Here is a 72,089-nt window from a genome sequence, read left to right as displayed (position 1 = left end):
TTCAAAGGCATCCAGCGAACAACAGCACTTGCATTCATTTCTCTTTCTGTTAGGGCTGAGAGGACATTCACATGATTATTTTAAGGCATGACTACAAACCTTTGTTTCCAGTTAAAGTGAATAATAAAAGCCTTTCTAGGCTTACTAGTTGTTTTAAACTTCCTGGCACAACTTGTAAAATAGATCTCAGCTGTAAGGAAGCTGTGATTTGAGAAAATCACTATAGAAAATGCATTTATTCTGTTACAGACTCACGTATCAGAATGACTGTTACTTTCTTGACGTGTAGGCCAATTTCCTTAGACATCTGGTGGTTTTAGTTAATACCTTCTTGTGTTTTTTTACTTTGCAGACGCAACCATGTCTATCATCACAGACATTCAGGACTTCCATCCTCACCACCATTTCCTCTTTTATAGATGAGGGAGAATGTAAAAGTATCTTTTACTTGCCTGATCTAATTGCCATCTTGGAGGCATACAGCCTCCGTCTGCTAAACTAGGTCTAGTATTGGAAGCTCTAGCCCTGTACAATGTTATCTAGGTCTAGAATGTTTTTTCCTTTAAGACTTACTGCTGAATAAGCTCACACTTTCTAGCTCTTTCTGAACTCTGGCTGGCTGGTTCAACTCAGCTGTTCTGGCTCAAACTCCTCTCCAAGCTGACTGATTCAAACTGGCTTCTTTGGCCTTCTGACCAAATTGCTCTGCTTGACCTCATATTAACTATGGCAATATGTTCTAATCTTTTTGGCTCCTTCTGATTCTCTATCTTCTTCTGTCTTTACCTGTATCTAGCTTGTTCTTTCTCTATAACCTGTCTCTCTGTACAACTAACTATCTACACTCCTTTTTTCTCATGATGCTGCTTTCTTTTAAGTAGTCTCTTTTTTTTCTCTGTGCTTGTAAGAGTTGGGCATATCCTATTCTGTCAAGTCTCTCTTTGATTTTTCACTTTGTCTGCCACTCAATTAGACATGGGTGCTTCCTTCTACAAACTAATGTTGTTTGGGATTAAAGGTGTGTACTAAGGGCATGTCTGTATTTCAGCCAGAGTAGCCATGTTGCTGGATTAAAATTTCTCTACAGGAGAATATGCTGAGCTGTGATGATTCAGAGAACAAGATGCATCATATATTTCTCATTTCTTGCCTCTCTCCATTTTATAACCAGCTGAGTGGGAAATAAAATTAATTGATAGGCAGAAATAGTTTCCATCATTGCAGGGTCCTGGGAGCTAAATTCAGGCAAGCTGTGGACATCAGGGTCAGGACACAACACAAGGCTGTGCAACTGGGCAACTTCCAAGCCCAAGTTTCTAGAACTTGGCCCACTAACCTTCATCTGTACTTCATTCTCGACACAGTAAAGCTTGTCTTACAGGATCAGAATGTGTTTATCAAGCATCTTTGTGTGAAATGTCTTGTAGGAGAGCGAAGACTGACAGCCTTGGCCAGTTCTCATTCTTGGGAACATGGAATCAGAGTTGAAGAGAAAGGACAGTCAACCCTGAGAAGCCAGCCAGCTCCTCACAGAGTGGGCAATGCATGAGATGCTCCGTGAATTCCCAGAACTGTCTTTTCCTCTGAACGTTCTTTTAGCTATCCAAGGCCTTCTCCATCCCTCAAAGGGTTCTTCAAAACCACGGTGTGGCTTCTCTCATTCCTTCCACCCTGGCCTCCAAAAACCTTAGGGCTGGCATATCAGGATGCATCTGCTTTGCTTTAAAGAAAGCATTACAAATCTTTCCCCTAATCTCACTTGACTTTTTGCTTCGATTTCCCCATTCCAGTATCCAGAAAAGAGCTTGCCCATCCATCAGTGATTATCACAGTCCTCAGCTACCCACGCCTTCAGTGTTAGAGCAACCAAATGCCTTTCTTTGCTGAACAATACCTTAGAAAGAATGGTCGTTCTTCAGGATTCAGTTCCCTTCATGCTATAGAGATGGAGTTATGGACCCCACAGATTCCCCAGAGGGGGCTTTCTACACACTTATGGAATCTGAGATACAGGAAAACAGCCTGTAATTTGTAATGATTGCAGTAAGTGACTTCTTAGTTCTTGCTTTTAAAAAGAGATTTAGTGTGTGTGTGTGTTTGTGTGTATGTGTGTGTGTGTGTGTGGACTGGTGCCTGTGGATGCCAGAAGAGAATGCCTAGAGTTACTGGCTATTATGAGCTACCTGTCATTGGTACTGAGTGCTATATACTCTGGTTCTCTGGAAGAGCAGCAAGTGCTCTTAACTCCTGAGCCATCTCTTCAACCCCAGGCCCTACTATTGTGGAGTTAAGTCATTATCTATAGACTTTGTTAATGTTCCCTATGCTACAGGATCATGGTGGATGCTAAATAAATTTATATAAGGTACTTATACTAGGTCACGTGATATTTTTTATTATGTGTATAGTTATATATATTGACATACTTAGCCACATAGGGTTTTACTATTTCTATGATTAATATTGGTGTTATTGTCACTTTGCAGCCATTAAATAAGAACGTATAAGACTTTCAGCCTTTAAAATGGAGTAAGACTTTAGGCATTAGCAAACCTGAGACTAAAATGTCAATTTGAAAGTGTTAGGATTTTTTTTTTAAAAGAGAAAGTAAGCTGAGCGTAGAGTTCATCACCCTCAGCTTCCTGAGTGCAGCTGAGGTGTGACCAGCTGCCTCTCACTCCCGCTGCCATGGTCCCCATCATAATGAGCTGTACTCCTGAGCTGCCAACCTTTCCTTCCTCTACTTACTTTTCTCAGGGTGTTTTGTCACAGCAATGAGATAAGTAACCAACACACTCTGCCATTGACTGCTGAAAGCATGACAAACTGATCCATAGGAGAACAAGAACCAGAAAACCACTTCTAGGCAGTGGGTAGGTGGGTAGGTGGGCTCATGGGCACCATGATGAGGGGCAAGCATATGGTGGAGAAATGACTTCAGAGCAGTGACCTTGGTAAGAAAGGGTCATGCCACTCCCACCCCTAGCACCGTGCTGTACTTCCCTTCCCAGAAGGCTGATGGCTGTCACAAGGTTTATGGCTTAGAATGCATCCTCTAACCCTCTTGTACAATACAGTCTTTACAAGGCTTGTCTAAACCCAATGCCATGACCATGCATGGGGTACAACCTGCTTGTCCCTAAGGCTGTGCTCTTGTGAGCTTTGTGGACTCACTAACTTCCTCTCTACATTTTTCTCTCCTTAAAAGAGTCACAGTCCTATTAACAGACTCCATGGAGCCGTTGGGATTCACACTCAATAAACATTGCTGGGAATATGAACCAATAATGTCCATAGAGGCTCATGGGAATAGACTGTGGACAATTTTGTGGTGAGTTCTTGCCCATCCCACGTCTACTCCAGGTTTAGATCAGTTTGGCACCTGCTGTCTAGAGAGCCGAGGCTACCATGATTCATCTCAGTCACTTAACAAAGCTGTTGGCTGGGGTGGAAACTAATGCTGGTGTGTACACTTTGCAGATGAGGTGAATGGGTCCAGGCGCCTTTAATAGATGTTGCATGTATTCTCGGGCCAGCTTTCAAGTGTGAGTAACTCAGCAATTGGCAAGTGCTGAAGCTTATGACTGAGTTCATGGGACCAACTAGTGATAAACATAATTTGTAGAATAATGCTCCCTCCATCTAAGGAACTGTTGTAAACCTCAAACCAGGAAGGTCAAATTAATGACATTTTAGTGTTGATGATATGACTGGTGCATGGGGGCCTTTCAAAGGACCCATGCTCAAAGGTAGGCAAGAAGAGAAGATGGTGTAAAGCAGCCAGAGGCACCCTGGTAGGAGAGATCCCTCAGGGATGCAGTTCTGCCTTAACATTCAAGTGCCTCGTGTAATGTCCAACTCTATATCTGGCTGTCATTTGCATTTTGTGCACCGCTAAAGAGACACTTGGTGATATGGCTTGGAATATGGGTTATGGATGCTATATTAATTCCTTCTAAAAGCACTGTTCCAGTCACCTGCCTTCTTTACTATAGGGATCACCTTCTAAAGAGTCCATCCATCACCTCCCAACCTTGTCATTCTAAGGACCAACCCTTGGCACATGAACCTCTAGGGTACACACTCATCTTCCACCCAGAGCATCTTTCTTCTTTTTGTGTGTGTGTGTGTGTTGATTTTTTTATTAGATATTTTCTTTATTTACATATAAATTTCTCCTTCCCCAGTTTCCCCTCCAAAAACCAACCAACCAACCAAACAAAAACAACAAGAACAAACCCCTGTTGCCTTCCCCTTCCCCATGCCTGCCACCCCACCCTCTCTTATTTATTGGCCCTGGCATTCCCCCACACTGGGGCACAGAACCTTCACAGGGCCAAGGGCCTCTCCTCCTATTGATGATCAAATTTGCAATCCTCTACTATACACGTGCAGAGCATCTTTCTTTCCCATTATCTCTGCCTTGTCTTTCTTGGGATGTCATGGACTCAGGCCTGGACCACCATGCACTCTGTAGCTTCCTTTTCTATTTAATTTTCTTCTGTTTCTTTTGATTGACTGTGACCTTCCTTTTGATTGCCAAGTGACCTGTCTGAGTTTGCATGCTGTTTCTTTTGCTTGCTCAAACTGCCTGCGTTGAGTTCTCTGGTGCATCTTTTGATTGTGGGCTGGGTCAGCTCCTGGTTTCTGCCAGGAGCCTTGTTCTCCATCTTTCTGCTTACTCTTTCATTACCTAGAATACTGATTTCCTAAAGCTTCCCATTTATCTATCTGTATTTTCTTGGAATTTACTGAGCTCCCTTAAAACCGTTAAAGGTGACACATCTGTCTGCCCACATTTTTCTGCATCAATTACTGAACATTGTTTTGCAGGTGGTATTCTAGCACCACGTTTCCTTGAAATCTTACTTCTGCCTTGCCTGGCTATGGAAGAGAAACACTGTCATCAGACAAACCCACTGGGGACCCCGACATTCTGAACTCTTCTATGAATATGTCTGCCCCACACTCTTTGTTCCTTTAGATGGGGAAAATGTTGAGACTATACAACTTCTCCCAATCCAACAAAGCTAGGCCTCTCATTTGTTTTGTTGCCTTTGGTGTTGCCACTTATGCTCAAGTTTGTATTCATGTTCCCAGTTCTGCAGTCAGAAAGTCTGTGTGTGTGTTTGCATGAGCTACCTGCAAAGGCTCACACTCATTCATGGTTGCACACGGTAAGAACAGGCCACAGAAGTGGGTGGAGGAAGCTGAGGCATGTGGAGCATTGGAGGTACCCATGGGAGTCAGGTACATGTATATGTTTGTGCAAGGGATGGCCTGCAGACAAAACATTCTAATTAGTGTTCAGGGGAGGGGGAGAGGATGGAAGGAGGCAGTCGGGCAGGGAGAAGCTAAGTTACTACAGGAAATGTTGACATACAATAGAGACAAGCCTGGGGTGTCTGTGTTTTTGGAATCTCTTACCTCCCCATTTCTGCCCAATGTGATCGTGCCTGCAGGTTGGGCGGGGGCGGGGGGAAGCAGAGGTGGCTTCTCAGTAAGTCATGTGAGCTCCTAACTGCATCTCTAGCCAGCCTAGCTGGCTTTCCTGCTTTGTAGCCTTGGATCCAAGGTGCTGAGGCTGTGGAAATCTCCAGGTGCTTCTGAAATCTCCCCTGGGTGTCTGGTGAGGATGTCAGCAGATCACCACAGGAAATGCAGTTCAGTGTGACTCAGATAAGGTGGCCATGGAGTGATAAGCACAGCTGGTAAAGGAAACACTGGGGAGAGCAGACAGAAGAGCTTCCAGAATGTTCGGGTGCGGTCCCCTCTGTAACATGTGACTAGCCAGAGAAGATTTATTTAAGAGTCACAGGATAGGCAAACATCATTTCCCTTGGGGAAGTGTTGATAGAAAGTAGACAGTCTTGAAGATGAACATGTGCTTTGTAATATGGATAATTGTATGCAGGCTCATGACAATGGAGATGGTAGAGAGAGACAGAGACAGAGACAGAGAGACAGAGACAGAGACAGACAGACAGACAGAGAGAGAGAGAGAGAGAGAGAGAGAGAGAGAGAGAGAGAATATGCATGCAGGAGTGTGTGTGTGTGCACTAGCTTGTGTGTAATGCAGGCCAGAAGTCTTCTCCTAACACTCCCTTTGTTGTTGTTGTTGTTGTTGTTGTTGTTGCTGCTGCTGTTGTTGTTATCATTATTTTGAGATAAGGTCTCTCACCGAACCTGGAGCTCTCTTCCCATTTTGGCTAGACTGGCTGATCATGGAGCCTCAAGATCTGCCTGTGTCTCCCTCCTCCTACATGCTGTGATATTCCATCACTCCTACTTTTGGTGTGAGTCCTGGGCATCTGAATGCAGATTTCTGAGTGTGCACAGCAAGAACCCCGCCCACTGAGCCATATCCTCAGCCTGATAACATGTAGGCAGCCGCTTGGACAATAAAATCCAAGATGGCGCCGGTTCCCGATACACTGTAGCAATAGACAGTTCGTGCGCCCCTCCTGAGCGGGTGTATGCTGTGCATGAGCCTCTCTGATGCAGGTGTATGCTAATGAGGGTCTGCCGGAGAACCAATCCAGGAGGACTTGGCAGCTCAGGCTTGGGTATATAAGGAGCTCTCTCCAGGCAGTCAGGGTCATTCCACGCCACTCCACAGAAGCAAGCAGACCTGCAGCACCTAGGAAGAAGAAGAAAACGAAGAAGAAGAAGAAGAAAAAGAAGAAGAAGAAGAAGAAGAAGAAGAAGAAGAAGAAGAAGAAGAAGAAGAAGAAGAAGAAGAAGAAGAAGAAGAAGAAGAGCCGAGACACCAAGAAGAGCCGTGCCATCAAGAAGGGCTGTGACACTTAAGAACCTAGGAGAGCTGTAATACCTAGGTACCTTAAAGAGCTGTAACACCTGGGTACCTAGGAGAGCTGTAACACAAAAGAAAATTTCCTGAGTAAACCGTCAAGAGAAGAAGTCTCGGTGTTCTGTCGTCATTGCTGCTGGGCAGCAGAGGCGTGGAATACAATAACAAGGAGTCACTGAACAGTTACTAACAGTTTCCTGAGTGTTCGCCATGACTTTCTGCACATCCTTACAGGGTCCCTATGAGGTAAGTAGGGACTCTGAGAAGCTCAGCAAGATTAAACATCCCCTTCGCATCTACAAGAGACAAGCTCAGAACCGTTCTCTTCTGTGGTTGTTTTCTCTCCCATTCAAGCAGACAGAGCAAGTCTGACTATTGCTGTGGCAGGCTTTATTTCTTTTATTTCCAGAACCCACAGGGCTTGCTGTAAATATGCAGCAATAGGCTGTCACTCAAGCCGATGACCCACTTCATCTTGATGGATTTGTCAGGAGCAAGACCAGTATTCTGTCTTGCCACTTGGGCTGGTCGCCGCTGAAGCAGTTGTCTAAGCTTTGAGCAGAGGTTGTAGCCATTTAACAGAAGGCAGTTAAAAACTAGGAATGAATGGATGGGTGCTTTGAGCCTTTTAACCTTGAGTTTTTATATTTTCTGGGTCTCACAGTGTGTGAGTAGCTTGGTTTGGTGGTCAGAGGTTAATCTCTGTGGCCTTGTCGAGGAAATAAGATTTTTGGCAGTGACGTGTTCAGCATCAACAGTAAGGAAGCATCAGCATGCATACCTGAGGCCAGACATCTGTATTTCATACTCTGATGTGTCAATTATAATTTGTGATAAATTGTGATGCTCTTCCAACCCCACAGAGCACTCCAGTGGCACAAACTGATGATGAAATCCAACAGAACAGCCATTCCCCACACTGCCAGAGATGGCTCTGTGTGAGCATGTTCTTCACATGTTCTCTCCCCTTCTAATCTCATGCACAAAGAGCTAAGCAGGGATTTCCTGTCCCCATCTTAGCCATGGCCTTGCACAGCATCAGGCTAAGCAAGGAGACATGGGGATGAAGTAGTGGATCACATGACTCAGAGCATCAATCTAGACTTTGAAGTGGTTTTGCACCACATCTGTGCATAGTCACAGGACTAACCCACCCAAGCTCACTATAAACAGCTCAGGCTTCCGAGCCCAGTGGGCCACACGTTTCTGTTCCAACGATTTATTGGTAGAAACCAGCTGCTGTCTATCAATATTCTGTGGCCAAAGAGCCAGGGAGGGAATTGGGAACTTGGGCTTGATAAAGAGCGATGGCTGGCTCCATCTGAGTCCCAGCTGTTGTCTGCTCCCTGAAGTCTCAGTCCTAATCTGCACAGGAGCTGTCTCCATACGCACCCATTGAGGCACTTCCACAGCTTCACACTGGAGAATGCTCAGCTGGGCCATTTAACTCCATTTTGAATCTCCTTCCACCTCCGATGTCTGGACGAATCTCATCTTTCCGAGACAACCACGACCAGTAGTGAGTGGATAAGAGCCACCTGTGGAGTTGAACTGCTATTGGTTAGAAGGCCAGCTTAGTTATAACATTCCCTAGGATAAGAGAGAGTGACAGGCAAGTTCTGGCATTATAGTGGATTAACATAGTCAATGTTTATCTTTCACTCACGAGATGCAAGCTGGGAGACCCCCTTCTTTCATTGCCAAATCCACACTCTCTGCAATATGTGTCTTTCCACACCAAGACAGAGAAAGGTGAAAGAGCATAGTAGGTCTTCACTGTCTCCACCCACCAATGACACACATCACTGCACAGAGCCTGTCACCTAGGACTGGTCATACAGCCCGAACTTTATCATAAAAGAGGTAACAAGGCTCTATAATCTCACCATGCATGAGAGTCTGAGGCCAGGGCAAGCTACACAGTGAGTCCTTGTCAAAATACATGCATACACACATGCACTCATCCATACACACATGTAAAAGACTGAAAAACATATGTGCACACATTTAGTGTGCCTTAACTGCCCACTATAGTCACTGACTAGCTGTGTAGCATTGGATAGCCACTTAGTTTCTATGAACCCCAGTTCTTTTAATTGTGAAGATAGATACTCTGTAAGTGTGTTTCAGGATCAAAAGGGAAGTTTTTAATGCCAAGTTTCCGGGCATAAATGAGTGACTTAGAATAAAAATTCAGCATACTTAGTATCTGCAATTACAAAGGTTGATATCTAAATATAAGGACTACTTTAAAGCCATACCACTGTGTATACCCCAATTTCATCTAAATGTAAGATCCATGTTTTCTATCTATCTTCAATATCATAGTATTTCAATAAAAGTGATTATTTAAGAGGGTTAGACAACACACACATGCGTGAATGCATGAATGTGCACACCCATACACAATGTCTTTCCAAGAATTTTTCTTAGTTATCTGTTGCCCTCATCTTTGTCCCCTAGAGATGGTCCTTGAGGATAGGGGTAAGAAGGCACGAACCAGTGACACAGATTCTGGGAGCCAGGTGAGACGCAGTAGCAGACTTGATTATTTGGGGATCGGGGTGTGCCTCTATACCCTCCCCAGTGGTCCATGACATCTCGCTCCCTGTAGCTGGCAGCATCAGACTAGTTGTTCTGGTCACGCCCTCTGTGGTCATTTGTCTCCAGGCATCAGGCAGATTTCAAGGTTGCCGAATGTGGAAGTAGCTGTTGCGCATGCGTGGGCCACTATGCGCTACCACTCAGGATTTGCTGACTCGTTTCTCCTGCAGTTTTCCATCTAGTATTGCATCTTTGTATAGATGCAAGTGTACAAATCTCAAAGTGCTATTCTTCAATCTCAAGGACTTGGGGTGTGTGAAGGAAAAATAAGATGACTCATCACAGATGATCAATAATGTGGGTGATATGAAATGAAGGAGACGCTGTGGAAACATGGTGGCAGCATACAGAGCTGGTGTGAGTGACACTAAGAGGTGTCAAGGGAGAAACCATGAGGGACAGAGCTGGCTCTTAGTGGACTATAGAAATTCGCATAGAGGAGAAAGCAGGAAGGAGTTCTAGGTACATGCTAACTACTGTAAACACTCATTTTAGTACCTGAACTGAAAATCCACGGTGTATTAGTCAGGATTCTCTAGAGGAACTAACAGAATCTCTAGAGGAACTAACAGAATGAACACACACACACACACACACACACACACACACACACACACACACACTGGAAATTTACTAGAATGACTTACAGGCTGTGGTCCAGCTAATCCAACAACAGCTACCTATAAATAGAAGGTCCAAGCATCGAGTAGTTGCTCCGTCCATTAGACTGGATCTCTCAGCTGGTCTTCAGTAGATGCCAGAATCCCGAAGAAATAGGCTCTAATGATAGTGAAGGAATGGACTTGTTAGCAAGCTGTCGGGTAATCAGGTAAATTAGCAAGCTTCCTTCTTCCATGTCCATTATACAGGATGCTAGCAGAAGGGTTTGGTTTAGATAAAAGGTGGATCTTCCCATCTCAAATATCCAGATTTGAAGTGGTCTTCCCATTTCAGATTAAGAAAAAAATATCTTGTAGGTGTTCCCATGCCTCTGGTCCTGACTTTAGTCCCATGTCATCCAGAACATGGATGCGGGAGAGCCGAAGGAGCTTAAGCCATTGTTCTCCATGGTCCTGAGCACAGAGAAATACTTTGAAGTAAGATGTTGCTGTGAAGGAACTGAGAGGCAAGAGAAGGGCAGAGATGTTTAATAGTCTGAATATCACACAATGGAGCTGTATGTTAAAATATGCCATATACTTACATTCATGCATACATACATTCATACATAACCATACATGTGGGGTTTATGTCTTTGTTTACAATAATTTAAAGCTTACAAAGTAAACATTAGTAAGGCAGAATAAAGTAATGAATAATTATTGGCTTTGATAAATAAATATAAGAATCATTTTCCCAAGTGAAAACCACCACTAGACATAAGAATGATTCCTGTAGGAAGACCGTTTACTGTAAAATTGTGATCCAGAACGGTTTGTGACATGATGTAGCTGTATGAAAATGTCCTGTAGTGTTTTGAGATAATGCTTTTGGAAGTATCCTTTTAAAATCAGAACAATAAGCAGTATATACTAAATGCCAAATAAAGAGGAGAGAGAGAAAGGTCTAGGCGTATATACAAATAGCTCACAGATATTTGCATGACTTTCTTTTGAATTGATCCACTTTTGTGAACTATTCCATCTTTATCATTATTAACATTTTCCAGTTTAAAGTCTACCTTCTCTAGTATTAATATAGATTCACTAGTGTTTATGTGTATACCATTAGCTTGGTGGTATATATATATTTTGAAACAGGCTTCTATGTATCCCAGGCTAGCCCTCAACTTGCTACATAGCTGAGGATGACTTCAAACTTCTGATCCTCCTGCCTCTGCCACAGTGGTTTGTGCAGTTCTGAGGACCAAACCTAGGGCTTTCTCCATGCTATGCAAGCATCCTACCGACTGTACAATAGCTCCAGCCCATGGTTCCCTGTTTGGTGTGTCTTAATGTCCCTTTCTTTCAACTTCTCCATTTCTATTCAAAATGTGTGTCTTACAGACAAGAGGGTTTGATTATAGAGTAGCTCCCCCATTTTGCTATGTTCTCCAGGCTAACCTCAAACTCATAATTCTGCTTCACCCTCTTTAGTCCATTACTCTATCCAGTCCAGATAATCTCTGTCTTTTAATTAGCATGGTTTAGTTTTCTAGTGTTTAATGTGGCTGGTTTTAAGTCAGCCACATTGCTATTTGTTATCATTCTATTATCTATTCATTTCTTTTTTCTTTGGTGTTAATAAGATATTTTTACTATTTCACTTTTATTTCTCATCAGATTATCTTATTTCATTTATCTGAGAATCTCTCACATACACATACTTATCCCTTTGTTCTGTCAGAGAAATCGGAGATCATCAGAATCATTCCTCTGAATACAATGAATAACTTTGATTTTCCATTTCTAAAATGCTTTTATCATCTTTGTTTTTCTGAACTAAGACTTTGATCTTCTTTGAGGTGCTTTTATTTATAATGAATGATTTGCGACATTTCTTAGCATTGTAGGTTGGTCTTTAAAATCTAAATTTGGGGTAATTTTGATTTTTCTATTTAGGTTCTTTTCTTCTCCCACTCTTACTGTCTTCTTTCCCTGTGCCATAAACGCATATGCGTCAGAACACTGGTGTCCCATGGATCACTAAGGGTCTGTACATTTGATTTTATCTGCCCTCTGCTCTTAACATTGGATAATGTGGCTCTCTCATTTAGTTCACTGACCATTTTCTCATTTGACTGTAATATGATTGTTCAAATAACTCTTCCATTGTAGGCTTTCTATTTGCCCTTTCTTAAATTTCTGCTTGGTTCTTTTTATTTAGATTTATATTTCCCTGAGAGTCACTGCTCACTAAGGTCGTATTTTTTCTTTATGTCTTCAAGCATATTTTTAACAGCCGGTTTAAAAGCCCATGCATGCTAGCTCTAATATTTGTCTCATCTCATAGTCTGTGTCTATTTACTATTATTTCTCTTGACTGTAGGTCAAAAGTGCCTCCTTCATCATCCACCTGAAAGGTTTTGTTAAGGTGCGATGTTGGGGTTGTTGCTGCCTGAGGAGTCATTAATGCAGGAGTAGTTCTCCCTCTCTAGGAGGCTCCTCTCTGATGCTCCAGAAAAATATAAGGGATATTTCTTTTTCTTCTTTGTATGTGAGTTGTGAGTGTGTGCACACACATATGGAGGCCAGAAGACAGCCTCAAATGTCTCCTCAGAAAACAGTCTCAAGTATCATCCTCAGAAGACAACCTCAGCCTTGTGGAAGTGGAGACCAGAGGATCCCTGAGGCTCACTGGCAAGCCAGCCTTTTGTCACAGGGTCTTTTATTATCTTGGAGAGCACCAATTTGGTAAGGCTCATGGAGATTTCAGTGTTAGCAGAAGGGCCTTGGTTCCCACTCAGATGTTTCCAAGGATGCAGTGTTTCCTTTAGTCCTGATGCTAGGTCATAGGTTGGCCAGACTTGAGAAGCTTGGACTATCATAAAAAGTAATGACTAAAGAGGTGACTTCAATGGCATGAGTGCTAAAGGCACAGACACAGCACAAAGCTGCCATTAACATTTCAGATGCTAAAGAAAGTAAAGAAAAGATCTAATTATTTTAGGTTCTTGAGCTGTGTGAGGCTATTGCTTTGCATCCCAGAATACTATACAACCATCGTCCTAGCCCTGTAAGAGACACACAGCATTTAGGAAAGCTCCCTACTTAAATATTCTCTTTACTTCCTTGGCCCTCCAAGGACAAACTAATGGTCCAGCCACATTTCAAGCTGAAATCTAATAAGCACAGTGAAGTTTTAGAAGAGTTCATGTTCAAAGGACATATAAAAAGAATCCCATCTGAAAGATAGGTGGATGCTGCCAAACACATTTAAGAAACTCGACATCATTAGGGTAAGTAAAAGGAAATGTCAGCACTCTATGGTTAAACCATTTGCAAGGAATTCATTCAGCATCCAATTTGAAATATTTTTTTCCTATTAAAATGCAAAGACTTCTGGTCCAGGCAAGATACAGAACATTGGATCCAGAGGGACATTTGGAAACAGGAAAAAGCAGAGCCCTCCCTGGGGGCTGTGGAGACTCCCAAGGGTTGGGCTGAGGTCAAGGTTGAGGTAGGAGAACATTAAACTGTCAAAGGTCGACAAAGATGGTGTGGAGTTGTGACCTTGGGATCAGATTAGGGTTACTGTAGTAATTCTTTCTTTGGATAAACTAACCTGGTTCCTTAGAGATCAGATTTCTCTTCACAAATATTGACCATTGGCATCTCAGAATTCATACGAGGCTCTCATAGTTATGAGAATGTGTGCTCTGGAGCCTCACTCAAGGTCAGAACACTTGGAACAACACAATACTGATGTGTTGTGATTTCTGCACTGTTTAGACATTGGTCAGTCTGGGTAAGGGGTGAAGAAATGATCTCTGAGTCCCACTCCACCTTACAGGTGCCTCCAGAAGATATCTCCTTCTTGTGGCACTTGGACAGCTCACATCCATCCAGAGACTTGTCAGGATCTGCCATCACAGAGGTACTTGGGTTGTTCTGGAAGTTGCAGTGGTCAAGCCTTCGTGAGGAGCGAGAACTGAAGAAGTTTCCATGAGGAGCCCCAGGAAGACAGATGGGTCCACGAGGACTGCCTCCATTACTTCTCTATTGCTGTGATAAAACCCCACAATCAAGGCAGCTTATATAAGAGTTAACTCAGGCTAAGCCTCCAGAGGGACAAGAGTATGTCATGGTGGGGACTTGTGGCAAGAAGCAGTGGGTATAGTGGCAGGAACAGGAAGCTGAGGGCTCACAGTTTAAACTGCAGGCATGAAGCAGGTTGTGTGTGTGTGTGGTGGTGGGACCTTGGAATGGTACATAGCTTTGCAACCTCAAAGTCCACTGTCAGTGACATACTTCCTTAAGCAAGTACTTCTTCCAGCAAGACCTTTAAACCTACACAGACAGAGCCAACAACTGAGGACCAAGTATTCAAATATCTGAGCCTAAGGGGGACATTCTTATTTAAATTACCACAAGGAAAAGAAATCCCAGGCTATTTGTGTCTGTGAAATATATTCAGATGGTGACTTATAGAAAGTATGACTCAGGGAAAAACTGGCTTTATTGTTTGATGTTTGTTTGCATGAGCAAACCTAAAATCCATGTTTACTGGGTATTAGTCTCCATTGCTCAGACATCTGTTCATTTAATTTACTTAATTCACATAAAATTATACAATTAGTTGTGTGCATTAACTGGCTTTGCAGGGCCATGAAGAATAGGGAGGGTATCAGTGGTGCCTACAAGTCATTAGAAGCCATCTGAGGGTGTCATTGCTCAGTGTTATTTTTATCTATTGTCAGCTTTCCTTGTGGATCTTGGTCCTGGCTCCTTTCTCTGTTCGTCCTCCATCCTCCCAGGACTCTTCCTGTTCCTTCTTCATTTCCCACACTTTAGGCAGCTCATACTTCCTCCACTGGGGGACCCTGCAGTTTGGGGTCTTCTTGACCTAGCACAGAGCTACTGTGCTTCCTTCTCTCATGCTTTGAACAATTTCCTCTTTCTCTTCTTAGCAAAACGGACTGTCCCTTGGCCCTCTCCAGGCATTTCCATCCATACTCAACAGTTAATCTGTGATAGATGACATTTCTGTGGAGTGAAGAGCATCCTGCCCTTCCCTAGAAATGTCTGTGTTGTAAAAGTGCAACCACAGGGGAGGGGTTAGGGGGAGATCTGAGAAGGCCATACTCCAAGTCATGGCTACCATTTGTCAAGCAGTGCAGAACTTTCAGAGGATAAATGGATATCAGTGGGAACTTTGGGGATTTCTCAAATCACCCCACATATCCAGCCAGATACACAGAGTGATGGGGTGCACTTAGCCAGCTGAAATGTTCATGCCTCAGCCAGTGAAGGACACTCATATTTAAATTACTAGAGATCCAGAAATCCTAGTGGGTGTGGAGAGAGTAAGACATCTGGTTCTTAAGAGGCATGTCTCAGCACGTATCTCCGAGCACGCAGGAGGCTCCAGAGCAGAGACAGGCTGGGAGAAGCTGGGGCTGGGAGTGGCTGAGTGTGACTACACATGGGCTGTCCTGGCCTGGTCCCTCTTTCCTAGAGGATTCAGGAAGTTTAAAATCCCCAATTTAGATGTTTTGATGAAAAACCAGCTCCGCAGTTCATCTTGGTGAAACGACTGTAACAGCTGGGTTGAGTGCCAAGTGTTCTCTGTCACCTCATTCCTCAGGGACCTTGCTGTTTGTGCAGGTTGGGATTGTCCCTCTTGTCCCTTTGCTTCCTTCGGTCATGGAACACACTGGGTCCTGATGTCTCGTGGATCTTTGAGTTTCCTTACACCTGACAGTCACCAAATGTTCACCCAAAGAGGCCCGGATTGACTGCGTCCTGCTCACTTTGCTTAGGCTCGACATATCTATTACCATATCATACCCAAGGTCTAACACGCCTGAGAATGCCCAACATATACTATTACGCTCTTTGTAGGTTTCAGAAACTAGAATAAAGGACATTTCAGAATTCCCTTTCCTATTCTATCCCACTCACCTGGGGTTCTAGCTAAGCTTTGCTGTGACAGAGACAACACCTACAACATTAATACTTGATTGCCAATAGGCTGACAAGGACCAGTCCCCTCCCATGGGGCTGAAAGGTACTTGAAGAAGCAGAATCTGACAACAGGGAGAAGGATGTAAACCTCTGAAGAATAGTTTTGATGCAGGCTACTGACAGTCAGCTGAGACACAGCAGGCTGGAGTCTAACCAAGGACAGGTAGTCCATGCTCTCAAGGCCACAGAACAAGCTCCAAATCTCCCCGGGATGCTAGAGATCTTCAAGTGAGTACACACTCAAACAGCTCAGATGTGTTTGTTGGGGCCAGAGAAACAAAGGACAAAGCTGGGCCTCCTTCCCAGCCACCGGCCTGCCAGACCCAGCCGCCAGGCAGGAGCCAGGACACAGAGGCCAGGAGTGACCTCAGCCCCACACTCATCTCTCCCAACCTGGTTGGGGGACCTCAGAGCTCTCCAGCTCTATCCTGGGAATCACAAGACTCCTGTCCCTGCCTCTGAGAGGTCAGAGGTGGGAACTTTGTTGACTCACAGCAGGGCTTCCCAACTTGGAAGCCAGGATTTTCTTCTTCCCGTATATTACAATACTAAAAAAGTAATTACTGCTCTATTGAAATTTTCTGCTAACCACACCAGGTCCAGACATCTGAGTTAAACTAAGCTGGAGTAGCTTTAGTGGAGATTTTTTTCCACAGCTGCAAATCTCTGCAAATCTCAAAGGCTTCCAACAGCCACCGCACCCACAAATATTACAGGAATGAAGACAGTTCAAATAGGAGAGAAATGGCTGATTATGCCTATCTGAAAGGCCCTAATGAACAATGGTATCTTTTGGGTAAAACAGTAGGAAAATTAATGAGGAGTCACGAGTTAGAACTATGAAGATAAAACTTTTAATTAATCACTCTGGCAAGGAGGAAGCGACAGAGGGTTGGCTCGTAGATTTGGAATATTAGAGTCACTTGAGAGGTGCAGTTGGCAAAGAGAGGCGGCCAGTAACCACACCCTTTTGCTACTGAGGGAGGGGTAGACCTTTCCTGCTGAGCACCATGTGGTGGGTTGAATGAGGATGTGTCCCAGTGGCTTGGATTTGTTAACACATGGTCCCCAGTTGGTGGCTTTTGGGTAGGTTTAGGAGGCACAGCCTTACCTGAGGGTGTATGTCACTGTGGAGAAGGCTCTTCAGTTTCTAAGTCACACCCCATTTCCAGCATGTTCTCTGCTTTGTGCTTGCAGCTCGAGGGATGAGCCCCCATTCCTGTCACTATGCTTTTGCTCCATCGTCTTGGATTTTAACCCTCTGGAAATGTAAGCCCAAATACACTTTGTTCTACAACCCACCTAGGTCACTGCACTTTATCACAACAACAGGAAAATAACTAAGACATACTGTGAGAAGCAGCAAGAGTCTCCAGTGCCCAGTATGCAACACCATCAGTAGGCATGGGGGCCCAACTTGGAGAAGACATTTAAATTAAACGAGATATCAGGGATCGTCCCCAAAAGAGCCAAGCCTGTACCTGGCAGGACAAGGTTCTTTATGCCACTTTCTGGAGGTGAGATAAATGCATTTGCCTATGATCAAAGTTTAATAAAATTTCCAGTTTCTAGGATATCCAAAGGATATGGTAAGGATTATATAGGGATGAATGACAGTCATTCTTTAAAGTTCTGCTGCAGGTGGATGAGGAAGCCGTGAAGACCCGCCACCCTTTGCTCATTCAGACCCACTTGCACAGTGTCAGGGAGAAGCCCTGGGAATTCGTGGGTAGAGGGAAGACAGGATAGGATCGTCTGGATGGAGGGGGGGGGCTACTTCGGGCCTCCAGGGAAACCAGGTTTTGCCGAATGCCTACCAGATGTCAGAAGAGAGGGGCCAGGCTCAGAGCTGTAGCAGGGCTTTTCTTGTGCCTGTGTCTTGTCTCTTGATTGCAGCACCTCACTGTCTTCTCTCTTTGTGAGCTTCAGCCTTCCCATAGAGCTGACAAAGGTCCCAGAACTCTCTGATCCAGACAATCATTACTCATTACTTCTTCTTCTTCTTCTTCTTCTTCTTCTTCTTCTTCTTCTTCTTCTTCTTCTTCTTCTTCTTCTTCTTCTTCTTCTTCTTCTTCTTGGTTTTTTTGAGACAGGGTTTCTCTGTATAGCTCTGGCTGTCCTGGAACTCACTCTGTAGACCAGGTGGCCTCGAACTCAGAAATCTGCCTGCCTCTGCCTCCCAAGTGCTGGGATTACAGGCGTGAGCCACCACCGCCCGGCTCCAATCATTACTTCTTGACTTCTGTATTATCTATGGCAAAATTTAGGGTGAGCGGTGACTTTCTTTTTCTCTATTGAAAAGGTAAGAGACACTCCTTACTCTTCAGTCCATCACCTCCAGGTGACACTTCCCCCATGGAGCCCTCCTCCTCCTTCCCAGGTAAGCCCACCCCCCAGTTCAACCAGCGCTGTCTTCCCTCCCCTCAGTCCCCGAGGCTTTTCTCCTTCCATCATTTATTTAAAAAACAAACAAATATTGGACTAGGTTGTTAGTTTTCAGCTTTAGATTTTTATCTCTTCCACAAGATGCTAAGCCCAGGCATACTACTTATTTAGAAGCTGCCTTGTACTATAGGCTTCATGCTACGGATCCAAATGCACACCGCTTGCACTCATGTGCACGTGTGTGCATGAATACGCACAGTTGCCAAGTGAGCTGAGACTTAACAAATGCCTGAGCGTGGTGCTGATGAACCAAGAGGCTCTGTACTCCCAAATAAGTAACTGGGCACACAATAATGACAGGCTTTTCAGAATGGAAGTGTGGTTTGTGCACAGAATTCCTACTTTAAAAGTGAATTTATTGAGTAATCCTTAGCTACCAAACACTCCCCAAGGTTATTTACATGCATTACCTTATTAAGTCTCAGGCTAGCCCTATAAGGCAAGAGTTCATACGTGTCTTTCAAGTGGCTGATTGTGATCAGAGAAGTTAAATTGTTTGTAGTGTGAATAAATGATGAGATGAGGTTTGTCTACAGGCCTCCACTAAACCACACCAGCATACAAAGTACAATGTAGCCTTAAAGGGCAGGAGAGAGTCCACACTGGAGAGACACATGTCCCTAGAGCTGGGCCAAATGGAGTCCTAGGTTTTCTTTCTTTTGCTGAGGTAAAGTAACCAAAAGTAACTCGGGAGCAAAGGGTTTATGGCTTACGTATTCCCAGTATAGTTCATCCCCGAGGGAAGCAAGGGCAACAACTCAAGCAGGGCAGGAGCCTGGAGGCAGTAACTGAAGCAGAGGCCTCAGAGAAATGCTGCTTACTGGCTAGTTTCCCACGGCTTGCTCAGCCTGCTCCCTTTTATACCCGGGACCATTTGCCTAGTTGAACTCCAAACCAAAGTGGGCTGGGCCCTCCCATATCAATTATTAGTCAAGGAAATGTCTGGTGGAGGAATTTTTTTTTTTTAACTGAGATTCCTGCATCTCCAAGGACCCTAGCCTTTGTCAAGGTGGTGAAAGAAAAGTGGTCCTGCCCAAGGTTAAGATAGCCTCCCCACATTTCTGCACCTAACTGGGGTAATGACTCAAAATCATGCTAATGGCTCCAGGTCATTCCAGATGTTAGCAATTAATACTAGCCAACACAGCTTCCTTTCTTCCTATTTCCCTTTCTCCTTATCTCTCTTCCCTCCCTCCCATCTCTACCTCCCTGCCCCTTCCCCTTCCTTCTCTGTCCCTTCCTTTTCCTTTTCTCTTCCCTTTTGGGAATTGATTCTAATGCTTGGTCTTAATTCGGTTCCTAAAAGCCACTTCCAGACCTGAGGGTCCCTGCCCCCAGCTGGCTTAGATTGGTAATAAAGAATTGTGATGGCTGGGCAGGGAGATGGAGGTGGGGCTTTTGGATTGCATGGGCAAGAGACCAAGAAGAGGAGAATCGCCATGACTCGGAGGGAGAGAGATCAGGTTTAAGAGCTGCAAGAGAGAAAGCATCCAACAATGTAGGTGGAAAGAGAATGCGGGCCTATGGGGGACGGGGGCTGCCCAGAAGGTAACAGGGCAGCAAGGATAAAATATAAATTTTAAAAGATGTTAATTCAGGAATACTAGAGGGGAGTGTTTGCTAGCCGCAGGGAGGTTTAGAAATTCTCAGCCATTGAGCTAGTCAAGGCATATCAAAATTAGCTGGTGTGTGTGTGCGTGTGTGTGTTTCATTCTTGAATCCAGAGCTCTTAGGTGGGTACAATGCACACAAGACTCATCAGGGAGCCAGAGTGGTTAACTAATACACCACTACACTTCTTTCCTTTCATCAGTGTTTGGTACTTTCCTTGGAAAGACTGAACTTCATGTTGGTTCTACTATGCAAACATTCCCCAGAAACACCCTTCTCCATGACCTGGTTCATCCTCCTGGCTCCCCTACATGGAAAAATGAGGAAGACATGTATTGTGCATAAGCATACAAGGCATGCGGTAGCTTCTCTCCCAGGCTGCTTACTGTCCTCAGCCTTGGCCCTGACAAGATCAAAAGAGAGAAAGATGCAAGCTGGGCAGTGGTGGCACAGGCACACCTTTAATCCCAGCACTTGGGAGGCAGAGGCAGGCGGATTTCTGAGTTTGAGGCCAGCCTGGTCTACAGAGTGAGTTCCAGGACAGTCAGGGCTACACAAAAAAATCCTGTCTTGAAAAACCAAAATAAATAAATAAATAAGTAAATAAAATAAAATAAAAATATAATAATAATAATAATAACAATAATAATAATAATAATGAGAAGGATGCACATCTGGTGATCTGTGGTGGTTTGGATTTGTTTGGCTCATGAGAAGTGGCACTATTAGGAGGTGTAGCCCTGTTGGAGGAAGTTCTTCACTATGGGGGTGGGCTTTGAGGTCCTATGCTCAAGCTCAGCCCAGTGTGGAAGAGAAACCCTCCTCCTGGTAATGGATGTAGTGATATGCTGCCAGAAGCCAGTCTCCTGCTGCTGCCTTTGGATCAAGATGGTGATTAGAAATTTTGGCTCTCCCATGCTTCCTACCATGATGATAACATACCAAACCTCTGAAACTGTAAGCTAGTCCCAATTAAATGTTTTCTTTTATAAGAGTTACCTTGGTCATGTTGTCCCTTCACAGCAATGGAAATCCTAACTATGATGCGATCCTAGAAAAAAAACAAACCTCTTTGGGCTTCATATTTCATGTTCTACAGTAAAGGGGACAAATGATAAAATTAAATAACAAAAAATTTTAGGGAGGCATCCTATGAAGTCTTTAAGTCACATGCCAACATGATGTTACTGTGCCCACCGAATGTCATAGGAATTGATTGCCACATAGGATGAAAGGATTCCGTGATGATGTGGTAGAGACAGGACCCTGTACCACTGGAGGACTTTGCTCTGGTACATTAGAGGAGTTAAAGGGCTGCACTTAGGCAAAGAAATGTGGAATAGATTAGCCACTTAATAATACAATAGAGACATGTCAGGGTAGACTTCCAGAGAAGGTCAAGTTAGAAACAGAAGTGAATGTATGTAACCACTGAGCTTTTGTGTTACAAAGGCCCACCAAGGAAGACATCAACACCATATCTCTGCCTGTGTCAGCATCGGTGCCAGGGGTGTTCACCTGAGCACAGAGATGGCTAGGATGATGGCTGGAGATAGCCCTTCCCTCCCTTCAAAGAAAACTTGAGAGGCAGGCCAGTGCTTGCAGCTTCCTTTCAGGAAATCTGAGGAGGAATTTGCTTGATGTCCAAAAGCAATAGACATTCGGTGAGATTCTGCCAAATGGAGTGTATCACAGACATTTTGAAAAATTGGACAACCTGGAGAACCCCAGGTTGAAGATGGTAGGACAAGTTCCCAAGCACTTCCGCTTGGATTCCTAGTTAACTGTTCAATGTGGAGTTTCATCTTTCTAAAGCCATTTGTGATGCAAGCTTGTAGAGTTACATTAAGAGTGAAAAGCTTAAAAATCTGAGGTTTCCATCCTACCCAGTGCTCCCAAGGCAGGCACCACACTTGGAGAGATTTACACTGTCCCTGCTGCAGAAGTCTCCCTGGAGGAAAAAGCAGGCCTTCCTGAGATCTTGTTTGAAACTGAATGTGGGAGAAGATCACATGCTGTGACCCCTGCCTCCGAATGATGAACATCTCAGAAGCAAGCATTTAGGAAGAGAGTTCAGAAGAAAAACCAAGACTACTCATTTCATGAGAGAACCAGGGAAAGAGACAGTTAATGAGAGTCCTCTTAGGGTCATGACAAACCTCAAACCCTGACCTGAGAACTACCCCTGTGAAGGAGTCCAAATCTAATCGGATCTGACTGTGGAGTGATTTATGCCCCGGGGTGCAATTGAATAATCAGCAAGCAATTAGTGGAGTCTGACATCTGGGTGTGGTCAGGGATGCAGATTATCAAAGAGTGCTTCTCTAACCACCCTCTCCCTATGCATTTCTAAGTCTGCTTTCCCTTAGAAGTTACACCAAAGGTTTCAGGCAGGTCAGGGAGGAGGAGGTGAACAAATATACAGCCCCAGAGGGAAGACGGCTTGATGAGAGGATTGGTACCCAGACCTGCTCATAGTCAACACAAAGATTACGGACAAAAGAATATGAAATTTTGACATCCACAGATGCAACAGCATGCAACAGAAAGTGCCCATGAGGGAGCTGGGGGGATGACTTAATGGGTAAAGAGCTTGCCCTGAAGTAGCAGGGACCAGGACAGCACTGGCAAGGTACAACAGCTATTGTAGTGGGAGGAACAGGCAAAGCAAGGTCGAAGGCGGACTGACCCTGTAACAGGCAGCACAGGCAAAGCAATTTTTAAGATAGCATGACTTGTATGACAAGCTCATCAATCCTAGTCTTCCCAGGCATGCAATAGATAAGAAGCCTGCTACAGTTTTGTTTGATCTGTACAGGCAGAAAAATCCTCAAATAAATGAAAGGAAGGCTACGTCGGATCATTGCAAAAGGCAAGCTTGGCCTGTGAACAATTTCCAGACTTGAGCCATTCTACAGACCCAGAACCCCTTGAATGAAGGGATGGCTAGGTTCCCCTGAGGAAGGACCGTGATAAAATATCTAAAAGGTTTACTCTTAGCCTTTTTCTTGTCCTTCCCAGCACAGAAGGTCACAGGCCAGCTGGCTTACAGTGTACAGTATAACTGCAGAAATGAGAGAGACTCTGCTACAAAAGCTGTCTCAAACAAGGTAGGATGTGAGAACTGGCTACGAAAACTGATCTCTGACCTCCACATGTGCATCATGATATGTGCACCATGACATGTGCACGCCCACACTCATATGGATACAACTCCACCCCCCCTGCAGAAATGCTTTTTTAAAAAGATGGTTTTGTGATAATAAAAATTTAGTTAGAAAAGCATATGAGTTTCAATCCTCTCACTGTATTGTCTAGAATAATTTCCCCAAACACTCACAGCTTTCTGTATAAAACAGAGCAAAGGGGGTAAAGAGGATTCTCGTAACACAAAGAATATATCCAATAGAGAGTATACTAGCTTAAATAACAGCCACATGAGCAACCGAACTAACAGGATTCTACAAACTTGGCATGAAAGAGACAAGGGGACAAAGCAAACCCCAGGCTGAGTAAGGAGCCAGAACTTTTCATAAATATCAACAAAGGGTCCAAATTCCCATACCCAAGATCTTACCATGCCTGATTCTATAAATCTTTTGTATCAGAGTGTTGAAAGATGCTGTAACATTCAGTAACAATGTTTTCTATGAGACCAGAGGGTTCGTCAGTGTGGTTTGCTCTAGGTGTGTTAACCACTGTTGTGTGGCTTGCAGGGGTGACTTTAGGAGATGCAGACAAACACAGGCCATCAGCCTGGGGAAGGGAAGGGTTGGGCGTGGTGCCTGATGGTCTCTGGGCTTACTGCTTCAGCACAGCTGAGACACCTCTCTGACTGTGACTTCCCTGTCTTGTGCTAAGGGAAGGTGACATTCATAGCTGTTCACTTTTTTGATGGGGACTCTTTCTTCCACTTGCCACTGGCAGTTCAAGCTGAGCTAGCCAGTATAGTTGTTTGAGAGTATAAGAGTAGTCATCATGACTGTCCAGTGCCCTCCATGTATCAATCTCCTAGTCTGTATTTGGACCCTCCGCAGAGCTAGTACAGAGCGCTGAGCCTCAGACTACATCTTCATCTTCATTGTCTTATACTTCTTACCCTCATACAGGAAAGGTGAGGTTCTGGCACAAGTACTCCCAGAATTCTAGCAAAGTAGCTATGAGATTGTGGTATGGTTCCTGCTTTTAGCCATTCCCTACCTGTGGAATCTTGGGAAAGCTATTTAGCCTCTCCTCTCGGGGTCTGTGGTTCCTTCTCATGCAAAATGTCGTAAATGTGAATACTTATTTCATGGTTAATTAAAAGATTTCATATGTTAATACCTACAAAGAGCGCTTAGAACAACAGCCAATGTGCAGGGAAGAAAAGCTGTGTTTCTTTGATAAAATACATTGTAAGTTACATTTCTTTTACCACAGGGAAAAATTAGTTTGCTCCAAATGTCACAGAGTTCTCTGCCAACAGCTGTGCTTTTGCCAGAGGGAAATGGATAATGGCCCCAGACTTCCCTATGTCCTCACAGAGTGCAAACTTCTGCAGATGACTTGTGCGTACCCCCATGTGAGATCTGACTCCCTTCCTGGCCCCAGCATGGAGAAGACTCCAGAGCTGTTTCCCTCAGGAGGTTTGCTATCTGCAAATTTAGCTATCTGGTGAGTATTTCAAGGCAGAAAGTTTCCCAGTGAAAACTGACTCCAGGACACCTCTGCTGTACCTCCCTTGACTACACTAAGCAGATGGTTAAAGCAAGCATCAGTGAACTGGGAAGGATCACCTATTTACCACTTCTGTGGGGCCCAGACAGTGTCTTTAGACTTCAGGACATCACTGCTTGGAACTCTCTAGATCAGTTCCCACATTTTTTTAAAAATCAAAATTCCGATTTCCTTGTTGAATTTCTCCTTCACATTGTAGATGTTCTCATGCACCTTCTAAATTGAATTCTTAATTTCATTCTTCTTCAAAGAGGGCTTATTTGAGCTTTCTTTGTGGTCATTATTTTTTTTAAAGATGTATCTATTTATTTTATACATGCGCATACACTATGCACTCTTCAGATACACCAGAAGATGGCATCAGATTCTATTACAGATGGTTGTGAGCCACCATGTGGTTGCTGGGAATTGAACTCAGGATCTCTGGAAGAGTAGTCAGTGCTCTTAACTGCTGAGACATCTTTCCAGCCCAACCATTATTATTTTTAAAAGTAGACTTTTGAACTCTTTGTCTGACATCCCACCCATTTCTGTGTCAGGTTCATTTACTGAGGTTCAGTGAGGTTTTGCTGATATTTTGGAAGGGTTCTGTTTTTTTGCTTATTCATGATTCTTGTGTTCTGTCACGTGTAACAACTTGTATATCTTTTGGGATGACTGCATCTCCCAATTACCCAGAGATTTCAATCCCCAGTACCACTCAGACAGGAGAGAGCACACAGCTGTGACAGCTACAACGCAGAACAAACCCAGGTACAGAAATGCAGTTAAAATCATTCAAATGTTACCAACAACCATAGAAAGGAAAATGTGAGCATCAGGTAAGCTTAGCTATGTTTCTGGAAAGCAGATGAAAGAAAAGTATGCCCCTTTAATTTTAGCTTTCTTTCTCACTATCCCCTCTCCACTTGCCATCCCTACTCGATCCTCCCATTCTGGGTCCAACCCACATCCATCTATAAATATATTTTCTATTTTTCCTTTCATTCTCCATCTCTTCTATGATGATCCCTAGGCCTTGAGGGTAAGGGTGTGATACAGATGTCTCATTTAGGACTGAATAAAGGATTACATAAATTGTTTCGAAATAACAATCCTTGACTACAAGTAACAACAAGGGTGGGTATAGTTCATGGGTGGTTCCTAGGCAGATGTTAGGAATCAGGCACTCCCCCCAGGCTGACCTCAGGGACTCAGTGTTAGCAGCCATGTCAATAGGCAGTGCCACCGAATGGGACACATTTTCACTGTTGTCATAAGTCACGAATTTTCTCTATGGGACTTTATACCCTTTAAGAGGTCCCCAACCATCACAGCCCTCTCTCTGTCTTCAGGTCTCTCTGTCTCTTGTTATCTCACCTTTGAGGTCCTTTCTGTCTCTCTCTCTCTCTCTCTCTCTCTCTCTCTCTCTCTCTCTCTCTCTCTCTCTCTCTCTCTCTCTCTCTCTCCCTGCTCTATCGCCCCCTATCCCTCAATAAATGTCTTGTGTGAGATCTGATCTTTGCAGTGCAGCTTGGCCTAAACCTGCCAAGGAGCTCTGCTTCTATATCCTAACAGATGCCCTTGCAGAATTGGTTTTTAAAGTGGCTTTTGTGCAAATGTGTGGTTCTGGGCTCACCCTCTGTGATAGTTATTGTTGTCAAATATACCTGGGTAAGATCCTCTCTTTCACAATCTCTCAGTTTTTTTCTTTCTTTCTTCCTTCCTTCCTTCCTTTCTTTTTTTTGGGGGGGGGGAAGGTTTGATTCTGACAACTTTTACAATGAAATATAACTAACTAGGTCTCATCCACTTAACAGATTTAAATATGTTGTCATATGTTTTTATAACATGTAATTGTGCATCTTTGAAAGTGGTTATAGATAGAAGTACAACCTGAAGCAAGTTACCTTGCCATCTCCCACTCCCTGACCCTCTGGCTTTCAGTTCCCCCACACATGGTCTGTGGTGGTGGAGGCCTCTGGTAGAAAGCTGACAAGTCAGCAAACATGTCTCTCTTTGTGGGCTTAGGTGATTCTCTCCAGCTTGCCCGTGTCCCAGTGCAATCAGCTGTGGTTGACTGCCAAGCTTCAGAAACCTTCACTCCTTTTTGGGCTTTGCTTTACTTGGGGGCAATTTTATGCGTTAGAGTTTTAAGGAGGGCAATGAAGGTTCTCTTCCTTTACCTGGGACTTACCTGGTACTGCTTTAATGCCTGATCTTAATTGGTGTGTGTGTGTGTGTGTGTGTCTATGTGTGTCTGTGTGTGTGAGCGTATGTCTGTGTGTCTGTGTGTGTCTCTCTGTGTGTATCTGCATGTGCCTGTGGGTATATGTGTGTGTCTATCTATGTGCTAGTGCATGTATATGTCTGTGTGTATCTGTGTGTATGTCTGTGGGTGTATGTGTATGTCTGTCAGTGTGTATGAGTGTATGTGTGTCTGTTTGTGTGTGTCTCTGTGTCTGTTTTTATGTGTGTCTTTGTGTATCTGTGTGTGTCTGTGTGTATCTGTGTGTATGTGTCTGTGTATATGTGTGTGTGTGTGTGTGTGAGTATGTGTTGGGAGGGAGTGAAGGTAGATCATATAGAAGAAGAAATGGTCAAAAACATGTTTTCTGGACTCCAATCTCAACTTAACAGAACTAGTTCTGGGAATGCACAGAAAGTACTTAGCCATGGGCCTTTGGACTTTCCCTGTGGGTCTCACTCTCATCCACGGCAGGTTTGAAGTCACAGTGGCAGGTGTCCAGTCCTAAGTTAGTGATCAGAATAAAATCACATGAGATGTGACACCTTACATAAAGACCTGTTCTGTCTTTTAGGTAAAGCATGGGGGTTCTTATAGTGAAGGATAAACCTCTCTACCACACCCTGCCTCCCAAAAGGTGATAAAATGTAGTGATCTATCTTCCCTCCCTCTGTCCCTTTATCTCTCCCCCTCCTTCCTGTCTTTTTTTTCCTAGGCAGGGTCTCTTTGTGTAGCCTTAGTTGACCAGAACTCAGTATGTAGATCAGACTGGCCTCGAATGCACAGCGGTTTGCCTGCCTCAGTCTCCCAAGTTCTAGTATTAAAGGTGTTATTTAGTATACAGGCAATCAATCCCACTAACCTATTGTGTTTGTATTATCACCTGCCACTGCTAGGTGTGTGCTGTGGATAAAAGGGCTCCCAGGCATCCTAGATCCCTCTGTCTGCCCCCGTGTCTCCCCTTGTCTTTTCTCTCTGCCCTCTCTCCTGGTCCCTCTTGTCTGCTTGTCTGCATGTTTTCCTCTGTCATCCATGTCTCCACTCCTCTCCTCTTACACCAGATGTGTCTCATGGACTAACGTCTCAGGGACGCACCTTTGCCCACCAAAAGTACACTGCCTCGCTCGAATTATAAGCACAGAATGGAAAAAAGTCTGCTGTGCATGGTCACTGTGGTCATTTAAATATAAAAGGCCAAGACTCGCCCCAGCCTTAAACTCACCCCATGGCTTTTCACTACTCACTATGAAATTTTAGAAACAGACCAAAGAGTTTCTTTTTCAGGAATCAGAGTGGATTTTCCTGACATCCCTGAGAAAGGGCGTAACCCCCGCATTCCTCACCCACTTTCTACCCTTGAAGCAGTAGATCCCTGTGAGACCCTCAGCTCCAGACTTGTTTATTTCATCTCATTTAATGCTGAACCAGAGATCACACACCTCCTGGGCTCTGGAGAAGGCGGGGAGACTGTGGGGGAATCACAGGGCAGGCTCAAATCTCATCCTCAAGCAGTAAATAAAAATCCGTTCCTTTATTTTTTCCTATCCCTCACTCTGTTTTGCTTCTAACCCACTTCTTGTAAGTTTGCCCTCTCCTGAGAAGTCTTGCTACTTGCTGAGGCAGTCTCCAGGGAAGAACTCTTCAGAGCCCACAGCAGGTACCTTGCCAAGGGGGCAGGCCATTTGTTTACATCCCTGTTAAGATGCATAGCTGGCTCCCCATTGTAACCTGGACCCCACAGCTCCTCCACTAACACTGGGGTCCACTGAACACTTTTTCTTTTAAGGCATTTCTTCTCTGGGCCTCTTGACTGCTGTTCTGATGTCATGCATGACCCCTTTGTCTTACTGCAGATGTCTAACATTAACACAAAATATTGGCAATTGTGATAATTTTAGGCTCCAAAAACATTATTACTTGCCCTTTTCTAGCCAGATTTTAACTTCCAGAGAAGGAGCGGGGATTATTTCCAGCATTTATACAATATGGGAGCCCTCAGTGAGTATAAGTGGATCAGCTTTGCCTCATCTCTCCGCCCATACACACTGGAGCCCTGATAGTATTGTAGATGCCAAACATGGCATGTTCTTAATATAGTAGCTTATTTAACTATCTTTATGTACCCGGTGAATTAGAGAGCTTTGAAGGACTGTAGGATCAACGGAGATTTCAGAAATATGTGCCTAGGTGTAGGGATGTAGGATACAGTAGCTGTCTGTTATCCATCTCTGGCAACCCCAACCAAAGTTAGAGAGGTTGGTGTGCTAACATAAACCTTAGTGCATATCTAGATTCTTGTTGCCAGGTGGAATTCCCAACCGCGTGCTTCTCATCTTGATGAAACAATGGTTCTAAGAAGGGGCTGGAGAGATGGCTCAGTGGGTAAGAGCACTGATTGCACTTCCAGAGATCCTGAGTTCAATTCCCAGCAACCACATGGTGGCTCACAACTAACTGTAAGGGGATCTGATGGCCTCTTCCGGTGTGTCTGAAGAGAGCTACAGTGTACATAAAATAAATAAATCTTAAAAAAAGAAGTCTGTCATTGTTCGCCGTCACTGAATGACAAAATGTAGTTGCTAAAACACCAATCATCCTTTTCATTGCTTCTCAGAGACTTTGGCAGGTCTGACACGGTGTGGGGTGATGGTTTGTGTCTGCTTGTGAATTCTGGGCCTCAGAAACAAGACTTAAAGGCAGCTTTGCCATCTTCCTAACACTTCCTGTCACTCGTGTCATACGTGGGAACCAGGAGTCAGAGCATTTGTGTGGGAACTCTATGCACCGTGGGTTTCAGCAAATATAGTGACTGTCCCATAAGAGAACCAAGCAGAGGACATCTTTCATGGCCCAACCTTAGCAGCTGTGCTGTATCTCTTCCATGGTTTCCTTTTGGTCAGAACAATTAGAAAGGTCTTCCCTGTCTCACAGGGAAGGAGTATAGACAACCTCCACACGAGCACCCCCCCGCCCCCCTGCACCCCCCTGCTGCTCTTTGGAGATGAGCGGAATCATAGTGTATGAATGTGTAGTACAGAAAGCAGATGGCTTCAACCATGTTAGAGAAATGGCTTCTGCCTGAGCTGCGCCATCACACACACAGGCTTCCCCATGAAGTGACAGATCACTTTAAACAGCAAAGGCGCTTTCTTAGTACTCAGAAATCACAGTCCATGGCCATGTGGCGACACCAGATCTCTGGTGGGACATACCAACTCCAAAAGTCCAACAGTTCAGTTGAAGTCCTAAGAACTTGCCATCTGGAAAGAAGGGAGCTGGCAACTGAGCGCATCTCTCTGGCCTGTGTCTGAGGCAAACATCTGGAGAGCCCAGGGCTCAGAAGAGCTGGCTAAGGCCATGCCATAAAAACGTGTTTTACTGCACTTGATGCTTTTATAAGCAGAGTCTCATCGGATCTAGCAAGTGGCATGCTGATGAGGCTGGGGACTATCATCCACAGACATTAAGTCATGAGGGAACACAGTTCTGAGGTCCTGGAAACCCACGTCTGGCTAGGGAGATACACAAAGGAAACAGACTAAGCAATGTAGTTTGGTGGCACCTGACAAGCACACTGACACCATAGGCTGTCTTGGCATCTGGGAAACACGGAACAGGTGAGAGTACCAGGTGGGAACCATTGTAGTTGGTGTAGACAGCACAGTGTCCCTTGGGCCTTTGCTCAACATTCTGCATGGAGCAGAAGTAACATTGTTGCAGAGAACCTGACTCTCAGGTCAGCCCCTACCACGAGGACTGGCTCAACCACAATGCCAAGGTTAGATCTGGAATCTGGCTGCAGGGCAATTGCTTTCCAGGAACACACCATGCCCCAGATTGTGAGCAGGAACGGCCAGGTAAGACCACGTGTTCTGCTCTACCTGTAGCCTGGAGTACATGTTCTGACAGTGCCAGACACAGATAAACCAGTGATGAACCAGCTGGGACAAAACAGCTGAGAAATGACACTTCTCCCATATATCCAGGCCAGGAGATGGTTTAAAACCTGGCTCTCTTTGGATAGCCCATTGGTTTCTGGAGAGCTGAGTATAAACGCAATCTCTGTGGATTAAATTTATATATTCAAGCTCTCCAATGCCAGGGTTGACAAAATGTTGACAGTTGTTGAAGTGCAACGACCAGAGCTGGTGAAACTATTCTCCCTAATGTGGTGTATGCTTTGAATTTCTCTGCTAAGAAGTAGGTGAAAGTGGAAAGAAAGAGCCCCTCTTTGGCAGTGGGTCCTCTCTCTTCTCCATGATCTAAAATGAGACAAAATGACCCAGAACAAAAATGACTGATCTGTTTTACCAAATTGGGTTTTACAAATATTATCCGTAACCACTACTACACACTGGGCTTTCCTGCTGCAGAGCATGGCATGTTGAACTGACTCTCAGTGCTAACCTGCCTTTAAATTCTCTGATAGTTATACCATGCAAGGAGCTGGTTCCTAACTTCAGGAACACACACATGAGGTGTCCAATGCATTGGTGGAGAGACCAGCACAGGTCTGAACCCTTCTCTTCCAGCCAACTGTGGACCCTTGCTCCATCCTCTCACCAGATAAGATTTCAGTTTCTTCAAGACTCCTTCCTCCAGAGATGTAGAGGATTCTGGGAGTCACCGTGGGCTGTCTGTTTGAAGACACTGATGGCGTGGAGATAAGATCAAGGCTGAGAGACTAGTCTTTCCTCCCCCCCCCCCCCCCCCCCCCCCCCCCCGGCTTCTAGAACAAGCCAGTAACAGCACACACCAAGCTTCCTGTCACCCATGGGGTTTTCACTTTGGCTTCTCCGCCCCGCCTCCTGGAGGCTAACACATCAGGCGTTCTGAGAGGAAACTGATGATAAGAAGAGTAATAGCTGCTGGCTGTGGAGACTGTTGTCACAATATTTCTTAATTTCTCAGATAATACTGCACGCCAGTCAAACAGTGACCGCTGGGTGACCTTGTGGAGAGGCCTCTGCTTGAGTTCCACTTGGTTCCATCTCTCTTTCTTTCCAGGTGGGATGTCCCATCTCACCTGGATGCTCAGGGCAACCTCACCCTGCTTTCTCTCTCTTAGCCCTTCTCAACTACAGAGTCTTAACAGAAAAAAAGATGCTATAGGCTCACACCATGTTTAGAATTCCTTCAAGTTAGCAAATGAAACTGAAACGGTACATCTAAAATTTCTTAAATCTTAGTTGTTTTAACTATGCTTTCCACATTTATCTAGTGTACAAGCATATTTATGTAGTTGAAGAATAAAACATGCCAGTTCTATTTTTTTAAAGATTTGATTTATCCATATTTGATGAGTATGAGTGCTTTGTTTGCACGTATGTATATGCCCCACATAAGCCCCTGGTACCTATGGAGACCAGACGAAGGCGTCAGATCCTTTGGAACTACAGTTATAGATGGCTGTGAGATGCCATGTGGTGCTGGAAATGGAGCCCAGATCCTTGGAAAGAGCAACCATTGCTCTTAGGCACTGAGACATCGCTCCACCAGACATACTAGTTATAAAAACCCACATTCTTGGTCTTCAGATTAAAATCTTTACTGGTTCTTGTTACCATTGGAATGTGACATGGTCTCCAAGGTTCATGTGCTTCAACACTTGGTCTCCAGTTGGGGGCCCTGTTTGAAAAGCTGTAGCATCTTTAGGAGGTTGGGTTTCCCTGGAGGAAAAGAGTTTCTGAGGGCAGACTCCATGGATTATAGCTGAGTCTAGGTCCCCCTAGAGTCTTCCGTCTGCTTCCTGACACCCCAAGACCTCTTGCTACCCTCTCTTTCCTGCTGCACCTCACCCCTATCACCCACAGGAAACATTTTCTCACATTTCTCACATCCTTTTTTTTTTTTTTATCTTATTTAAAAAAAAAACAGTCAATGTCAGAAAGAGCAAAATATAATCAAAATTGCAGTGGACAATAACTAAACAGTGATGAAGGAGCACTGGGACATGGACACAATGAGGAGTGGACGCTTGTTCTCACATCCTTTTATCTAGTATTTGTGTCTCCTGCATCTGCAGTGGCTCTCTTGACTTGTACCATCCTTGGTGACATGTCAGCCTGGCTGGCCTCTTGCTCCCAAGGAAGCTCTGGGGTGCCCACTGGTCCATGATCTTCCCCAAGCCCTTCACTCACCATTCATGTGGCTTGTTTCATGGTTAGTTCTCACTAGACTGGAAGTACCCAAGGACAGGCTTAGGGCTAGAACTTAGGGTTAAGATAAAATCCACTTAGGGATAAATCCATGAATAGTGGCTGACTCCCATTCTGCTTGAAATGTGTTCTGTCCTTGCCCACCAGCCAACCTGAGTCCCCCTTGAGCATCCCAGTTAGATGCTAATTCTGCTGTGAGGTCCTCCCACCCCTCCCTAGCTGCTGGTGACACCAATGGATCCTTCCCTCTAAGGTGCATTGTATGCATCCATTTTCCCCTTGGTGCTCTCTCAAGGACTTTCCGGTCAGCAGCTATAAGGTACTTGCTTTGTTCTTGTGGAAGAAAGAAGAGTCACATGGCCACGTGACAGGAAGTTCTGGGTTAATACAAATAGAGGAAGTTCAAGGCTGGGTAAAAGGTGCCTGGGATGGTTCCTCGTGTTCTTTGCTGGGGACACCTGGCGGTGTCAAGGAGAATCCTAGAGAAGGGCTGCTGCTTGGAGCAGCCTCATCCTTACACTTCTGGAGTCCTGTGGCTAAGCAAAGCCAGCCAAGTCTCCCCACAGCACTGGCTTGCTTGACTTCCCACCCTCTACCGACTTTCTCTTATTTTGGAATTCTTTTTCCCAGTCTTTGGTCCCGGCTATTGCCAAGCCTGAGACCAAGTCCCAGAGTGTCACCCTTCTGGAATGTAAAACGATTCTGGTCCCAACACAGCCTCCTAATCACATGCTGTATAAATGCAGAGAGCTTATTTAAGTAAAATACAGTTTCTCCTTTCCGTCCATCTGCTGCTTTCTCCAAACAAACTCTGGGAGAGACTGCACCATCAGCAACTTGACAATTTGGAACTGAAGGCGAGCGGAGAGTCTGGGATTCCATGTCTCCACTGCCTGAAAAAAAAAAATTCTTTGAAGTGTAGAAATGTGCTCTTGGCAGTGTCTTCAGAGGGCATCCTTTCACTTTTCACAGATCAACTTGAAGCTAGAAAAATTATTTTCTACTCATCACCAGTCAGAATTTCACTGAAGACCCCACCCCATCCCCCAGAGGGCGACAAGGACTTTCCTACCATGTAAATTGCAAGAAAATATCTTTCTGCTCCCTCTGATTCCCCAGCCTGTCTCTGAGCAAGGTGACACGCACCACAGTGTCACCATTAGAGGACTCTTCAGTTCTGGATGATAGGAAGTGGAAATAGGCTTGGGCCCCATAGCCCCAAACCCTTGGTTTATCATGTGAGATTCCCTCCTTGCTTAGGAGTGGCTTCATGTGGAGGCGTTTGACATTTCATGGGAGAACACTCACATGAAACACATGTACCATGCTCCTACCATTGGTTCTGCCTTTATGGCATGATGGCAATGACAGTTGGTCCTTTGGCTACCTGGCTACTGAGACAGCCACGATGTGCATAGCCATTGCTACATTCCCAAAGGAGTGGATGAACACACCACCTAAAGTTTGGAAGAAGTAAGGACACCTTAAGTATCTTGCCAATCCTGCTATTCTATCTCTACAAACTCATGGTGTCTAAAACTCAGCTCTCCTTTGAAACTTATGCATACTGTGATAGTAACCTGGATTTCAGTATGTGGAAGTTGGAAAGTCAGATACTTTGAAGCCTCAGAAGATCTTTCTTGCTTTTCAGGATAGACATGAGAATATCTTCTATTCATTCGTTGGTCCCAGAGGGGCTACCCACTCACTGTTGTGAGAGAATGACCCACCTTGGAGTGTTTCAGACTAAGATGTTGCTTTAGGTGTGGAAACTGGTCCTTACCAGGATTATTCTCCCTCCAGGTTAAGATCTATATACCTGAAAACTCTTGTTCTGAAGAAAGTGTTCATGGGATGGTGTTGGGAAGGTGAACCTTGGAGGTTCTACAGAGTAAGAGCCGGAATGTGGTTGAGCTCATTTGAGGCAGCACACATGTAGATGGACTGAACTAAATCTGTCCAGTTGCCATCTTTTGGCAGTGGGTCTCCAAAGCTGCTCTTGGCCTGGATCTGGAAGCTGGTTCTCCGTGGAGAAAAGATGGAGCTACAGGCTATGAAGCCAAGAATGCACATCAAAACCAAACTGAATAGAAAGAATGAGAAGTGATTTGACAGAAAGGAGAAGTAAATCTCCATCAAGAGACTATGTGATAAGCAGTCAGTCTTCCCCATGGGAAAGAATGGGGGCAAAGAGAGAGGGGCAGGGAAAGGGAGCCCAGGAGAGCCTGTGAGGAGCTGGGACTCTGCAGTTTCTGGATCTTGACTTTGGGTGATGAAGGAGTTTGAAGGCTGACTCATCTCAGGAGAACAGGAAGTGGAGTTAGAGAATTGTCAGAAAGGAAAGAAGACCAGCAGTTGATGTTGGACCTGTGGTATAGAACCATCGAATAGGAAACAGGCTTGAACATGGACCAACGGTATGGGGTGGAGGTTGGTGAGGTGGCAGGAAAGATTTGGTTTCATCCAGTAATCCTGTCTAAGTTTCTCCTTGAACGCATGAATAAATCAGTGCCTGAGTAATGGATAGCTCAGGGACATTACTGACTGGGCCATATCTTGACAGGTTTTATCTAACATAAACGACCACCACATCGACAGCCACAGAAAGACCCAATGACTCAAGACACCTTTATCTGCCACGTGGGAAAAGGAACAAAGCTGAAGGCTTCCAGGTCAATCTCTCAAAAAAGGATGGTGTCCTCTATAGGAGACAAGTTGTCTCTTGGGACAGCAGGCGAACACGAGGTCATTCTTAGCCCAGAGGCCCAGGATCAAGCCTGAACTCTGCATCAAGATGGGGCTGGCCCTGAATGGGACATCACTGGCATCTCCTGGAAGCCTAGTTAGTTCTCATGGTTCAGCTGGCACCCAGGGATGCTCCTGACACTGGAAGGAAACAAGCTGAGAAATATGATGCATACCTAGAGCTTGAGTGTTTCTCTGTTTCAGTGATAAATTTAGCCATTTTTAGAGTTTCCTGAATTGGCTTATTGTGTTGTTAGGATTTTTATTACCTTATTTTTTCCCTCTATTACTGGTAGGAAAATAGCACATTTCACATTTTCCTTAAATGTCATTGTCTCTTTTCAAGGGGAAGAAGGAATCTTTTTTTTTTTTTCTTTTGGTGTGGTTCACTTTAAGGAAAAGAATATCTTAAAATTTTAAATTAGACTAAAAGTGTAAATATTAATTTAGATTCATGAAATAAGCTACTTAAATTATTTAAAAATCTGCTAAGTAGGCACCAAAGCCTTTGGTCACAGGACATAGAGAAACCAAGTTGGTGCTGGCTAGTTTTTATCATACCAGAATACTAGGCACCCTAGGAGTTGGTGGGGGGGGGGAGAAAAGTCAACAGCCTTATCCAGTGATGAACCCTGTGAGCTAGAATATTGAGCAATGTGGCGAAATATAGCCATGTGTGCAGTAATAGCACAAATTTATAGACATAACCAATTGCTTCCTGATTGGATTTCAGGCACTCACCACAAGAGGCAATTCATGGGTAATGCTATAAATCTGGTTAAGAAGCCATGCCTGGGAGTTTATGGTTTCAGGAATGAACCTACCATTATTGTTTTACTAGACGGGCATAGTATCAAATAGCCCTCTAAGTTCGTATCTCTAGACCTATAGGTCAGCACAGATTAGTTAGCTCTCAGGCCTCTTTACAGAAGCTTTTGTGTACACTAGATGGTGGTTAGCAAGTTTCCCTACTAACCACTCAAAGTGTTCAGCCAAGTGCAGGATATCTATATCTGAGGCTCAGGGAACATTTTGGAAGAGGGGGCAGAGAGATCATACAGGGCAGTGGTTGGGGAAGACCTGAGCCAAACAATGTCTTCTGCATCTGACGGGACAGCTGCACCTATGAACATACAGCTTCTGTCACTGCCTGCAAAGACCTGCATAAAATCAAGCCAGTCAGCATTCCAGCGTGATGGGGGAAGGGCTCATGAACCCTAACCCCTAGCTGATGAGCTTCTGATAGCCGATGATTGAGGGAGGAGAAAAGAACAAGTCTTCTTTAAGGGTTGTGGCTCCTGGTAGGTCAGCCATGCTCCAGTAGATAGCCCATGCCAATGCACAAATGGGCAATACCAACTAGACTCGGTGGGTTAAAAGAAGAGTGGGAGGGGCGGACTGGGACATAGGAGGAATGAGGGGGAGGTACAGAGAGTGAATGCCGTCAAAATACATTGTATGCATGTATGATATTCTCAAAGAAGCATTAACTTCTGAATTATTCACATTTGATCTATTAATGACATGCTATTAATAGTAACTACAATATTTAAAATCAACTATACAGAATCAACCTAAGTGCCCATTGATAGATGAATATGCATATTCATCATATACATGTGGCTTATATGTGGAATAGAGTACTTACTAGTCATAATAAAGAAATCTTGTCCTTTACAGAAATATGGATTATTCTAGAAGCTATTATGTCAAATGAAATCAATGAGATACATAGGGAAAGTTATCTATGGAAGTTTAACGAGCTGATCTCATAGGAGGATAATGCTTGCCATAGGCGGAGAAGGTTGGAGCTAGGATACAGAGAAGTTGGCTGCAGGGTATAAAGTTGCATGTAATTGGGAAGAACATGTTCTGTGCAATAGCAAGGTAGTTGTGGTTAACACACACTCTTGGCTCCTCCTCTTGGTAGTGGGTGGCCCACTGCAGACTTGGGGGGATTTCCAGAGAGCTGCAGAGTTCAGAAAAGGCTGTCTGACTCCTGCAGGTCTTAAACTAACAGAATTTTTAAAAAGTTGCTTGAAGAATTTTAACCTCAAGTATTTCTAATATGTTGAACCCATTAAAAAGTGGTGCATTGAGATTATGGTTTTTATAATTTAATCTATTTTCAAGTCATCTTGCCGGATGACTCAGGGTGTTAGATTTAGGCGGAATGACCAGTTCTGTCTGGTGTCTGGTGGCCAGTGTTTATCCCACTTACATCTCAGCCTGGCCTCTTAGAGAGGGTGACACTGATGGATCTCTTCCTCAATAAGACTGGCCTCAAGCTTGATGTCCCCTTCCTTGCGTAGCAAGGAAGGATCTCAACGACCCTCCAGACTCCATGGCTCTAGCTCAAAATATCCAGGCCTCAGTCTAGAATTATGTTCCTCATTTCTGTATCAGCTTAAGTAACTGTTTTTTTTTTCCAAACAACATGTGGATGTTTTGTAGATATCTAGCTTAAATGAGAAGGCTCTCGGGAGGCAAAGGATCTGGTTTCTCACCTTCCCTCCAGGCCAGGACCACTGCTCACACTCAGAGAAGAGAGGAAAGCATCTTAAAATAAGAAATTTCTAGAACCCAGGCATCCATTTATTTACTCACATAAGTGTCAGCGGTATGAGACAGCCTGTCTAAGAGGCTGGCGAGGAACACAATTGAGAGCAGGGCTGGGCAGAGATGGAGGGAGTGGAGTGCTGTCATTAGCCTGTGGCTCACGGGCGTATTGTCTGTGGCTTAACATATGCAGTGCTACCTTATGTCTCAAAACTATAGCGTGCTTGCCAATGCTTAAAATTAAAAACTTCACGCACGCATGCACGTGTGCACGCGCGCATGCGCACACACACATATGCAGGAATAAGCGACCCAGATTTTGGAAATTTCTACATAAGCTTAGGAGATTCAAGCAACTGCCTGCTAGGATGAGCTAGTATGGGGATGTGTCCACGAGTGTGCCCAGGAATCTGCTGTTACCAGCTAACCTCTGTGGTCATTTGACTTGGTGGCCCCTGTGGTAAGCTGCTGTCTAATAGGAATAAAAATCCAGTCACAGATACGAGCAGTTATGTGTCTCAAAACATCAGAAAACAGACAGTACAGTTAATTTTAGCCACTTATGACTAAATTATGCAAAAACACTGCACGGCTTATATTAAACTGAGGAATGTAATATATTTTTTATACAAATCTTTAAAATCCAGGGTGCACGTTGCTCTTGTGATGTATCTCAAGTTACATTTCAGCTGTTCAGTGACAACTTGTCCACAGTGGGGATGGGTCAGCCGTGCAAGGAGATGGTGTGGGTGATGGAGTGGGCAAACATAAGAAAGTTGGCTACAGTGAGGGTTGATCTGATGACCATTGCTCTTAAGGAGAAATTTTGCTACTTCTCGTTATGGGGAATTAGAAACTTTTTAAGGGGGTCCAGTCCAGTATCTTAATGTTTGTCACTGTAAGTACATGTTAGAGATGTTTGCTCTTATGCCATGGCACATGTGTGTGGCAAACAGGTGGGCAGGATCTAGAAGCTGCCAAATGGGCTTAGACTAGTGGTTCTCAACCTCCCTAATGCTGTGACCCTTTAATCCATTTTCTCATGCTGTGGTGACCCACAACCATAAGGTTATCTCATTGCTACTTTATAATTGTAATTTTGCTTCCATTACGAATCACCATATAAATATCTGATATGCAGGATATCTGATATTTGATCCCCACAGCGGTCACAACCCACAGGTTGAGAACCACTGGGTTAGCTTGAAGGTGTTCTGAAGAGGGCTGAAGAGGAAGAGTGAGGAGATATTGGGTCTGGGGTCCCATCCAGCACCACAAAACAGACCTCATCAGGCTTCTCAAATGCAGGCACCTGTTATTTACTGAAATGTCACTGCTTTTATATGGGCATGGAGGTAGTGGGGTAAGGGAAAGGGATGGAGGGAGGGACAGGTGGGATTTGAACTACTCCTTTTTAATATCCTGATCTAGAACATGTGAACCATACTCTTCCATGTTCTCTGTTTTGTAGTTTTCCCCGCCACTTTGGTTCATCTTGCTTGGATCATTGATTTGCCTTAAACCCCACTATTCAGGGTGGGCTGGTGAAGCTGAGTCCCAAGTGTGGTCATATTGGCTTTACAAAGGCCTTTGAAAAGTAGTCATACACAGTAACGTAAATATCCGAAGGGATATTCAGTCACCACGTAACTCCAGCAAGCTCGTGTTTAGTAAGTAATTATGGACTTGGTGGTACAATCATATTCTGTTTTAAATTACTGCTAAACACCATTTTTTTTCTTTTTAGTGAAAAAAAGTAGGGCATTATCTTCTGCAGAAACAGATTTTCTAGAAAAGACACAATTGACTGTGAAGAGAGAATTTTTCTCCCCTAAACCTTCCACCCAAAGTAACCAAGCTTTTTCATTCCCCATCATAAGCCCTGTGTAAGTTGATCTCTTAGCAAAGGGATATTTAAAGCTTTGTGCGCCCATGACTTACATGGAATGAAGACAAAGGCCTCTGTCCCAAGGCTGGCCACTTCTGACTGTGTTGTGTTCTGTGGTTAGTTCTTCCAATGGAGAGGGTGGAATTTACCAGAACAACATATTTCCTGAGTGCTTTGCAGTCTCCTCAGAAGTCCCCCCACATACCACTGAGTTACTGGCTCGCTCTTCTTCCTCTTTTCTGCACATTTTTTTCTTTTTTTCTTTTAGTTGGTAATTGATGGTTCCTTACCTGTCAATCTGCTGAGACCTTTTAAAACCATCCCGACCACAAAGGGCACCAGACAATTTCTTTTAATGAATTTCTTTGATGTGAATCTTATGTGTCCAGGAAAAGTCGGGGACAGAAACTCACCCAGAAATATTTCAAAAGAAATTCCCCAGGGTGTGTTCAATTAAAATGTTATGTTAGAGCCTTCTGTAAATTCCATTATATTCTGCACTCTTGTCTGGAAATGCTAAAAGGGTGGTCAGAGGAGCAATGGTGGATAGTAAACCATTGGAGGTGGGGGCAGTGGGCTTGAGGGACAGATGAACTCTGGGTGGGAACAGAAGCTGCTTCCTAAGCCAATGTTCAGATGCTTAGCTGTTCATCCCACAGAATGTATGGAGGAAGAAAAGCATCAATTCACTGATAGTCACCGGGAGCATCCTTTGGAAAGGGGGCCTAAGGCAGAGAAGTCATCCTGTGGGGAGGGGAGGGAATGAGGTGCGGTGCAGGTATGTGAAAGTATGTGTATGAGAGAGGCAGAGAGAGACAGACAGACAGAGACACACACAGAGGGAGAGAGAGAGATAGAGACTGCTTGACTCCTGAATAAGATGCTATAATTGTTTTGTTTTTTCTCAGAAAGTTCAGGAAGCAAGCAAAGATGCTGTTATTACAGCAATAGGCTTGAAGTAATTCCACCCAACATTCAGAAAGAAATAATCTTCCCACATCTGTATTTCGGATCTGTCTCTCACATTCCTTGTGGTGGTTCACCACAACCTTTGGGCAGCACGTTGAAAGGCAGGGACGACTCTAAGAATCCCAGCAATAAAAGATGGCACACCCCACAGGATCATTTAGGAAAACTCAATGTTTGGTTATTTGCAAAAAGAACTGATAACCCTTAAAGAAGCCAACATAGCCCAGTGAAGGACCAGAGGGCTGACAACATCCTTAAGCCTGTAGAATTGAGAGATGGGAGGAAATCCCAGGGCCAGAAGCCTGAGAAAGAAGAGCAGGTGGGAGCTACTGATAACCTGATGCTCCCCATGACTTCCTGTTTGTTGACACTGGATACCGGAAGGATGCTGAGATAGCCCCTAGAATCCCACTTGCCCTAGACATTGAACAAGAAGCCCCAGAACCACAGGGCTTGACTCTGGCAGGGTCACACTGTCTACTTCTCTGAGGACAAGGGACACAGGCCAGTTGGTTCATAGGTTGAAGCACTGGGATCCGGAGGTGCAGAATTGACCTACGGTTTAGTCATTGGGTGGGAGACTTTCTTAAAATGGGATTAAGCTGCCCATTCTATGGATGGAATAGTGACAAAGGCCAGCTTTGACACCAGAGGGTAAACTGAGGCAGGCAGCCATCAGATAGGTGGTCAGTGTTGAGAGCGGCTGATGAGGTTGGTCCAGTTACTGAAAAGGGCTGCTGCCAAGGGCAGCCAGCAATTAGAAAATTTATTTTTCTCTGAGGGAACAAAGCTTAATTTACTGGGGCTGACACTTCTTGTGGCCAGCGAAAAACTCTGAACTCTTTTAACTCCTTGGGACAGGGAGAAAGAAAAGCAAAGAGACACACACACACTGAGTGGATCAAACAAAGGGCAGAGTCCAATAACTTCATAACATACATGCATACATACATACAGATACAGACCTACAAACAGACATATATATATATATATATATATATATATATATATATATATATATATATATATATATATATAAATGGTTAGAACAAAGCTCCAGCAAATAGGTTCTAAGTATTTCACACATATACATACTTAGATATATACACACAATTGGTGGATGGAGCAAGCTCCAACACACACCGAGACAAGCTTTACACACACACACACACACACACACACAGGTTTGATGGGTGAAACAAAGTTCTAACATACTCTCACACAGACCTTATACATATACATACATACAAGTAGTTGATGGATGGAAGGAACAATGTTCCAATAACTTTATCTTTGTCTCCTATAGCTTATATTTCCCAGCAAAATATTTCAAGTAGTATAAAATTACAATGTGATCACATTTTAGTATTCTTCTAGTGAATGATTATGGAAAACAATATGTCCTCCAATACCTTTACAAGAAGTAACATTACATTGTACAGGTAAAGAAAAAGTATTCCCAAGAACCCACATACATTTGTAACTAAGCAACTTGTTGTAGATTAACAAAGTGTAAGCAAGCAGGGTAGTTTTCTTAGCCAGTTTCTCTTACTGGCAAGCAGAAATTTGTGGTTACAGAGAAGGGAGTAATTATTTCATTAATTACCTTTAAAGTAATCTTGTAAGAATCTTAAAAGAATCACAAATCTGAACTTTTGTATAAAAAAATCAGTCATATATCTACCTTAAATTCTCAGAATGCATTTACGCTCATCAGCAATTCTTAATAAACCATATGAGAAAGCTGAGGGCAGAAATGGGTATAAGAAATCAGTCATCGCCAGTCCAGCTTCTGTGAGAGTCACATCAGCCAGTGCTGCCATTGTTCTTGTTCCCTGACCATAAAAGTTCCCTAATTTAGTTGATAAGAGTGCCCTTCTGAACTTCAGATAGTTCCCTAACATCTTCTACATCAGAACCAGTAGTAAAAACATTCAACCTAGCTTCAGTAACAACTTTATTTTTTCAAATGTTTTCTAAGGGTAGTAGTCATCGCTGACAATCTACATCTCTGAGTTCTTTCCTAGGGTGGAGACTGAATCATTAGTCTGCTCCAGTAGCAATGCCTGAAAGAGACCAAGCAGTATTATTGTGAGGGCCAGAAATGCTGCCCAGCGAGGGACTGGAAGCCCCCTTGAAGTTTTCATATAATTCTTAGATTAAGAGGGATGTGAGGGCAGCAAGCAGAGCAGAACTCCATAGAAGCATGAAGTCCTCAGGACTCATGGTCCTCATAAGTCCTCAGGACATGTGGTCCTTGGGGGTCATGCCACACTGAGGCTCACCCATTGTGACTGTGGTAACCGATTTGCCACATTCCATGAGTTCTAAAGCCATTTGTCATTTCTCCTGCATGACCCTTGTCAGAATAGGAGGTGCTGATAAAGATGCTGGGATTTTTTTGGTACCCCAAAGTATGTTTGAAAGGCCAGGAACCCAAGTCTGTTAGGCAGGGACCTCTCAGCAGGCCATAGAAGTTGACATCACAACCACCAGGAAGAAGGAAGGGAAGAGGGGGAGGAAGAGGAAGAAGAGGAAGGGAGGAAGAGTAGGGGAGGAGGAAGAGTAGGGAGAGAAGGAGATGAGAATTTCTGTGAGCTAACTTGTAATCTGCACATAGCAGAGGTAAAGCAGGAAGCACATTGGAACGACCCTGTGTCTTTCTTCCAATGATTGCCAGGGCTCCGGTGGCCAGCAGTGGGGGTGTTCAGGTCTCCCTCCTCTTACGCCTTCCCAGCTCTCATCCTTCCTGTACCTATGCAGCCAATGATCTTAAATACAAGCCAGTTGTTGTGGATTCCTCTCTCTATGGCCCCAGCCACTTGACTATTACATGGCTTTATCTGTTTGGGACCTTTCCCTTCTCAGATAACAAAACCTGAGCACCCGGCTATGATTCCTGGTGCCCTGGGTGGCCTGTTGGCCCCACAGTCTCAAGCTTTTCCCATCTGCTTTCTGCAGCTGGGATTCATCTGGCTCAACCCAGGACCTTAGTGAGTGTCATTCCTTCTCTTGGGGACTGAGCACTGACTGGTCTTACATCCACTCCCTCCCACAGTACTGTTGCCTCCAGAACACCTGTGGGCCCATGGTTATGCACCACTCATTCATTTGTGTGGTTATCCGATCAATGCCCATTTCCCCTGCTGTCTGGTAACTCCACGAGGCTAAGACCCACCTCAGTTTTGACCTTCAGCTACCGAAGTGTCTACGCAGTCAACACAAAGCACTTATTGACTGTTTGGATAAATGCATCCGAGTCTTCTTCCTCTGTAAGAGGCATCTTTCTGAAGCAGATAAAAACAAAACACAAAAATCCCCATCATATTTAAGAGGTCCTTCTACCGACCTTCTTCTCACCTGCCCCATTAAACAGTCAAGAATGTATATAAGTTTGACATAAATAAATAAACAAACAAACAAATAAGTAGGACTGGAGAGATAGCTCAGAGGTTAAGAACACTAACTGTTCTTCCAGAGGTCCTGAGTTCAATTCTCCACACCCACATGGTGGCTCACAACCATCTGTAATGGGATCTGATGATCTCTTCTGGTGTGTCTGAAGACAGGGACAGTATACTCAGTGTACTCATACACTTTTTTTTTTTTTGACTTTTGAGATCTTCTTCATTTGAAGGTAATCTTAATGCTATTAAATTCACAAATATGCTATTTTTTATTACCCAATTCTAATTATCTAAAACACACGTTGCAAACATACAAATATCTGTTCTCTTCACATGTCAGAACCCAATCATCATTGTTTTGGAAATGGGGAGAATAGGTTCCACTTAAATTGCAAGTCAGTAGGTGTTTCTTTACAGTTAACTTTAGCAAAGTTCATATAAAATAGTAATTAACAATAATCTTCTGTACTTATTAACTCACAAGGAAACACCTTCAAAACTTGAATTTTGTTAAATTTTCTGTACTAAAATGTAGAAAACCTGAACTACACAAATATTGAAAAGTTAAAAATTCCTTAGTTTTTTTATTCCTGGTATGACTGACACAATTTACAGGGCAATATTCCTGACGTAATGAAAAGAAAAAGACAAAGACAAAGCTACAACAGATAAAAGACCTCAGGAATGCACATCTCATTGACGCTACATTGCACTAATCCTTAGCTACACTTTTGCAAACTGTGGCTATGACAGTCCTGAACAAGAAGGGTTTCCTTTCTAAGCTTCAGTAGCTTTTCTGGCTATGGATCATCATTCCTTCTGTGGCAGATTTTTACAGTTCCTTTAATGCATTTGGGACAACTGTCTCAAAGTAACCCGCAGCTTTCCTGACAACTCCTCGCTCTCTCTCCTGCTAAGAACTGTAGATATTTCTGTTTTATTTGAAAACCTGCTACCATATCCACCACTTTCATCTCCAGATCCATAGCCACCACAGGGACTGCCTGAGCTTCTTCCACCAAAGCTGTCCCCCTTCATGGGTCCACAATTTGTTTGTTGCTGTCTACTATAATTTCCAAAGTCATTATAGTTCCCACCATCATGGTTACCTACACCAAAATTTCCTCCTTCATTCCTCCACCTCCACCACCATATCCACCACCTGGGTTTCCATATCCCAGTCTACCACCTCCATGACCTTCTCTACTACTGTAACCAGGACCACTATCATAGTTGCCACCAACATCTCTAAATCCATTATATCCACCACCATCCCCTCCATAGCTACCTCTGCTGCCACCACCTCTCCCAACATAGTGTCTTCTTCTACCAAAGTTTCCTCCACGACCGAAGTTTCCTCCACCACCTCCAAAGTTTCCCCCATAAAGTTGCCAGATCCACCTCCACGACCTCTCTGTGATCCAGCAGACTGCATCTCTTGTTTAGAAAGAGCCTTTTTTTCACTTCACAATTATGCCCATTAATAGTGTGGTATTTCTGAACAACAATTTTATCAACTGTGTCATGATCATCAACAATTACAAAAGCAAATCCTCTCTTTTCCTCACTCTGCCTGTTTTCCATAACTTCTTTTAAAAATAACGACAACACAACAACAATAATAAATAAATAAATAAATAAATAAATAAATAATCAGCCAGTCCCAGCCTTGTGGGATTACTAAGTGATGGGAACATTTATTGAAAGAAGCACCTTCTCACTAATAAGTAAAGTAGCCATGTAAAAGGAAGATGGGAATCTTTGTCTTACAGCCATTGGTAAACTGGTGTCACAAGCCATCAGCCCTTTGAAATGGAGAGTGGTCTTTACCAATGCCACTGCAGGATGCTCTGATAAAAAGTTAATCGATAGATGGCTCAGCTGCTATGAGTGTGCTGCCCTTCCAGAGGACCCAAGCTAGGTTCCTAGCATCCATTTTGGGTGGCTCCCAACTGCCTGTAACTCCAGCTCCAAAGGATTGGATAATCTCTGCAGGCCTCTGCAGGCATATGAATATGTGGTGTTCACACACACACACACACACACACACACACACACACACACACACACACACGGTGAATTATTCATGGCAAGATGTCAATAGGAAACCAGAAATCTCCAAACCCAGGGGCAAGAATAGCATTTGCAAAAGACATAACTGCATTGATTACTTTTCTGTTGCTGTGATAAAACACCATGGCCTAGGCAACTTATGGAAGAAAGAATTTATTCAGGCTTATGGTTCCAGAAAGTTAGAGTCCATGAGGTGGAGATAGCATGTCAGCAAGCAACAGGCAGATAGACATGGGGCTGGACCAGGATGCCGGGAGCTCACATCTTGAATTAAAAACACAATGTAAAGACAGCAAGTAGAAACGGCCAGGGTCTTAAATACTCAAGTTTAAAGTTTCCAGTAACACACATCCTCCAACCATATCCTACCTCCTAATATTGACCCAAATAGTTCCACCAACTGAGGGCCAAGTGCTCAAATACATGGGCCTTTGGGGGTCATCCCATTCAAACCATCAAGTATACTAATGTTACCTTCAGTGGCTGTCCTTCATGGACAGTGCAGGATATAGATTGTCTAGCATCTGACCAGAACCTATGGTCCATGCTATGACTGCGTATGGCCTGAATGACCCTCCAGAATTTAAGGAGCACAATGAGCACAGGTACGAAGTTTCCCACAACCAGCCAGCCCAGCGTATAGCTTTAATGACAAATTCCCAAGAGTAGCTTCACATTAATTTGTTGGTTTATTTGCATTTTATCATTTGCCTTATATCTTATTTATCTGACCTGGATGAATGTATATTCATATATTCTCTGAGTGCCAGAAAACAGGCCCTGGTTAGCGTTTTCTGTAATAACCCAGGGTACCAGCTTGTTCTGAACTTTATGTCACTCTAAGTCCCATAGATTTGGAAAGTGTAGGAGGTTCATGGAGAAACCGAGGCAGCTCTGGATGACTGAGATGTAAGTCGAATGCTCTGTAAAGCACTCTGGCATCACCCACACCAAAGGAAGAGGTTGGAATGGGTTGCTGCTCAGCACAACTTTCTATTCAGGGATCCTTATCGGAAGGTACCTCACATCCTGCTTGGATCCCAGCTTCCTCGGCTTAGGCACACTAACTCCCAGCCCAGGAGCCAGACTTTTCCCCTGACATTGAGGCAAGGATCGCTGGAAGCCAGAAGAGCTACTTGGAGTGACTTTTCTCCTAAGGGAAGCATGGCCTGGCCGATACCAACATTTAGCTTGGCTTCCATTCTAGCACTTTCTATATTTCCAAACAACTTCGTTTTCATAGCAAACAAAAGTCAAATATCATTAAGATGGATTACACTGGGAAGGAAGTAGTTGCATGTGAAGTATCTGGTCAGTTCTTGGCCATCTGGGGTCTGAGCCAGGGCTGTGTGCCTCTTCTCCTTTTTAAAACTCATGCTTTTCAGCAATATTGGGCATATTCGAGGTTGTGCTGTCATAGATAGAGCTCACAAACACCTCCAAGCACAACAGCAGAATTGTGCGAGCTCCCTGGTGGCTTCCTTGTGATAAACATGAATTTTTCAATATTATATCATCCACAGACTTAACTCATTCCACTCTATGAGGTAGAGATAAGGTTTTAGTCACAAGCTGGGTGGGCAGATGGAAGTCTATTAAAATTGTTGTTTATCATTATTTTGATCTCATCTTGAGCTCCACTCAGTTAGAAACTGAGATGTGCACATGGGACTTGTGTGCTGGTTGGTTTACATTGTCAACTTGACACAGCCTTGAATCGCCTAGGAAGGGGAAAACTAGGAATTGCTTAGATCACACTGGCCTATGAGGCATTGCTTCAATTGCTCATTGATGTAGGAGGGCCAAGTCCACTGTGAGCAGCGTCATCCCTAGGCAGACAGTCTTGGCCTGTATAAGAAAACTATCTAAGCAAGATCAAAGAGCAAAATAGTAACAACCTTCTGCTATAGTTTCTACTCCAGGTTCTTTCTTCAAGTTCCAGCTCTGACTTCACTCAGTGATAGATTGTTACCTGGAAACTTAAGCTGAAATAAATCGCTCCCTACCCCTCACCCCCAACCCCTGCCAAGTTGTTTTTGATCATGGTGTTTATCACAGCAACAGAAATCCAACTAGAACAACTTGCTTCTGGTCACATTCAGAGAGCACAGAAAAACTGCACAGTTTCTGTAAGGTTCAGAGCTTTAAAACTCAACCTTAATGTAACCGTTCCTTGTCCCTTAAACCTCAACTTTAAAGTGATCATTCCTTGTCCCTTTTAGTCAATGATAGTGCAGAGGGAGTTCAGACTGTGAGGGATGAAGATGCCTCTGCCTCAGTTTCAACCTGATTCTGGCTACCGTGTTTAGGTGTGGCTCACACTGTCTGTCCTTGTCAGCAGAATGAGCAGGGCAGTTATGAGGGTCCCTTTAGTGCTAGCTACAAAACCTGTCAATGTGTATTGATCCTTTGTGGCTAGAGGGAGTCCTTGTGTTCTTAAATGGATCTCTATGTAGGCCAGAGACCAGACAGAGTTCATGGCCTCCTCTTGCTTCTTCTTCCTCCCTCTCTCAGTCACTCCCTTCCTCTCTCCCTCCCTCTAAGAGCCGCTGACAATCCCCAGGCCTATCTCTGACCTCCTGAATCTCTTAAGAAGCCACAGCTTGTCTTCTCCTCTCCTTTCTTTCCCTCATTTCCTGGTTCTTGCCCTACCAGTAGATAATAATCATCTTTCCCTTTCCTTGTCATATGTATAAATATGTACATAGATATGTACATACAGTATTATATGATATGCACATACACACATGTATATCATACAATTCTCTTTCCTCCCTCAACACACGCTCTCATTCTTCCTCCCATCCCTTTGAGTTATCCTTCTACTTTCATGTCAGAAAATGAGAGGAAACACGCATACTTTGTCTTTCTGAGTCTGCGTCTGGTTTATTTCACTAAATATGATGCTCACCAGTTCCACGTGTTTTCCTGCAAACTGCATTATTTTATTTTTTATGTCTAAAGAGAGTCTATTGTGTATATCTTTGTACTATACCGTACTTATTCATTCAACAGTTGGTGGATAATGTAAAATACAGAACTTTTAAAATCTCACAATCTTAATAAAGATTAACACTTTAAAAGTCGAATGTCTTTAAAAAAAAAAACTAAAGTCTCTTAACTGCAGGCTCCTGTAAAATAAAACAAAAATAAATTAGATATTTCCTATTCAAAGAGGGAAAGTCAGAGCACAGTCACAATCAGATCAAGCCAAAACCCACGCATGCCCTACAGTGTCAGAAGCTCGAATGTGGAACTCACCCCTGGTCTTCTGGTTCCAAAGGGACCGAACTCTTACTGTTCTCTGGCTTTGCTGTCTGCAACATACTCAGTCTTATGGGCTCAGAACAGCTCCATTCCACAATGCCCCTGTCTTCGATAGACATCCCATGGTCCCAGCATCTCCTTAGCACCCCTCAAGTGGAGGGGTCTTCACTGTAGCTGAAGCTGCACCTTCACCAATGGCCTTTCCTGCCCCCCCACAGTACAGAGCATTGGGTTCTTCCCATGATCCCCTTCGCGTCCTCATGAAGTACCATATGGGAGACACATTGCCAAGTCCAGTAATATAACATTTGCATATGAATACCGCTGTCCACATCATCTAGGAGAACTTTTAACATCATCATCATCATCATCATCATCATCACCATCACCATCACCATAATTATAATAATAGTTGATTTATTAACATTGGGTCATTAGAGCCTAGTCACACCGATTGCTTTTTCTTAATCATTAAACACTGGACACTGTGTGAAGAATAGTAAAGAATGAAGTGAGCATTTATGACTGGAAACTCCACACCTCTTCCTTTTTAAGGCCACCATATATGTCCAGCTAGTCGGAGACTGAGTTGGGTTCGGAGTTTTTGCTCTTGTCCTCAGGGTGCTCCTGGCTCAAATTGCTCTACTGATGTCTGGGACTCAGGATGAGAGCTGAGGCTCTGCTTGATGTGTCTGGGTTCATGCTGTGACCTGTGAGCAGGCTCTCAGACTGTCTTCATAACCACATCTCAGTTCCTTCAACACCCTTACCCCAGTCCAGAGGTTGGATGCTGTTGCTTCCTGTACTTTCTGGGCTGCTAGAGAAAGCCACTTCTCTGTTGACTGGGTCGATTGCTGACGTATCATTTATTTATATGGCAGCTTTCTCTTACTCCCATATGCCTTTCACAAGTGAGCTGGTCTGTGCTTCCCCGCCTCCAAGAGGAGTCCATCAATCCTTGAAGGATAGATACATAGGTTTAGTAAATGTCATTGTTGTTTTCTGGATTTAAAAAAAAAAACATTCCAATAAACTAATACTCTTCCAGCTTCAACAAAGACTTTCGAATTTCCAGAATTTCAAACTTCAAAATACATCAGAACTATGTATTTGAAAGCATAATGTTATATATAATTAATCCCACAATTATAAATACATGGAAGGAATGGTTTCAGTTTTATGACAAAGAGAAATTATAATCTGACTGGAAGAGATAAGACTACATAATCCAGAATGAATCTCATACCAATCAATGCAATAAAGTCACACACACACACACACACACACACACACACACACACAGCTGTACAGTTATTGACTTACGATCTTTAAAAATCAAAACTTTAGGCCTGGACAGTGGTGGCGCACGCCTTTAATCCCAGCACTTGAGAGGCAGAGGCAGGTGGATTTCTGAGTTCAAGGTCAACCTGGTCTACAGAGTGAGTTCCAGGACAGCCAGGGCTACACAGAGAAACCCTGTCTCTAAAAACAAACAAACAAACAAACAAAACAAAACAAAAAAAAAAGTCAAGACGTTAAAAATATTCAAGTCTATGCATTTTGAGAGAAGAGCTCAGTAAGACTACTTCTTCAGACACAGCTTCTAAATATAACCTGTGTTATTAGAAATTCATTGTTTTTCCCATGTGAGGCTTCGGCTTCCACAACAGTAAATGGATGAGAGAGAATGGAAAGGATTAAGTTTGGAATTAAGCTGAGTTTGGAATTTGCACGACATCTTCTGTTTCTCAACATTCTTGCCCAAGCCCCAGAGCCTTTCTGGATAAAAGCTGAGGCCTCTGGAGTATCTCTTGCGAATAGCTAAATGAAAAGGGGGGCTGCTCTTTTGGAAGCAAGAGATTGAATGAACTTCTTTCACCCTTGCAGAAACGAAATTGCCCCTGTGGTCAGGACATCAGAACATTTTCTCTTCTGTCACCTAGCTGGTGAGCAGTCTGTTGGCACAGAGGGGAATAAAAGAGCTTTATATTTACCAAACCTCTTTTTGGAAACAAGGTCATAATGAATGTAGATTCTCCTAGTGACCTTGTTGAAGGACCTTGAGGAGGAGGTTAGAGCTGTTCTTAGAAGCTGAGCTGCTTTGGGTGATCCTACTCTGTGAGCACACTGCTAACTCCGGCCAAAGCAAGAGTCCTCTGTCCATCTTCTTCCTTAGAGTCACCATTTCTCCTTATGTTCTTCTGGGAATCTGCACCCAGGCTTTGCAGGGTCAGCTGACTGCCAGGCTTCGTTCTCCAGATCTGAGCCTGCCTTTGCCTTTTGGGTTCTGTGTTCATCTGACCACCAAGGAAACAGGAGCACACAGGTTGGTGAAGTTACATTTCTATTATTTCCCCAGAACAGCAGAAGCATTCCCTAGGGATTCCATCCAGGGGGTATGGGGAGGTCCTTGTGCTCCCAGATAAACAGTAGGGAAATCATGAGTGTTAAACAGGCAGGGTCATCTCTTCAAAGAAGGCGGCATATAACCTGTCTTCCACTCACCCAGAATGGAAATGACTATGGTTAATAGCCTGGTGACCTTTGTGCTGTCTATGGGGCCAGGCCACACACACTGCCCAGGATTCTTATGTCATCTCAGTCATCCTTCATAGACTTGCCTTGAGCATTGTAGGTCAGGCCTTTTCTTAATGGCATTTTACAGCCTTTCTTCCAGCACAAGTCTTAGCCATAACACCAAGCTTACCGCTGTTCTTGCCTTTTCTAGATGGTATATTTCATATTTCTCTTTGCTCCATTTGTTCCTTTTCATTGTAGAGCCATACATAATTACTAATAAACATACAGCAGAGTCAATATTGGGCTGTCTTGATATCTTTTCCACCAAAGAAATTAGTTCATGACTAATTAGAAAACTAGCCTTAGGCATGTTCTTAGGAAGTTCAAAGGCAGAAGGAGTCCACGTTCTTTGCCCAAATATCACATTGATGCTCTCTAGCCCAGTTGCTGATATTATTCCCATCTGAAACCTCTTGAGCTGGATCTCTGCAGTCCCTGTGGCTCTAGGTACTGTTGTCTTCAGAACTCCTCCTAGAAGGGTCCTCAAGCTCTGTGCTTACAACACTCAGCCATTTTTCTGCTCTACAGTTCCAAAGCACTTCCCATTCCTTCAAACCCCAAGACAGGCAGGTCTGTCATGCTAATGGCCCCTCCCTTGCTACCGATTTCTGTCTTGGTTACTTTTCTGTTGCTGTGACAAAACCCCACAACCAAGACAACTTATAGAAGAAAAAGTTTATTTGGACTTAGGATTCCAGAGAGATAAAAGTCTGTGGCTGTGGATCAAAGGCATGGCACTGAGTGGTAGGCATCGTGGCAGGAGCAGAAAATGGAGGACTCGCATCTGAAACCACAAGCACAAGCCAGAGAGAGTGAACTGGGAGTGGCTTGAAGCATTAAAACCTTAACTTGCCCTAGGAAGGTGACCCATCACCTTTCAGTCTTCCTCAAGCAACACCACCAAACTGGGGACCAGGTATCCAAATGCCCAGGACTGTGTGGATAGCTCACTGCAACCACAAATGAAGGCATAGTCTAAAAACCACTGTTTAAAATAATATGGAGTAACTCTGATCAGGGTTCATCCTGAGCTCAGTACCTACCATTCAACTTTCCTCAGTTTAATATTAAATTCTCACCAGAAGGGCGTCTGCTCTTTCTCTGTTGTACATAGGACCAAGGAGTTTGAACTGAGAGAGGGGGGACAACACACCTCAGACTGAGCATGCTTAGGCACGTACCTCACACCTGCATTCGCTTTCCTATGGGAACGTGTAAGAACTGCCCTCTACCTTCTGTTCATCTTATATTTTGGTTAAACTCATTGGTTTTGCACTCACCAAAAGAGAACCCGCTTCATCCAGTCACACCATTGTCACCTGTAAACATCCAAAGGTAACCCCTTCCCAGCCTGCTCAGAGTTAATTATTTATTTGTTTGTTTATTTATTGCTTCCAGTACCACTCACAGGATGAACACCCCAGACCAGAAGGATGCTTGTTAAAGGCTAGTCCAGTCTGCCCAGTTGCTAGCAGAGCCTTGTTCTCTCTTGAAAGCTAGAAAGGTTTCAATAGCGGCTGTTAAGATTCCTGTTGGAAACCCAATATGCTTGACAAATGGTCCTAGCCTCTGGCCTCTTCAGAATTCCCACAAGACTGAGCTTGCATAGACCGTAGTGACAATTAAGGGATTTGTCCTTTTCCAAGTGCAGTGAAAAACAGAAAGTTTGTTAGCCCATCCCACCCACCCCACCCACCCCATGCCCTCTGCCTCATTTTCCTTTTCAATTTGAAAAGTTGAGGACACAACTGCAGGAATCTATTTCCAGGGCCTCCTGTGTCTGGTTGGCTACAGAGAGAAGCCAGCTGTGCAGGCACAGCACAGAAACACCCAGGGTTCTCCCTGCAGCTCTGCTGCCTTTTCTGGACTCTGGCTCTTTATCTATTTATTTATTTTTTGACTCTTTCCATGGAAGTTCAGGTTATACCACATTACGTGCTAGGACACACAGATAGAAAGAGAGCTTCCCCATGTTACTGGAGGTCCGTTCTGTGCATTCAGCAAACGGGAGGGAACGGAGCTACCAAGGTTTGGGCTTAGACTAGAGGGTGGATTCCCTAAGAGTTCCGGAGTTGCTTCTATTGGTAAACTTGGCTTTTCATAAATCTGTACTTCTTTGAAATGTCAGCTTTCCATAAATCTGTGTCATTCACCTTGGCTGCTTTGGAGGCTTGGCAATCCTGGAGGCCTGATTACTGTATTCCTCAGCCAAGCTTCTCACTGCAGCCTGGGGGAAGTACATGTTTCCTGTAAAATCTTGTCCAAATCGTTCCTTCTCCTGTGTAATGCCTAAAGACAAACAGCATAATAGCGGAGAGAGAAGTGTATGAATTTAGACTTGGAAAATGAGATAAAATCTGACTTTGAGGGATTAACTTTTCTTTTAACCGAACTATTTAATATTATACCATAGTGTCTGGTGAAAACCAAGATACACCCATTTCCTTACTTAAAAAGTTCAATCAACACACATTGAGCATGTCAGTTTTTATGCTACACCCTGCTGAAGGATACATAGACACCTGCACCATGATGCAGAATTGGGAAGGTACGTGGGTGTACGGAGAAAGACATGCAAAAATAACAATTAGAATCAAAGCAACAAAGTCAGTGTCTGGAAACGTGTCTGCAGTAGGGATCAGTTGAATGGAAATAACAGTGTACAGCTGCTTAGCTTGGGCCTCACTCATATTCATTCTCCCAGAAGCTCAGGCTAGACCATGGGGGTATGGTATAGTGAGGTGAAAACTAAAGGGTTCTTTGGAAAGTCTGTTGGGTGCTGTTTTGCTGAGGCGAATGCGCGAAGGAACATTTAGCTGCCTGGGACACAGGTGAGAGGCTAAGGCAGACTCATGAAGGAACATTTAGCTGAAGCAGACACAGGAGAGAGGATGATCTGCTAAAAAAAAAAAAAAAGCATGTGAAAGGACACATGATGAAGGATTCTTTGCTAACGACCCTCATGAATTGGTCTGCTTTATGTTGTGTAGTTGAGCTGGATTTGTTGGGACTCCATAGAGAGAAACACACCAGAAAATTTCTGGTGGGGTGCTGTGGGTTCTTGCTGCTTCCTCAGACTCAGGCTGACTCGCAGAGTGATGTCAGCTGGGACAGACGAACATGCTGAGGCAAGACCCGTGGAGGACACTCGATGTTTGGAGGGTATAAATAGGGCTCTACAGACAGTGACAGAGGCTGAACTAGGCTGACTCATGGAGCTGGCTGTGCAACACTTGTGGGTCTTGAGTCTTCGAGGATCTCCAATTTGATGAGAAAGGCACAGTCAAGAATTTCTCCTGGCGTCCCATCAGGTCCTGCTGACTTGTGCTGAGGCTGAGGCCTGGTGTCTCTGCTGGGTAGTGCCTGAGGCCTGGTGTCTCTGCTGGGTAGTGCCTGAGGCCTGGTGTCTGCTGGGTAGTGCCTGAGGCCTGGTGTCTCTGCTGGGTAGTGCCTGAGGCCTGGTGTCTCTGCTGGGTAGTGCCTGAGGCCTGGTGTCTCTGCTAGGTAGTGCCACCATGGCTGATTTGTGCTTTCTATCCTGATTCTACCAAATTGGACTGCTAGTGTATCCGTGAAGTGTTTGTGAGTGGATTGTGCTGCCACTGGTGACCTGTGAACTCAACTGCCAGTTTCCAGGCAATCCAGAGAGGGGTTGCTCCAAAGAATCTTTCTAAACAGGTCCACTTCCCCCCACAGGCTTTTCCCACTACCTCTGGTGGGTAGTAGGCTAAAAGGGAGGTTAAAGCACTTAAGAACCATCATTAAAAATAAGGTTTGAAAAAAATTAAAGTTACAGTATAGGAAAGAGACAGAGCACCATGGGCAGTGTTTCCAGAGGAAACGGGGGATCTGTTTTGGGGTTCTGAGTCTTGCTAATAAAATAAAAATAGAGTTAGAAGTAAGTTCAAGACAACTTTATTAGAATTTGGAAGAAAATACAAAAGAACAAGCAAAGTGTAACTCTCAATGGTTGCTGGGAAGGAGATGGTAAAGAGGAATAGAGAGTCCTGACTTTGAAATTAGAACCCAAGAAGCCAGGAAGGCTCAGCCAGGGAGATTGTCATCTTCATGAAGGAGAGGTTTCTAGAAGAATATGCTGTAGGCATAATTTCTTTTTTTTAATTGACTTAACTTTTATTACATTATGATGAGAAAAGATACCTGATTTCAATATATCTGAATTTGTTAACATTTAAAAACATATTTTAAGTAAATAGAATTATATCACATTCTTGTTTCCCTTTTGTACCCCAATTCCTCCCAGAGACTCCCCTTCAATACCTGCAATATCTTTTATTTTTTTTATTTTTGTCATATTCTTTAAAATTTATAAAATATTGTAACAATAAAATGAGTATTATAAAAATTATTTGATATAAAACAACAATCAATTTAACAGTCTTATGTAGATGCTTGTCTACAGCACTACATAACGTTCTTCTCAATATAAATTTTAAATAACTACAAACATATTAACTGTATATTTTAAAATAATACATCCCTATTAGTATTTTTTAAATGAACATTAATAAAGTCTTTTTGTTTGTTTGTTTGTTTTGTTTTGTTTTTAGTAGCACTTAAAATCTTATCTCTTACCATGGTACAGTCCCAAAATAAGAACAATTTTTAGACATTGGAGTTCATTGTAATAAGGCTGTACTTCAATGACCCTCACATCACCAAAGGATTTTACCTCCACAGAAGCTAAGCTGAGAGTTGACAGTTCTGCTGTGCCAAAGAATGAATTGTAGGCATGATTTTTGGATACAGATTTCCTGCTATGGTCAAAGCTATTTGACTTGAGTGAATGACTTTATTCTCAGCCCACAGAGAACAGGTGACATTCATTTAAAAAATGATGTGTATATTAAGATGCTCTATCCATGAAGTCATTCACAAAATGTTTCAATGAAGAATGGTTCTGTGGAGGGTGGCACAGACATTAGGTGAGGGTAAGAATCTGGTTCATTGACTGTGATGATTTTGAAAAGCATTCATCTCAGAGAAAGAGTAACTTGTAAAGTCCTCTTCTTCAAACTTGATACAATAGTTACAAACGTCAAGCAAAACACTCAGTGTCACTCTTTGTTGTTCTCTTACAAGCCACCTCCCAAGTTAATTGTCTAGGTTTCTTTTGGCTGTATAAATACTTTTCATGTACAAACAAGCAGAGTGTGTATGGATTGTACAATATTGGACCCATTTCTCTAGTTACCAAATTAGAGAGACCACTAGATGATAGCCAACAAATTTCTAATTCCTCATATTCTTAGGTTTCAATTGATTAGGATATGTTGGTAATACTAATTTTCATATTAAGATATAAGAAAAATGATTGTTACTTCCTGTTGTTTTTGTTGTAAGAGGTGGAATTAGGTTTGTTGAAAGATTACTTTCTTGCTTCTTCTAGGGAGTAGTTTTGTTCCTTATGTTGGTGTTTTCTATCTATTATCCTTTGTAGGGCTAGATTTGCGGGAAGATATTGTATAAATTTGTTTTTTTTCAGGGAATATTTTATTTTCTTCGTCTATGGTAATTGAGAGTATTGCTGGGTATAGTAGCCTGGGCTGGCATTTGTGTGCTTGTAGGGTCTGTATCACATCTTCCCAGGATCTTCTAGCTTTCATAGTCTCTGGGTGAGAAGTCTGGTGTAATTCTGATAGGCCTGTCTTTGTAGGTTACTTGACCTTTTTCCCTTACTGCTTTTAAAATTCTTTCTTTGTTTAATGCATTTGTTGTTTTGATTATTATATGACGGGAGGAATTTCATTACTGGTCCAGATTATTTGGAGTTCTGTAGGCTTCTTGTATGTTCATGGCCATCTCTTTAGGTTAGGGAAGTTTCCTTCTATAATTTTGTTGAAGATATTTATTGGCCGTTTAAATTGGGAGTCTTCACCCTCTTCTATACCTATTATACTTAAATTTGGTCTTCTCATTGTGTCCTGGATTTCCTGGATGTTTTGGGTTTTGCTTTTTGCATTTTCTTTGACTGTTGTGTCATTTTTTCTGTGGTATCTTCTGCCCCTGAGATTCTCTCTTCTATCTCTTGTATTCTGTTGGTGATGTTTGCTTCTATGACTCCTGATCTCTTTCCTAGGTTTTGTATCTCCAGGGTTGTCTCCCTTTGTGATTTCTTTATTGTTTCTATTTCCATTTTTAGATCCTGGATGGTTTTGTTCATTTCTTTCACCTGTTCAATTGTGTTTTCCTGTAGTTCTTTAAGGGGTTTTTGTGTTTCCTCTTTAAGGGCTTCTAGCTGTTTACCTGTGTTCTACTGTATTTCTTTGAGGGAGTTATTTCTGTCCTTCTTTAAGTCCTGTATCATCATCATGAGAAGTGATTTTAGATCTGAATCTTGCTTTTCCAGTGGGATGGTGTGTCCAGGACTTGTTATGATGGGAGAATTGGGTTCTGATGATGCCAAGTAACCTTGGTTTCTGTTGCTTATGTTCTTATGCTTGCCTCCCACCATCTGGTTATCTCTACTGCTACCTGCTCTTGCTAAATCTGATTGGGACTTGTCCTTCCTGTGATCCTGGTTGTGTCAGAACTCCTCAGAGTTCAGCTGTCTCTGGGATCCTGTGATCCTGGGCCCTTTAGAGCTCCCGGGAGTAGAGCTTCCTCTGCGTGTTGTGAGAGTGGCTGCAGAAATTGTGCCCAAGATCTGCTCAGAGCATCAGCCCAGACAGACCTGAAGCAACCTGTGCCACTGGGCTAGCCAAGTTCCTGCATACTTGGGTCCCGCTGGTCCCAGTTACTCCTGGTATTGGGACACATGTTGTGTCCTCCTCACCTCTGATCCTGTGATGCTGGGTGTGTTAGAGCACCTGAGAATGGATATTGTGCAGAATTTGCATCCAAGGTCTGCTCAGAGCACTGGCCCAGACAGACTGGACATCAGTTGACTCAAGCTTGTCTTAGGTTGGCAAAATAACTAGCTAGCACAGCATGCTTGTTTGAGGGAAGGCAGAGCTAGATCAGTTCATGCAGGAATCTGGCATCAGATGAGGGTTCCTTTGAGCCACACCAGAAGTGTGGCTGCACAAGGATGCCCTTGGCAAGGCGACTTGAGCTGGATGTGGACCTGCTGTGTTGGGCTGAGCATGGGTGGGTCCTGGAGCTCACAGGAAGGCTGTGGTAACACTCATCTAAGGGATCCTTCCTGGACCCCTGGAAAAAAAAAGGTTGAAGAGAAGCTGCATCAACCCTGGAACCACTTGACTGCTTTCAAAGTCAGAGGGTTTTTTCCCCACAGTGCCAGGGGCAGCACCTGCTGCTAAGAACATGCATACTGCTTTAGACCTGCCCTGTGCCAAGAAGACGTTCTATTCTGTGTTCTGAAATAAATGAAATAAATGCCTTACCAATTTTTTTCAGAAGATGTCTAGACATTAGACTTCAGAAGCAGTGGCCCGGTTTACCTCCTTTCTAAAGCCCATGCCTGGATGTGCTTGGACTCAGAGTACCTGCTTCTGTGTTGGAGAAGAGCAGGGGACTGTGGTCTCATAATCCCCTTTAAGAGCATGCCTTATATGACTTTAATACCTCCCTCTATGATATACCTCTTGAAGAGTCTGTCCTTCTAACCCCAGAGGCCAATCTATAACAAGTGGATGTGTGTGTGTGGGGGGGGATCATTTACAGTAAGATCCAGTCTAGTGGGGTTTAGGGTCAAGTCTGCATTGGCAGTGTTACCTATGTGGAATGATAATCTCCAAATAGGAAAAACACTGAACTCAGGAGGAGTAAAACCTGGGTTTCCTGCTGGCTTTCTTTAGTCCCTGTTCAAATAAAATGTGTCCTGTGAATCTGTTGGGCCTTAGAGGTCAGCTTTGTAGCTGAAGAAGAAGAGAGTGTGCTGCTTCTCTGGGAGAAGCCCTGGAGCTGTCAGGTGACAAACAGCACACCTCCCTAGAAAGGCCAGGGAACATCTGGTGGCACTGGTAGATTGCCATCAGGAAGATCAAGATCCACCAGAGTCCAGGAAATGAGGAGGGTCCATGCTGAGGGGAGTGAAAAGAAACAGGAAACCATGGATCTAAGCTATTGCCTGCCATGTGGCACGGACTTCCACCATAATGAGCTCCAATTTCCTTTGTTGTTGGAAATTAGACCTGTAAACACACGGTCTCCAAGGGTAGCTCAACTACTCAGAACATTTGTTTGATTTAACAAGGCACCAGGACCCAACCATCTTCCAACTCAGCCTTCCACAGAGCATGACTTTCATACCGCAGACCTGGACCCTTTCTCTGAAATCCTGACGTAAAAGAGAAGATCAAACAGTGAGCGGGACCTCAGGAAGGTCCTTGCATGAGGACAGGAGCATTCTCCCAGCAGGAAACTGCTTTCTATTTTCCTGCTGTTGAAGGATATCCAAGACAACCTCCCTTCCATGCCTGAAAATGCATCTATGTCCAAGAGCAGCAGATGTTCCTGGTGGCTGTTCCCAGAAAGAAAGGGAGCGGTGTTTGAAAGAATGCTGTATCTTTAAGCATAAAAATCAAGAGTGTGAGTTCAAACACTAAGGTAGACACAAAGCTTTTGGTAAAAATTGTCTGTGACCTGGGGAGATGGCTTAGCATGTCACAGCACCTGTCACCAAATCTGACCACCTGGGTTTTATTTCTGGGACCCATAGCATGGGTCCCAGAAAGAGAGAGGTGATCCCACCGAGTTGCACTCTGACTCCCCATGATGTAGCATGTGTGCCCCTCCCCCAGCAATAAATAAGTGTAATAAACCATAGTAAAAAAGAATCTGCTTAGGATAGTGTATTGGTTACTTTTGTGTTGCTGTGATAAAACCCCCTGGCCAAGGCAGCTTGTAAATGGAAGGTTTTATTTAGACTTCTGGTTCCAGAGGGATACAAGCCCATCTTGGCAGGGCAGAGGCAGAACAGCAAGTTGTGGGCATGGTAGCAAAAGCAGGAAGTTGAGAGCTCACATCTTGACCCCAAGCATGAAGTAGAGAGTGGAAGGGGAGGATCAGAAGGCTTTAAATCTCAAAGCCTGCCTCCAGGACTTCCTCTAGCATGGCTGGACATTTGACCCTCCCCTAAATGGAGACACCAACTGGGGACCAAGTGTTCAAACCCCTGGGACTCTGTGGGACACTTCTCATTGCCATGTGTTTCTTTGTTAGTTCTTCCTGGTGACTTCTGGTCACGTGAGGCTAGACTCTTCTTGAGCAATTTAAGTTACCCTTTCTTGTTGCTCAGCAATCACATATTGCCCCTTCCATCCTCTTTTAGCTCCTTAATACCTCTGTTATCTGACACAGAAGAGAAAAATGAAACACAAAGATAGACTTAGTTTGGTTCATGGCTTCAAGGGTTACAGTCCATGATGGAGTGGTTCTTTTGCTCTAGTGAGAACTCACGTTAGTAGGAATGTGTGGCTAAGGCTGGCACCTCTTAGCAGCCTGGAAACAGAGTAGAATCCCTGAGCTTGTGGCTTCCTCTTACATCCCTTTTGTCCTGTCTGGGGCCTCAACCTACCACCCATATTCAGGTTTTTCTTCCTCACTGATTGGCTCTCAGAATGACTTCAGAATGATTCCCACAAAAGTGTACTTTACTAAGCTCCCAGATGTTACCCAGCCCAATCAAGTTGATAATCAAAGTTAACCTCAATACGTAGAAATGGCTCAATTCATGGATTAACATCTTCTTAAAGGCCATAGTCATAGCAGACCAGTGTTCTCAGAAAAAACAAAAACAAAAACAAAAAACAAAAAAACAAAAAACAAAAAACAAAAAAACAAAACAAAACAGTTTGTACTAAAAAAACAAAAACAAAAACAAACCAGTTTGTACTAACTTACAACTTATTATATTTATTTTATCCAATTCAACAAACATAAATGAATGCCACTAGGTAGAATTACATTCTGAGATGGCTCCTAACTCACACCAGTTCTTATTTGTCTTGCTACCTATTTGGTACTCATTCTTTTGAACACATTTAAGGCAACTGGATGTGGGTGGGCAACAGGAGAAGGTAGAGATCAACATCAAACAAAACGATCTGATAGCTATATCATCCAAAAGTCGCTTTTGGAATAAAATGGACACATCGAGAATCTGTGTGTGTTCAAAACCAGTTTGGCAAGGGTGACCCAGTTGGACATTCTTTCTCTCTCTAGTGGAAAGAGCTCTAATAAAGACCTCACATGTTTTAAAATGAGAACTAAGAAGAACAGACAACTTGATTTAAAAACGTGAGGTGAGTGCTTTACTGTGATTCCCATCATTAGAATACAAAATGCATTGTAAGGATATACTGCCTGTGTGCCTCCATTCCCCACTGTCTTGATATCCATGGAGCCAGCAAATGGGGCAACTGCAAGAGCGACACTGTCAATTTTATGTTTTACTCATCCCAACAGCATGATGGTAGCTATTCTTTTTTCTTATTGCTATGGCAAATCACTTACAAAACATATTAAGGAAGGAAGAGTTTAGTTGGTTCACAGTTACAAGGTACAGTCCATCATGGATGGAACCCGAGACTGTTGGTCACACTGTATCTGCAGAGAGCAAGGAAAGAAAGAAAGAGAGAGGGGGAGAGGCAGAGAGGCAGAGAGAGACAGAGAGATGGGGAAGAAGAAGGAGGAGGAGGGGGAAGCTGCTTGTGCTCAAACCCCCCTTTATCCTTTTCATACAGACTAGGGTCCAAGCCCAAAGAATGGTGCCAGCCACAGTTAGTGTTTATCTTCTCAACCTAAATTAATCCAATCTAGAAATTTCCTCACAGGTATGTCTAGAGATTCATTTCCATGGTGATCCTAAATTTCATCAGGTTGACAATAATAGACATCATAACCATCTACACACATTTTAGAAAGATTATACAGCACTCATCACCCATATGGATCCATGGGCCCCTCTCTTATTTCCAATCAAAGAACCTTTGTCCAGTGTTTGAAGGAACAGGACTACTGTATGTCACATCAATGCTGTTACAAGTCAAGCCTGGGGTGAAGTTGAGTCTGAGGTGTATTACAATTTCATATGTATGTATGTATGTATGTATGTATGTATGTATGTATATATATATATATATATGTGTGTGTGTGTGTTATTTTATTTATTTACAATTTCAAATATTATCCCTCTTCCCAGTTTCCCCTCTGCAAGCCCCCTATCCCCCCTCTTCTCCCCTGCTTCTATGAGGGAGCTCCCCTACCCACCCACCCACCCACCCACCAATCCACCCACTCCAGCCTCACTGCCCTGGCATTCCCTTACACTAGGGCATCGAGCCTTCACAGAACCAAGGGCCTCTCCTCCCATTGATGCCCGACAATGGCCATTCTCTGCTACATATGCAGCTGGAGCCATGGGTCCCTCCATGTGTACTCTTTGGTTAGTGTTTTAGTCCTCTGGGAGCTCTAGGGGTCTGGTTGGTTGATTTTTGTTGTTCTTTCTATGGGGTTGCAAACCCCTTCAGCTCCTTTAGTCCCTCCCCTAACTATTCCACTCATTGGGGTCTCATGCTTAGTCCGATGGTTGACTGTGAGCATCCGCATCTATATTGGTCAGGCTCTGGCAGAGCCTCTCAAGAGGTCAGGTTTCTTTCAGCAAGCACTTCTTGGCATCAATTTCTGACCAACTTGGTTGAGTTAATGCTCAAGAGAAAATGACTCTGAAATGAAGGCTTTTGTTTTCATTCTATCATCTTGGTCACTATCATTTGGGGATCTGGTAGCACCCCATCCCAAATCCTTATGCATCAAACAACAAGAAGTCATGTTTTCCTTGACTCCTAGTACCTGACAACTAAGGTTTCAGACCAAGTATAAGCATCAGTTGTGTTTCTAGAGGAAACTCATTTTCCCCAAGTATTATCCCTTTTACATATAGACCACCCCACTGATACATTGCTGCATGTGAATTTCTACTGTAATATGGGTTTTGCCAATTAACGATATTTTTTCAAAGTTAAAACATGGTTTTATCCTCCTGTATTTCAGCACCTCACTTTCAATATAAGCATGTTTTACAGGGATCTGAACATAGGAGTTTACAAAGAAATAACACACCTGTGGGGGAGGGGCAATTGTACCGTGCACAGGGCTGAGGCTGGTGGAAGTTACTGGAAATGTGCTCCTGAGAGTCTGGCAGAGTTTGGAAGAACAGTAGCCTAGGATGGTGCGGAAAAGCCCTGGAGCTGGTCAGGAGACACAAGTTTTAGTCCCCTGTTCTGCCACCAAGGAACTCTCTGATGCCCTGAAAGTCAGGTAACTTCTTAAAGTCCCAATTTCCTGTTCTGTGCAATCAGGACTGGCTATGTCACCTTTTAGCTTTTCCTAGATAGCATTTAAAAAGATCCTAGCTACTTCACATTCCATTTGCTATGCAATTAGGGCAACATGATAAACTTGCTGGGTCATTTAGATAGCTACTTGTGATTGATGAACCAACGCTTACTATACGTATGCCGTACCTAATGGACACTGGGTTTATTGAAGTGTTAACACAGTTTGTACCTTTAAGCCTTCTAGTTTAGTACACACAATGTAAATAATAGTAAAAATGCACCTGGTAAGATCACCAAATGACTAATGTGTTCAGATAGCTTTTGTGAAGGAGAAAAGGCACTTGTGAGTCAGACTGATGAGGGTTGCGGTCTGAAGGAAATCAGAACCTAGGCTGGAGATTGAGAGATACATCCTGTTTTGTCTTCTTGCTGTGGTTGTTATTATTGTGTCTTCTATATAATATAAGAGATAATAATCTAAAGAAGGGACACACAAGGGACAAACAGTGACCCAGAGAGATGAGGACACATCATGATGAAGAGTTTTGTTGCATAGCAGACTAGTATTATCTTATAAAATAACCAAAATATCAGACTTGGAATGATTATTTATCATCTGTCCTCAGCCCCTTGAATTTTACAGACAATGAAATGGGAGGTAGGCTATGAGTGAAGCACAGAAAGGATAGATAAAAAACAACAACAACAACAAAAAAAACAACAACAACAAAACAATCTTGAGTTCTCATAGACTTGGGTCCTGATTATGTTTTTCTGACTCGAAACTCAGTGGTCTTTTCACCGTGTAGTGAAGTATAAAGAGACACAACAGTATAGAAATAATCTTCAAATATCAGTCATGTAGAAAATTTTAATAAACTTTACTATTTTTTTTTAAAGAAAGATCCTAGCTTCTGGAATCTTCCCACAGTTTTAACATCACTACCCAAAGCCCAAGACTTCTCTCCAGACTCACTCCGCCTTCCTGAGACTTGAAGGGCGCCCCTATCCCTCTGCCCTCACTTTGCAATCCTTTTCTGGTGTGTGCTGAGTTCCAGTTCCTGGTTGTAAGGGAGGCAGGCATTAGTGTGAGGATCAAGGGATGCTCCACTCAGCACTGAGCATAGGCAGAACACAAAAGTCCAGGGCTTCACTCTGCATCCCTAGCCCCCTCCAAGATCGAGCAGCAGTAACCTTCTTTTATCCACACTGCTCCCTGCTGCAGCAGCTCCCTGGGATTTGCAATGACTTGTTCCTCAGCTAACTGTGACACAGTGGCTGCCAGCCTTGCCCCGACTCTACCTAGACCCCATACCGCTTCACACAAACAAGCACAGAGACACCCGGTTCACTCATGGGCACGAGGCTGATAGCAGGCCGGCACTGCCCCTTGGTGACTCTTGATTCACCTCTCACCCCAGTGACTTCTGTCCTCTCTGTGAATGTTCAATGTGCATTTCAGACAGTTTCCAGCAACTGCAGGACCCCGGAGTTCAAGAGTTCACCCAGGGAAGGACCTCAGACAATGGCTATCCAGGTACATTGCAGTGTCCTCATGGAAGTGACAGAGAGGTATCCTTCTCCTCCCCTTCCCTCCCTTCGTCCCTCCTCCTTCCCTCTCCCTCTCTTTTTCTTTCTAGAACATGGGCTGTAAACTAAAACTGATGCTAATTGTTAAAGAATGCTGAGGCGGTGGTTTAAAAGATAACGGCCCCATGTGTCCTCATCACAGGACACAGCTTCCAGTCTTACATAAGCATCCTTTCATCTCAGGCTTATGGCCAGGCTCCAGGGGCAAGCACACCACTACATTTGGGGATATGCACTTCCTCTCCTAGGGAAGCCTCCAGGAGCTCTACTACGTAAACCTTCTGAGGCTCCCATGGTCCTGAGTGGCTAGCCATTCCTGCCCTTAGATGGATTCGTTTTCTTCTCTACTGATGGGGCCTCTGCTGTTACCCTTCCTATCTGTCATGTCTTCTGCAGGTGCATCCAGTGACTGGGGGCATGTCACACGGATGTCCTCTTTCACGGCCCCCTGTCTAGGCCACCTTCCTGGCAGCCTTCCATACTTGGATGTGAGCTCCAGGCTTGGTTCTTGCCACAGTCATCCAGCCGATTGCCAGAGAGTCCAGCAAGCGGAGTAATGGAAACTCAGCTGACGAGTGGAAGACACCCAATACAAATTTCCCTTTCTCGCCACAGTTTTATAGGATTCTGCAAAAATGCACATCAGCACTTCCGCAAATGGAGCCGGGCTCTCACGAGAAGCCCGCCTTGTTGGAGGCTCTGAGCTTTCGTGCTGTTGTTTTTGTAACGGTCTGATCCTTTACCAAGCACGTTATGTCCTTGGAACCCTGTCTCATGCCATAGAAGGAGGTTGGAACACCAGGGGTTCAGGAAAATCTCTTTGCTTCACCAACCAGAATTTTAAGTAACTCTTGCTGCATCTAATCCTACGTTCGGTTCGCAAACACCAACCCCTCTGTTAATGTTGCTAAATCCCTGGCTGGCTGAGTTCCCTTCCTAGTGACAGGACCAGAGTGAGGAAATGTTAGCAGCCACAACACACCTGTGTGAAGAGGCTGAGTACCCAGAATGCTTCACAGGCTCTCAGTCAGCTTAGGCTTCTCTTGGAAAGAACACATGACATGGAGGCTTTTAACCTCCCTACACTTGGGTGAGCTCTCAGGCAAGCTGATTTCCTTCCCTTGATCTGTACCCTTCAAGGTGAATCGGACGTGGCAAAGCTGGAAGACACGTTGGGGTTGACACTGAGTGTGACTGCTGACATGTTCTCAATCAGGACTTTGTCCAGAGAGATTGTCTTGCTCTGGAGGTGGGACTGAACCTTCATGATGTGACCTCCTTGTGGGCAAGGCCCATGTATAATTATTTTTTTGTGTGGTTATGCAAAGGGTGGGTTTTGTAACTGAGTAGAACCGTATACTAAACACTAGACAACTTCCCAGGGCCTCAGAGGCTGCAACATTTCATGCCCTGGCCTTGGCTCACTGCTATCCACTGTTGCCTCATTGGCCAGAGTAATACCTTCTCTTCCTTCAAGCCCCACCTGGGCTCCCTCCCTACAACCCCTGGAGTCCACCTCAGAACTCCATGGCATCTTGAGATGTCTGATACTATAATTCACAACATTTAATTCTCCCTACAGGTAAACATGTGGATTCCATTTCTCAGTCTCTCTGCTATTGATATACTAGGCTAGATAGTTCTTTGCTGGGGAAGTTTTCCTAGGCTTGCAAGCCATTTAGTAGTACTCTGGACCTCTGCTAGCTACATGCCCAGGGCTCGCACTTCTTCGGAAATGACAGCTGGAGTGATTGTCAGATGTTCCCAGGAGACAGATTTGTCCCAGTAAAGAATCGCTTTCTGGTCTCAAAGCTCATGGCACAAGCACAAAGCTGTGTTTTTTTCTTTAAGTTGGAAGCACACTCCCTGCTCTTTGGTGGGCATTTAGAAAGCAGTTGTCGAGTTCTGAGTGGAACCAACGACTACAGGTGAAGCATCTATTCAGACAAATGTCAGTGGTTCTCCTACTGCTGTCTGGAACCCAACCACAGCTAGTGATGATGTCACCGATGGCAGAGCTCTGTAGATGTCTGTGGAGCGCAGCATGGCTGACTCTAAACTTGGGTTGAACTCTGAGATGGCTCATGCTCACTGAAGCTTGTGAACCCTCTGGAGATCTGGTCACCTGACTCTGGATTCTTCTTATGTGTGAACTTCATTTATAGAGGCTTGCTTCCAACTTTTAGCTTCAAGTCCAGCTGTATCTCAGCCTCCTGGTCTCTCAGAGAGTCTAAAAAAAAATGAGCTCTTTTCCCACCATATGCCTCAACCACCACCCATTTCTCCTCATTCCAGCTAGGTCTTGGCCCAGGTCTACTGCTATGACATTTCTAGAGCCTCAGAATTATGTTATTTGTGAACAACATAGCAAAGAGGTGAGCTGAAAGAACCTGTTCTGATGAACGACAGGGCCTAGAGCTCTAAACTATGTAAAACAACTAGCCCAAATGTCTGTGTTACCACCCAACTGCTTTGATGTTGAGTGAGCTTAGTCCAGGACTGGCTTCAGTGGTTAAAATGCCATCCTAAGTGGTACTTAGTGAGCTATGGCCATGTTACAAAACTGTTATCATCCCAAGAATTCCTTGTAGCTATTGTCTCCTTTGAAACCCGCAATAATGTAAGAAATAAATCTTGTACTTCAAGAGAGTGTCCACCTTCTAATGACATCAGTGGCCCATTTGAACTGACAAAATGATTCCTGCTAAGGACAGTGAACCTGGACAAGTCTTTCTGTAGTGGATAGCCTTGCCTCTCTGTAGTTGATAGTCCTGACTCTCAGTAGTTGATAGCTTTGACTTTCTGTAGTGGATAGTCTTCTGAACATTGCAAATTCCAATTCCACTTCTCCTTCTCCAGTCCCTTCAACACCATAACAATGTGTATCCCATAGTATGATGTTTAATCTTGGTAGTCAACTTAGAAAGAGGAGTTGAGGAACTGCCTCCATCAGACTGGCCTGTGGGCATGTTGGGAGTGATCTTTTCTTGATTGTTTATTGACATGGGATGGCCAAACACACTGTGGATGGTGCCATCTCTGGGCAGGTGGTCTTGGGATACATATAAACATACATAAGTACATACATACATACATACATACATACATACACATGTTCTCATGTCACACACATATGTGTGTGTTTGTGTGTATGTATGAAAGTTAGCAAAATGTGAGCCTTGGAGCAAGACAGCAGACAGCATCCCCCATGGTTCCTGATGCAGTTCTCCTGTTCAGGTTCCTGCTGTGAATGCCTCTGCTGGCTTCCCTCAAGGATATACTGTCAGTTCCTAAGCCAAATAAATTCTTTCTTTCCCAAGTTGTTTTTGCTTCTGAGGGGAAGATAGATGAATAACCATGGAAATAAATGGAATCAGCAAAGCACCTGAAGCCATAAAGGCAGGAGAGAAGGAGAAAGAGGAGGGGGAGAGGGAGAGAAGAAAGAGAAGGGAAGAAGAAGAGGAAGGGGAGGAGGAAGTAGAAGACAGAGGATGGGGAGGAGGAAGGAGGAAAGAGGGAGGGGAGGAGAAAGAGGGGTTGATATGACTTGACTCTTCAGGACAAGCAGGGCCCAGGGGCAGGAGCAGCAAGGAACACATGCAGTCTCTTAAGTGCAGGTCTGAGGTGGTTCAGGAAGGCATGTTTCCTATGTGCAGTCTCTAGAACTGCCTTCCATTGTACAAGACTCAGGGAGGGCAGGCTCATTCATGCCTAGTGGGTAGACATAGCCATTTAGGATACAGATCTACAAACCAGCAGATGTTAAATGTGACAGAGGAATCAGACAAGAAAATGTAGGGGCTTCAGAACACCCCCTCAAGAGCTAGGGGCCTATGCATTCTGGCTGACTTTCACTTTCCCATCTTAAAGACTCTTCCATCTCAAAGCAATGTTAATACTTCTGCTCATCGACTGCAGCTTGGGTCAAAGGTGTCAATGATGGCTTCCAGGGTTGTCATATCTTGACCGAGTCTATTCATCCTTAAGGTCATTTGCTCCTTACCAGTACCACGATAAAGCCTAGATCACCCACAGCTGATCCAGAACCTTTAACACCCTTGAGCTGAGAAAATTCATTATGAAAATTGATCACAGTGTCACAGTGGACTTTCCAGAGTGCCATAGTTACCTAGGAGTGAGCCATCGAAAGGTAGGGATGTGTTAACTGATTTCACTTGCCTTTTATCTTTGCACATCTCCAGTAGGCCTGAACCCTAGGCTGTCTGGGTGAGGACCATGTAAAGGCCTCCCAGGCTTCTCCAGCACAGCCCAGCACACATCTCTCCAGACCCAATACAAAGCCCAGATGACAAGCATCATCATACTCCCTAATTCCACAACCAAAACCCACCTTACCTTTACAGGCACCAGTTTGAAATAGGTGTTAGCCAAACGGTAAGCTTCATGGCTTCATGTTTCACTGAAGTGTAGGTTCCTTTGAGCCACTCTCTCAACAGCAACAATAAACTCGGGCCTTGAAAAGCTTTTAATGTGTAACTGAGCTGGTGCTGGGAAGAAAACGTCAAAACACTAAAACCGCACTGAAGTTAAAAATCTGGCCTCTGAGCCCATCAGACGGTTATTCATTCCTCATTGTATATATACAGAAGCAACCTCATACTGTCCCGTGCTACTGAGAACAAAGTAACGTGAAAATAATCGTGTGGGCTGCACAGATGTTCCCAAAACAGGACGTCATGAGAGGGTGGGAAGCGAGAAGTCTCAACCATAACAAAGCACCCTCGTTTTCTCTGCTTTGAAATTCCCCCAGGAGAACTAATCTCCAGTAGGTGTTATTAATTTATTTTTTTAAGGCAGCACTGGGCTCAGAACTCAATGCTTCCTCCACACTGAGATCCAGCCCTGAGTTGCACCCCGCCCTAGCTCTTCTCTTAGATAAGCCCAACACAACTCTGTTGAATTGGATACAACTGATTCACATTTGTTACTGTGTATCTGTTGAGCTGGGAGAGGGTCAACAGGTCTCTGGACTCCGCAGTTTCCAGATTCCGTCCTTCAGTCACAGATGATCCTTGCAGGTGATCCAGGACTTTCCCCAAGATTGAGGTGGGGCTCCAGGGTCAGACTGCAACCATCAAATTCAAGCAAAAAGATTGTGCTTTCATTCATTATTGACACCAGTTTGATGACTTGGATAATTATAGGAAAATGGTATTAAAATGTTATACTCTCTCTCCCTGTCCTCACGATGAAGTTCAAATTCCCAAAGAAGTTGGTTATTGACCAAGATCACATCTTATTTAGTAGCAGACTACAGTGAAATCTGATTCTTCTGGGTCTCTTCAGTTTACAGACTTATCTAAATTAGAGATTTCAGAACTTTCTGATGAATCTCACAAATGCTTCTCCACACTACTGCGTGAATTCATGATGTGAGTGGATTGAAAAAGAAAATCCACTAAAGGTTCGTGTGGCTTGAATTCATCTCAAGTAACAGATCCTGTAATTACCAAGCTGTTTTAGTTTCTAAGCACAGAGCCTACAGGCACAGACTCAAACAGAATTCTTCAACTTGGAAGCCCTTTG

Source organism: Mastomys coucha, unplaced genomic scaffold (assembly GCF_008632895.1).
Source record: "Mastomys coucha isolate ucsf_1 unplaced genomic scaffold, UCSF_Mcou_1 pScaffold5, whole genome shotgun sequence".
Lineage (NCBI taxonomy): Eukaryota > Metazoa > Chordata > Mammalia > Rodentia > Muridae > Mastomys > Mastomys coucha.
This window is presented reverse-complemented; position numbering follows the sequence as displayed.